This window comes from Acomys minous (assembly GCF_964271855.1).
Source record: "Acomys minous genome assembly, chromosome: 9".
NCBI lineage: Eukaryota > Metazoa > Chordata > Mammalia > Rodentia > Muridae > Acomys > Acomys minous.
The window spans coordinates 7,975,792-8,047,643 of NC_140490.1; the positions used below are offsets into that span (position 1 = coordinate 7,975,792).

The following is a 71,852-nucleotide window of genomic DNA, read 5'->3' on the forward strand; positions in this document are numbered from 1 at the left end:
GTAAGAAGCACCCCTCCAAGGCATCAGTTCCTGCCTCCAGGTTCCTGGCCTATTTGGATTCCTGTCCTGATTTCTTTCAATGATGAAGTGCAATAAGGAAGTATAAGCCAAATCAACCCTTTCCTTCCCAACTTGGTCATGGTGTCTCATCACAGTAATAGGAACCCTAACTATGACACTCAGAACATACTTACCTTTCTTTATGGAAATTTTCAAGTACCCAGAAACAAAAAGGATAATAGCACATGACCCCCTCCCTCCAGGGTCACACACAAACACATCCAACTTCAACCATTGTTTGGACCTGGGATTTGATTTTTACAAATTTCGAATTGGCACACAGTTTGAACCTATTTTTTCCATTGCGTGTTCCTCCACCTTGTGTTTAGAAAGAACGTGGGTGAGTATAGGGTGGCACCTTCTTCTTATTTTGACTTTTGCTACAGTGCTATGAGGTGAGTCTCTGACAGGATCGTCCCCAAGTGTCCAGTTTCTCAGCTCTGCTTATTGAGTCATCCAGTCTGCTGTCCTGCTATGCACTTGACCCTTAGTTCTCCTGTGCACCCCTGTGTGCTGCTGTCCACATTCTCTGCTTTGTGATCTGCCTGTTCTTGCCTGACACTGCTGGTCTAACTCTGTACGGATACAAAAGTGTTCACAGCCACCCCACTTCCTTCTCTTCTGTTCAGTATCTTCTTGCCTAAGTTTATTCAGAGGAAACACAGACCCATTCATTCTAAAGGAAAGGATGAACTTTACTGTCGGTGCAAGTTATGGGTTGTGTTGGAAAAAGCAACACTTTTTCCATAGTCTTCTCTTCTTCAATCTAGAAACAAGGCGCATCTCCCATTGACTCAGGCCTTATAAGCTTGATGCAAGCAAAAATAGACAGTGTGCTCATCTCTTGTGAAGAATGTTTCTGGGTGGTTTGTGTAATTTTCTGTGCTTACAGATGGGAGAGTTAAAATTTCCTATTTTGTGTTTGTTTTTTTTTTTTTTTTAACTCCCGGAGTCGTTTTATTTTCATTGAGCCTGAATTGGCTGAGAGATTCAGACAGCACCCTGAAGACCACCCCTCCCAATTTGCTCCTAACGTCTAGGGAAGGGCATGAAGCTGGTGCTGGGCAGCAGCTCCTCATACCCTGCCCTGACTAACTGTGCATTCTGAAGAGGTCGTTTTGCTCCTCAGACCCTCAGAGGCTCCTCACTTGCTAAGGGACTTGGATTATCTTCTTCCTCTTCTTTACATGGTATTTATTGCTAGACTTTTCTTTCTGCTCTGAGAGAATCTGAGCTTCTTGGAGGAGGCGCTGCCTCCTTTACAGCTACATATGAAGACACCTTTTAATGGTGGAAATTCAGTCCCACCTTTTGGTATTAACAATAGAGCCTAGCCTGGCCAATGACTCCCATCTCTGTCCATTCCAAATAAAAAAAGTTGCATCAATGTAGAATATTCATCTGGAATACAGAGAGTTGTTGACCAGATTAGCGCAGGCAAGCTTCACTGGGAAGCATCATAGCACTTGTCCCATTCTATGTGGTCATTCCGAAAGAATGTGTCATCAGACCTGATACTCTCCCTGTGAGAATGGTGCTATGCCTGTTTTTAGCTCAGAAAAGGCAAGGAACTAAGATTACACCGGCAGTGGTGTGTGGGAGCAGTGCTAACACTCACTGTGCTCCCAGCAGGCCAGACTGTGCTCTTCCCTGTCTTTATCCACTGGAGAACCCGGCAGTGTCTGCATGCTAAGGAATTAGCTGGAAAGAAAGGCTGATCTGTTTCCCCTCTGCCTTTGTCACAGGTCCTGCTTTGAGCAGCTCAGTCACACTGCGCTCTGCATGCTGTTCTTCCCCACCTCTATTTTTAGCATCTTTAAGGCAGGCCTGTGACCGACCAGCCACTTCTCTGGTGTTACACTCCTACCCACTGAGGCGCTGTGTCAGCCAACTCTTGTTCTTGTGACAAGAATGGCAGCCTGGGCCCATGGAGGACTGCTGGATGGTGAGGAGGGTGTGGAATGCAAGAGACCCAGAGGACAGAGGCAGATGTCTTGAAGCTTGAAATGTGATGGTGCAGAAAGCACTGACGTGAGGTGGAGGCAGCCACTGCAGGCTGATTACGTGGCTTCCTGTAAGTCTCCAGCTTCCTCTGCGCCTGTTTCCTCCTTGCCCAAATGGGGACTAGATACCTCTGATGGGCTAGTGTGATGAACATCCATGGTAGAAGCTTGCTGTAGGCTGAGCAATTTTGGGCACATAGGTCTTGGTTGTTTGCACAGAAAATAATAGAAGAAACTAAAAAGCAGGCAGTAGGCTCCGTCACTTTTCTCTGACTCTGGATGGTGGGGGCCCTGTGTGGAGGATGGAGGTAGAGTAGGATTGACTGTGTGGGCCTCAGAGTCTGTCTGAGTCACAGAGATTTCATTGTGAAGCTCTTGGACTAAGTGCATGTGTGTGTGTGGGGGGGGGTCCTTTGGCAGCAGGCCAATAGTAGAGAGGATGGTGACATGCTCTGTCAGGGAGGGCCAGTTGCTGAACATGTTAGAAGACCCATCTGTGTGTTTCTTCAGAACAGTTATATGTAGTTGGCACTATCACTTTTCCAAGTTAAGGAAGAACAAACAGGCTGGTGGACTTAAGTAATTTTTAAAAACAGATTTATTGATTTTTTAATTTCATGTGTCTGAATGTTTTGCCTGCATGCACTTGGCATATGTACAATGCCTGTGGAGACTTCATACGTCCTAACACTGGAGTTACAGGTAGTTGTGAGCCGCCATGTGGAGGCTGAGAACCTCTGTCTGGTCCTCTGCAAGAGCAGCCAGTGCTCTGAACTACTAAACCATCTCTCAGGCTCTAGGCTTAAGCAGTTTTAAGTCCCATTAAGTTATGGATCTGGGAATGGGAGTGAATGCCAGGCCAATTGTTCAACTTAAGGGATTCTAAATCCTTCCAAACTTCTACCTCAATCAGGCAAGTCAGAAACTCTAGAGCAGGACTTCAGGGTTAGTACTGTAGAGATTCCAGTTGTGGTAACTGACTAGAAACATCTGGGCCAGAGACATCTTATGAGGCAGGCAGCAGAGTGTGGGAATGACAGAGACCAGGCAGGGAAGACGTGAGCTTGTGTGGGTTTGTTGAGACGTGAGTGAGACAGTGGTCATTCCTCTAGGTCTGTGAGTTCTGCATGGATAGAGTTGTCCTTGGATTGAAGAGAGCTGAAGAAGAAATCACACCTCTACCCTCCATGTGCCAACTTCTCTTTTTCCCATGATTTCTTATATGATGCAGCACATCCACTGTTCACACACCGCTGCATTACATGAGGTGTCAGTCATCCAGAGGTAATATGGCATTCCCAGGAGGATGTGGAGAGATGTAGGTTACATGCAGACAGTGTACCACTTTACCTAAGGTCCTGTATATCTCAGTGTCCAGGAAGGAGAGCTGGAACTATCCCCATGGGTACGAAGAGGCAACTAGGTATTAACATATGTGACTGAGGATTTCAGTATTCCTGTGTAAGACCTTGTATGATGTATGAACGGATATGCATACAAGTGAGAAGGTGTGTGTATATGTGTGCATTTCTGCATACCTGTAGCATTGCGTGAATATAGATGAATTCATTTGTGTATGTACACTTACATGGTATTATGATCATGGATATATATGAGTGGAAGTGTATGCATATGTAGTTTTATATGTTGATGGCAGCATCTGCACAGGGGAGCCTATGCATGTGTATGTGTTACTGGTATATACAGGTGTGGGTCTTCATGTGTGGATAATTGTGTATGTGTTCGGCCATATTCCTATTCCTAGGTTCTTGTATTAGCATCTGGTGGGAGGGGGGGCTGTGTGTGTGAGTGTTCGTGCAGGGGAGGGCCTGGGCTGTGGAACTTGGGGTCTTCTCTTTGCTCCCAACAGATGGCCCGGCAAATGAGGCCCCCTCTGCCACCTGCCTGATGCACTCCCTAGGGCTCTGCTTCCTCCCTCCAGTCCTGCTGGCAGCCATAAGCTGTTTCCTCCCTCCCTCGCTTCCCCCTGACATCTGCCCTCCTTGGCTGGTGTGTGGAGAAGACGGTGTTAGAGAAGAGCCTCTGCTCTGGCCGGGCAGGCCCAGCCTGCACACACTTCAGCAAGGCCAGGCCAGGGGATAGGTGGGGGTTCTAAGTTCTCTCTCTCTTTCTCTCTCCCTCCCCCCCTCCCTCCAATGTGTGTGCATCTGTGTCTAGAACCATAGCAGGAAGGTGCAGCCTGCTGCCATCTCCTGTACTTGGGCTCTGTCACGGGGCTCTGTCATGGTGGCAGGCAGCCCAGGATAGCAAGCCTGTGCTTTACCGACAAAAATGCCAGATGGTGAGGATAGGGGGTGTTTCTGGCCTGGCTGCCAAGGGCAAGGAGGCTTCTGAGCTCTGGAGAGCAGGCCTATGAGGCTCACGTGGGCTGCTGTGGGTTTTTTGTTGTTGTTGTTGTTGTTGTTATTGTTTTGTTTTGTCTTTGCATGTGAAGACGTCATGGTTTTTGCATATTTCAGGATGCATTCCCCTTTGGATTTCCATCAGCTTGCTGAAAAATAGGGCTCTCAAATTCCAGCTATTTTGATGTACGAAGAGTGTGGTTTCCTGCAAAGGAGGCAAAGCTCTCATTTTAAATGGAAAATGTATAGTTATCAGAGTTCTAACAGCACCACCAAAGTGGATTGCTGCAGAGGCTCAGCTTCTAGATTGCTGGCAAGCCCCAGGGTGGGCAGGAGTGGATCTGTCTTTTGTAGCAAATGGAGGCATCTAAACTGTGCTTCCTGATCTAAACTGGATCCGTTCTGTGTGATTACCACACACCATGGTGGGACCAGGCTTGCTCAAGTGCATGGCAGGCAGGCGTCAGACTGGCTCTGCTTGACTGACTCCCATCCAGCATTGTGTCACTCCGGAGAAACCCCCTGTGCTTTGTCCCCACCAGAATAACCCTTAAGCAGCATACCTGTTGGCAAGGAAAGGTGAGAGGGCCTGTGCTGTGGGAGAGGCTCAAGTGATGTGAGGACCAGCTGATGCCTGCTTGGATGCACAGCTGGAATAACGGATGAAAGGGAGTAACATAGTCTACAAGGAAACTGGTGGACTCTTATAGAAACAGCCAGCTCCATGGTATCCACACCCCGAGCCTGCTCCCAGACCCTGGATAGTCTTGAATAAGGTCCAAATCCCTCATTCCATCGTCCAGGCCACGGAACTTTTCATCCATCATGTCATCTACTAATGTATGACAGGTTCTAAATAATATTTGCCTTTTTTTTTTTAAAGCTAGGAAATACTGGGGCAGAAGAGATGGCTCACTGGGGGAAGACACTAGCTAAACAAGCAAGCACAAGGACCTAAAATTTGATCCCTGCACCCATCTAAAAGCTGGTTGTGGCCATGAACACCTGCACTCTGCTGCTATGGGGCATGGAGGCAGGGGGATTGCTGGCGCTCACTGCCCAGGCAGCCTAACTGAAAATGCTGAGCTCCAGGCTCAGTAGCTCAGTGCCTGTCTTTAGAGACTATAGCAGACTGGTAGAGTGCTGGACACCCTCACGCACACATGGAGACGTATTTACCCATGCAAGCTCTCACACACACATATACCACATACACAAGATGCCAAATATACCTCACTCCCCACGCAAAAAAAAAAAAAAAAAAAACACTAGGAAATGTATCTTCTCCCCCCTCTCTCTTTCTCTCTTTCTGTCCCTCCTTCCTTCCTTTCTTTTTTTTGAAACAGGGTCTTTCAATGTAGCATTAGTTGTCCTGGACCTCTCTAGGTAGGCTGGCCTTAGACTTACAGAGATCTACCTGCCTCTGCCTCCAGATTTTGAGATTAAAGGCATGTGCTGCCATACCCAGCCAGGAGCTATTTCTTAATATTTATATATTATGTTAATATATATTTATATTAATACAATAACTTGACAAGCTATTATAGCAGCAGATAAGGCAGAAAGCAAATTAAATGTCATGCAGGCTGTGTTCTGTGAACAGAAAGCCTGTCCTATAACTTGCATCTCTTCACGCCCAGTTTTTTCTCTTCTGGTTTGCCTAAACATCTCCTTCATTCTTTCCACAGGCCCCTCCCATGGGCTCTGGACACAAAAGCCCCATGTGATTCTTGCCTGAAATGCCAATTTTGTCTCCTTGAGTTCTCAGGAGATGGTTGGAGATTGCATGCCTATCCCAGTGGGGCACATACGTCCTGGCACAGGGGAGGCATTCTGTTTGTTCGAGGGCTAGCTTCCTTTGGTATGATTCACAGCTTGAAGACAAATTTATCTACTTGTGTTGTTATTGTTGTTGTGGTGTGAGCTTGTGGTGTGTGTGTGTCTGTATGGACTGGGTGACAGTGACCTGTCCAGGGAGTGTGGCCTCTGCATGTAAAAGAGCAGAGCTCAACTCCACCAGGAAGTTAAGAGATACTGAGTTGGAAGTCTTTAGCCTTCATGCACTCCCAGAGGTTGCTCTTCTGCCACCAGCCATCTTGAGCATGGCCTTCCTGGGCACTGTCTTGTATGAGAACTCTTGCACAGCTCCCTTTATTATTCCCTCTTTTCCCTGTCAACACTATTCTGGTAGAATCCACTTCCATCCTCATGCTGGGTGCTGAGGTTAAAGGAATGGCAGAAATCTATACCTCTTTCTGGAAGTTCCCATATTAGGAGGTGTGGAAATAGACATTGAGAGAACTTTGCCAATGCTTTAGTTAGTGACAAGAGGCAGTTTGCTAATTGGGGCCCTAAGCAGAGAGACTTTCCCACTAGAAAACTCCTACTCATCCTTTAGGGTGTAGCTCAGAAGCTACCAACTCTGAGCTGGGGAGTAGCTTTAAATGAGGTGAACTTACAAAGGCACGGTGTCTACCATAGCATCTTGTGTCTTCGTGATGGGGCATGATGTGGTGATGTGAGTATGCATATTTGGTGTGTGTGTGTGTGTGTGTGTGTGTGTGTGTGTGTGTGTGTGTGTGCACCTTCCCAGCTCCATCCTCAGACATACTGTTATATGTGAATATGTAAAGCAGCAGTAGCCAAGGTACCTGAACACATCCACCCCCACATCTCACAGATCCAAATAGTGACTGAACTCTGTGGACTCCACCTATTAGCACATCTCCCTTTGAGCGCTGTTCTGTGTCTCTGCTCAACACAGTCCTACATGTGGACACAAAGGAGCCTTCCCAAACTGAATATCTGTGTAAAGTAGTGGCTTCCATCACTTCATAGGACAAAGTTCAAGGCTCTGATGACAAAATTCCATCTGCCTTCATGCCTTATTGTCCCTTCCTGTGTGTGTGTGTGTGTGTGTGTGTGTGTGTGTGTGTGTGTGTGATTAGATTTCTCCTTCTTCCTTCCTTCTCTCTGCCTTCCCTATTTCTTTTCCTCCTCCTTTCTTGGGAAGAGGACCACTTGAGTCTTATTAGATATGCACAGGTTGAGTTTAGTGTGTGTGTGTGGGGAATCCTAAAGTTCTATTGGCTTCCTTTGCCCTCACACAGCTACCTCCAGGAATTATCACACAGAGCTGAGAAGTGGGCTTCTGTCAGGCTGTCACACTCAGTTGCTGCTCCTTACTTGGCATCAGACTGGGAGTCTCACAAGTCCTCTGTGGAGAAGGGGGATGGGGGGGGGGGAAGGTCAGATTATATTCGTGCATTCACCTAACTGAGAGGCTTCTGGATTAAGACACGATGCTTCAGGCATCCTGGCCTCTCCTCTGGGAGCACAGAATAGAGACTGACAGCTGCCATCTCAGTGTCTCAGAGGGAGGATGGAAGCCTATAGTCACTAGGATGTCTACTCCCAGGAGGAGAGAAGGAGCCAGCATGGTTGGGTGGTGGTGGTGACAGAGAGCAACCTCAGTCCTGAAGTTGGAAGGCAATAGTGTGTGAGCCCCTTGCTAGAATTACTAAGCATTAACGAAGTATCACAAACCACACTGGAGAAAGCCCTCTCGGGCCTCAATGCTAGAGCGCTCTCCTAGGAGCCAGAAATGCTGGGCTTGAGACTGGTTCCCTTCTTAATGTCTGCTAAGCAGGCACTTCTCTTTGCATCTTGGCCTCATTTCATCTTTGCGAAACAGAAAAGGGGCTGGGAAGGCATCTGGGCATTTCACAATCTCCCTCCAGGATTAGGGTGCTCTACTCCTCATTGAGCGTCTGTGAGAGACACCACCTGGCCTGGGCATTGTAGCTTGGGGCCCTGAAGATATACCCTGCCTCCACAGAGCAGTGACTCCTGCTCCTAAGATCAAATGTGAGACAGAATCTACAGGAAGCTGTCCTGAGCTGTAATCAGGGAGCCTTTCCTGAGTGTGGAAAGGAGCTGCGTAAACACATGGTGGCTGTGGATGTGTCTTGCTCTGGATTATTTCCTTTGCACACCTTAAAAATGAAGATAACCACCTAGGTAGGCGTGTAGGTGGTGGATAGCTGGGGCTTACTGAGTTAATGCATATACATGTTTAATACAGTGCCTGGAGTGTGGTGGTTAGGGCTCAGTAACCATGGCTGTTACCATGATGTTGACGCTGATGGCAGCATTACTGAGAACTTACTGTCCTTAGGCACTGTGTATCACATTCTAATAATAATTAACACTTTCTAATAATTGTCCCTCAAGAAAGCACTCACCATCAACTCTACTTTATAGAAATGTGAAGCTCTGCTCAGGACCACACAGGTAGGGGCAGTAGAGCCACAATTTGGCCCCTAGTGCTTATGTCATGTTTGCTCTGCTCTCTAGAATTAGGCGTTGAGTTTCAGAAAGAGACTGGAGGGTCTCAGTGGGTTCTAGAAGGGGAAGGGTGAGTAGAGGAAGCATCCTGGGGGTGGGGTATCTCCCTTTCTCAGCTAAGCTCAGGGCTCCACAGAAGATGCCAAGCTGGCGACAGGGATAGCATACATTTGCTTTGCCCGAAATTTCCTGGCTGGGTGTGAGGTCCAGCTCTGAGATCTCTGGATCAGACTGGTTGCAGAGATGGGGTCATAGAGATGGGATAAAGAGTTCTGGAGATGAGCTGGAAGGACTCTCTGGGCAGCTTTGGGAGATGCTAAGCAAAGTGACCCTATGGTCATTACAAGGTCACGGCTTCAGACTTCTAGCAGTTTCCAGCCTTTCGGGAGCCTCTAACTCCATATTCCACAGACACTTCAGTGAAGCTCAAGTTCATGGAGTCTTTCTCCAAATTATCAAATAAGCCTTGGAAACGGCTTCTCTGTTCCCATATAGCAGTTGCTGTCGGAGTCAATCATGGTCTCTCAGGCCTGACCAGCCTCACAGGCTGTTGTAGATTCATTATTCTACGATCCACTCCAAGTCCTGGGAAGCAAGGCACGATGGTTATCAACATCTCACACAGGCAGCCTTAACACAGGTGTGCTATCTGCACTGCACAGGTCTTTTGCTCTGAGGTTAGGCTACACCTGCGACGATCTGTGGGACACACCTCACTATCTCCAGTCCCTGAAGTGTGTGTGGACGGGCGGAGAGGGGGGGGCTGGAAAATTAAGCTCCAGGTGCCCTCAGCGATCACTTGCTTTCTCTGGCCTGTCTTTCACCTTCATCTCCCAAGTGCTCTCCTCGGGTCCACCAACCCTTGCATCGGCTTGTCTCAGACAGACCAGGCTCTCCGCTCTTAAGGATTCCTGCAGTGCCCTGAAGTTGGAGGCTTTGAGGGATCTTATAATGAGGAAAGTGGGCTTTGCCCACTGTTGCCTATTTCTCAAGCCTGGGAGACTTGAACGCCGGACCTTTGTGTTGCATAACTGCTAGAGATTGGAAGGCTGAACTCAGGATGCCAGCCTGTTGGCTTGGTTCTGGCAAGGTTCCTCTGGTTTGCCAGCTCCAGGCTGTGACCTCACAGGAAGGGAGCAGAGAGAATGGAAACACTGCCTCTCCCGCTTCTCCTTAACAGGGTGCGAATCCTACCGAAAGACTACCCGTTCATCACTTAGTCACTTCCCATAGACCTCCCCTCCAAATGCCACTGCGTTGGGATCAAGGTTTCAATATATATTTTGGGGGAGGGGAGTGTTTATTCATTCTGTAGCACAAGGAAAATTATTTCTCATTAATACAGCGTTTCCCAAACTGGATCCATTTTGTGGATGATCAGTATCTAACCTGGCAGTTGACGGAGGTGAGTGGCCGCGCCCTCTATCGACAGCGCAGGGTTAGGACTTGCTATTCCACAGATGAAGAATGATAACCGGCTCCCCGTCCTCCCCTCACCTGCGAACTGCAGAAAATAATATCAACACCCAAAGAGTTAATGTACCGTGAAAATCTCAAGTGAGGTAGAGAAGATTATACAAATATGCAGGGTGGCTTGTCTCAGTAGTGGAAGTGGTGGGGGCGTCAAACATAGGGACCTGAGCTCATTGTGTTGGGCCTGAGTCCTTTCTTTAGGGGGCTGGGGACAGGAGTGTTTTTATCCACTGCTTTTCTCAAAAGGAGATGCTTCCTCCTCTGTGCCCATCACGCCCACTGCAGATCTGAAATAGTTGCCCAGAGGAAGGGCAGGAATGGATCTGACGCCAGCGCATCCATCTTGGACCGTCCTTATCTCATTTTCACGGTCACCGGAGACAGCCAGGGAAGATAACCAGATGTTTCAGCATCCCCCCTCATTCTCTCTCTCTGGCTCACTCTATCTTTTTTTTTTTTTTTTTTTTTTTTGTAAATTGAATTTAGAGGGCCCGTTTCTTAGCAACAGCAGCAGTACGTGGCTCCAAAGTACTCCTCAGCCGTTGCCGTGCTCAGAAGAGCCTCTCTTTACAGGCTGCAAATTGAGACCTACATCGGGACCGATAGGCGAGCCAGCTTGAGACCAGCAGTCCAGGGCTGAATTTAGGAGTGGGGGAGAATTCCCAAAGAACTCAAGGTGAGGAGGAGGGCTGTTAGGGCTGTCCTTGTGACAAGTGATGCTGGCTGTGTCGCTTGGCTGGAGGCCTGTACTTGCCTGTTCTAGCTGCTTCCTGGGAAAGCCATCATCCTGGGAGGTGTGGCTTCCTAAAAAGTCCCCGATAAAACTCTCTGACCTAGCTGTGATGACACTGGGGGGTTATGCGTAAGCCCTGGGACTTTTCTACACCCCTGCACACCTGCCATGAAGGTAGGACTGCCTGCTTTGGCAAGCTCAGGAACAAAAAGATCACAGCCAGCCGTTCAACAGACTGGGGATGACGGCTTCATCTGAGGCCCCGAGTCTTTCTTTCTTTGGCCTGCTGTGCTTCCTTCCCGTCTCTAGAGAAATAAAAACTAGATGCCGGGAGGGTGCACACATCGTCTCGGCAGTAAGTCTTTGGGATACCTTCAGTCTTGTAGAAAAAAAAACAGGAGAAAGGGGAAAAGGCAGCCTGCGTAGACCTGGAGTCACGGCATCACGAGTGTGTTAGAACCACAAGAACACAAGAAGACAAAGTATTGGGTATGAAGGGCCTTTGAGCCCTTATATGTGAATATCTATTAGCATCTGAATCGGTGGCTGCAAAGGTGGCAAGCTCAGGGCCCACAGGTCAGATGTGACACTCATGGTGTTTTATAATTTGTGGAGTTAGTTGCTAAGAGTTAAACATGAGAGGATTCAGACAAAAGTCCTTTGAGTAACCACACGGATCCATGTGCTCAGCTTTCCACTCAGCTGAGCAGGGGCTGCTTTCTCTATTAAGATGGCTGTCTGGCTCATCTCAGTCTCCTCAGCCCCAGCTGCTGGCTCCCGCGGACCCTTTCCTCATTTCTTATCTATCTGGTCATCAACAGCGTCTGAACTTGCAACCCTTTCTGTATCAGCAATCCCTTGCCCGGGCAAAGTAAGAATGCTAATAAAAAGCTACTGGGAAGCTTCATTAGTATCATGTGGCATCATGCCTGACATGTGACAGGGGTTAAAAAGGTTCTGTGCGAAGGCCTGGGAGATCACTCAGTCAGTGAAGTGCTTCTTATGCAAGTACGAAGACTGAGTTTCGATCCCCAGCACCTCCACAAAAAGCCAAAAGGTGTGGCCATGGCTTGTGTCTAACGACAGTGTTGGGAATGGAGAGAGGAGACAGGAAGGTCTCTGAAGTTCATTGGCTAGCCAGTCCAGCCAAATCAGCGAGCTTCAGGGCCGGTGAGAGAGAGCTTGTCTGCAATGGTTTGAATATGGATGCTCCCCATAGGTTCACCTATTTGAATGCTTGGTCCTCAGTGGGACTATTTGGGAAGGATTAGGAGATGTGGTCACGTTGGAGGAGGTGTGTCACTGGGCGTGAGCCTTGAGGTTTCAAAAGCTCAACCCATTCCTTGTTAGCGGGCTTTCTCTGTCCCGAGCTCATTGTCTGAAGATGAGAGCTCTCAGCTTCTGCTCCAGCACTATGCCTGTCTGCCTGCTGCCATGTGCTTCACTATGACAGCCATGGACTAAACTAACCCTCTCAAACAGCAAGTCCCAATAAATGTTTTATAAGTGGCCTTGGTCACGGTGTCTCAGCACAGTGATAGAAAAGTTAACTAAGACATTGTCTTAAAAAGTTACGAGGAGAGTGATTGAGGAAGATACCCAACACCAACCTTTGGAGACACACACACACACACACACACACACACACACACACGCTATCACATGTGCATATGCATCTACTTGTACTCATGCACACACATGAACATGTACGTGTGTGCACCACAAACACATGTGCAAAGGTATTAGTTTCCATTTGCCTTTTACAATTTTTAGGAGTTTGTGTCACTTGTATTACTGGCTGACCACAGGAGACCAAAACTGTCTATAAGGCACCTTTTGTTTAAACACTGTGTGTTGCTGTGCCCAGATGCTTACAGGAACAATTAAGGGAGGAAAAGACTTATTTTGCTCACGGTTCTGGAGATATCATTCACTCATGGTGGACAGGAAGCAGAATGGAGCAGTAGCAGGAAGAAGCCAGGATGAGGTATAGTCCCACATTAGTTGTTTTGCTAGTGCTATGATACAACACTATGAGCAAGGAAACTTGTATAAGGTGTATTTGGGGCCTCATATAGTTTCAGAGGTTTAGGGACTATGATGGTGGAATGGAGGTAGCAGGTGGCAGGCAGCTGAAGCAACATATGTGAGCTCATTTCCTGAATAATAAACAGGAAGCCAAGAGAACAACCTGGGTATGCTAGTTAGGGTTTGTTTGCACGGCTGTGATAAGACCCCACGACCAAAGGCATCTTGGAGAGGAAAGGATCTCTTCAAGCTTACATTTGCACATCACAGCTCATCACTGCAGGAAGTCAGGGACGGCAGTCAGGACCACAGCAGAAGCCAGAGAAGAATCCACTGCCCACTGGATTGCTCTTAATGGCTTGCTCCGCGGCCTGCTTTCTTATACAACTCAGGGCCACCTGCCCAAGGTGGCACTCCCCGTTACTTAATCGTCACTTAAGAAAATGCACTACAGACCTGCATGCAGGAAATCTGATGGAGACTTCAGCCGAGTTTCCTCTTCCTACACGATTCTGACTTGTGTCAAGGTTGTTAAACAATAACAACAAAAAACAAATCAACTAAAACACAAGGAATGGCACATGATGACTTTTAAAGCTCAAAGCCCACCCGCCAGTGACATACTTCCTCCAGTACGACGGACCATGCCTCTTCTCCAAATAACCACCAACTGGGACCCAGAATTCAAATGCCTAAGGCTTAAGGAGGGCATCCCATTCAAACCACCTCAGCCCCAGAGGACACTTCTCTAGTTACTTACTTTCTCCACCCAGGTCCTAGTTCCTGCCTTTCTCCATGGCTCTTGTCTTAGGGTTTCTGTTGCTGTGAAGAGACACCATACCCGCTCCAACTCTTACAAAGGAAAGCGTTAATTGGGGCTGGGTTACAGTTCCGAGGGTCAGTCCACTATCATCAAGATGAGAAGAATGTCGGCATGTAGACAGACATGGTGCTGGATCAGCAGCTGAGAGTTCGACAGCTAGATTGGCAGGCAGCTGGAAGAGACAGTGAGCCACTAGGCCTGGCTTGAGTGTCTGAAACCTCAAAGCTGGTGGGCCATTGACGCCGTTCCTCCAACAAGGCCACACCTCCCAAAATGCTGTTCTCTGTGAGTTTATGGGAGTCATTTTCATTTAAACCACCACAATCCCCAAATGCCATCATCTTATGAATCCACCAGTGGGTCAGTCTGTTGGTTAGATCAGAGCCCTTGTGATTTAATTGTCTCTGGAAGCACCACCACAGACATACCTGGTGCGCTTTACTAATCTCTGTGCTTTTTTTCTTCCATCCAATTAAGTTGACAATTAAAATTAAGAATTCTTTAGGCCATTTCTCCACTCTCTTAGCACAATCGTGGCACCAAGGTTTGACCTAAAAGATGCAAGGTAAAGGCTTAGCTTGCCTGTTCATGAAGTTGGTGTCTGTGGCCACAGCCTTGGCTTCTGAGCTTCCCCAAGCCTGGGAAAGTAAAGCAGGCTGGAAAGGATGAAAAGTTGACCCACATGGAATATTGCTTAGGTCTGGCCCATGGAGAATGACAGGGCTATAAATGATAGACCACCGTGTGCACCACCCCACAACAGAGGAGTCACCTGCGTATTCCCGTGTCTGCCAGGCACTAGTCCAGATTCCATCCTCCAGGAAGCCTGGTATAACTTCTGAGCAAAGCCACTCCAGTCAACCAAGAGGAGCTCTGAGGAGAAGGGCAACAGCTGTGATGTTAGCGTGGGTAGGGAGTCTCCGTGAGGAACATGGCCTAAATCAGGTTGGCCTGTAAACATGTCTGTTGGGGGTTGTTTGGGAAAACCTAGCCTACTATGAGTGACATCATTCTTAGGCAAGGGGCCCTGAGCCATGTAAGAGTAAAGAAATGGGACTGAGCACAAGCAAGCAGATTACTGTGCGTGCCTTCATTGACTTCCAGTTTTGGCTGTGACGCGACCAGCTCAAGTTTTGCCTTGACTGGAACTTGGAATTGTAAACTGAAACAAACCACTCCCCATCCCCCCCAGCAAGTTTCATTTTGTCAGGGTATTTTGAAGCTGAGATGTGCCCTGGCCTAGTAAGTGGTGGTGGTGGTGGTGGTGGTGGGGTCACCCATAGCCTCTGCTGTGGCTCACCGTGTGCACTTTGCAGTTAATCTTCATATCCAGTGAAGACTGCCTAGTCTGAGCATTTCTGTAATCCTGTGATCACAAGTCCTAGGTAAGCTTTTGAGGGGTTAATACACTAAGTTACAGTCTCCACTGCAGCAGCTAGTCTAGAGGCCAGGCTGATTTTTTTCTCCCTTCATTAGCACCTTTCTCTACTGCTTACTTCAGACTTTTCTTGTCCATGGTTGGAACATCTGCTGGCCTGCGTACCGTTCCGGGTGTGTGACACAGCCACTCACCTCTAAGGAGTCAGATCCTGATTACCATGCCCATACCAATTTGTAAGTGACAATTTTCAGGTCATGCTAGGTACAGGGGTACCTGGAAACCCCAGGAGAACAACTAGATTCCAGCTAAATTTCTCCATATTCTCATCAAGTGATATCAAGCTGTGTTTTGCTTCTGATGATCAAGGATAGTTCTGCCTGGCTGGGTGATAACCTTTTCTGTGCCTGCAGATTTACTTACCCAAAAAGCAAAGACAGTTACACTCCAGATGACAGTCTACACTGTTGGGTGTGGAACACTGATGGTGGTTCATGCCATTCTGTTTTCTCTGCTTCTGTGAAAACCAATAGTTGCCTAAGATTGAGCTGACTACATCGCCTGGCTAGGTTCTCACAGTGGGTGAACCCAGAGTGTGTGTTAATGTATGACTCAAAGTTCTTTACACTTGTGTCTGCTTCCCAGGACCCACTCACGTGTCTCTGCCTCAGCCCTGCCCTTGTCTTCAGTTGTGTTCCTTCAGACTCTCAACTCAAAGAGTATACTATTTACCACATTTCATCAGTCAGTGTCTATCCCTACCTCATCCATCTGAATCTTTCCCTCTGTTTCAGCAGTTCTCAACCCATGGGTTGTGACCCCTTTGGAGGTCGAACGACCCTTTCACAGGGGTCGCCTAAGACCACTGGAAAACACAAATATTTACATTATGATCCACAACAGTAGAAAAATTAGTTATGGGGTAGCAACAAAAATAATTTTATGGTGGAGGGGCATCACCACAACATGGGTAACCTTATTAAAGGGTCACAGCATTAGGAAGGTTGAGAACCACTGCTGTATTGGAAGACTTCAGGGCTCCTTGAGGATGTTTGTAGTGTGGCAATATTCGCTGTATCTGTGGACCAAACTGGAGCTTTTGTTCCTATTAGTTGCTACATCAAGGTATAGGTGTGAGCTGAGGACACACATTGGAGAAAACATTTGGTAGCATTGAATGTGTGAATTCTGTCCCTGCCCCCTTTTAATTCTGATCTTGGATATTCCACTTCCATCGTGGAGGGACCATGATGGGCAGTTCTTGTCTCAGGTCAGTGGATAGCCTACGCTTAAATATTCTCTTCTCTCTCTAGCAGTCTGCCTACTGTATCATGCTAGAGGCTGCCTTAGAACAATGCATGTATTCTTAATTATTTTAAAATGATTCATTTATATTTTGTACCTGTCTGTGTGAGTGAATGCTATGTGTTTGTATGCCGATGGATCGCCCAGAGCTGGAGTTACAGGCAGTTGTGAGTTACCTTTCCTGAATGAAGAGCAGGAAGCAGCAGACCTCGTGTGTGTGTGTGTGTGTGTGTGTGTGTGTGTGTGTGTGTGTATGTATGTGTGTGTATGTGTGTGTGTGTGTGTGTGTGTGTCTGTGTCTGTGTGTCCCAGTCACAAGGCAGAATGGCTAAAAGTATCATGCAACATTGCCTTCTGACTATGTGTATAAAGTATTAACAAAATCTGTGCCCATTCAACATGAGTAGGGTCACAAAAAATACCTCAAGTCTAAAGCACTGCAGCTCCTCCTCAGAATTTGGGAAAGGGGTGCTCATCCTGTCCTCAATTTTCTTATCACATTTTCATTGCATCTGCACTAAGGCCATACTTACATAACATTACCAACACAGCGGATCAGTGTGGTCCTGTGGAGAGGCTGAGTAACTCAGACCCTTTTGTATATATTGTTAATGAAGAAGACAGACTCACCAGAACCACAAGACAGACCTGTGGAGGGATACTGATGCTCAGCTCATGTGAATGGATGCGAGCCGGAGATGTTTCTTCTGATGGGTGTAAGGATTCTTCAGAGTGAGCTGTCCTGCTTGCTTGCCGTTATGTTGATGTGTTCTAGGTTACTGTGTCAGCTGGCCTGTCACAGCTGTGATGAAACACCAGACACGATCAACTTATGGGAAGAAAGATGACTTTAGCTCACGGTTTCAGTTGATATTTGTTCACAGTTAGGTGTGAGGTAGAGCATCATGGTAGCAGAAGTATTTGGAAGGAGGTGGAGAGACAGACAGACTGTCTCCCATACAGAGAGAGAGAGAGAAGGAGAAAGGGAGGATGGATGGATGGAGGGAAGGAGGGAGGGAGAGAGATATCAAGGCAAGATACAGCCTTAAGGATACACCTACAGTGAGCTACTTCTTCCAGCCAGCTCATACCATCCAAAATTTCCAGCACTTCCCCAAAATATTGCTAGTGCAGTGCTCAGCGCTTGAAGCTGTAGGGCATACTTTATTCCAAAATATGACAGTAGGTACCACATCAGATTTAGAAGTGATACATGGGTTACTAATTGGTTTATAATAGGACACTGTGCTGTAGGAAATGACAGGGTTCATCTGACTTGCTTTTTTCGTATGTGTGTGTGTGTCGTGTGTGTGTGTGTGTGTGTGTGTGTGTGTGTATGTGTGGGGTGTGTGTGTGTGTCGTGTGTGTGTGTGGTGTGTATGTGTGTGGTGTGTGTGTGGGGTGTGTGTGTGTGGTGTGTGTGTGTGTGTGTGTGGTGTGTCGTGTATGTGTGTGTGTGTGTGGTGTGTGTCGTGTATGTGTGTGTGTGGTGTGTGTGTGTGTGGTGTGTGTGTGTGTGTGTGTGGTGTGTGTGTGTGTGTGGTGTGTGTCGTGTATGTGTGGTGTGTGTGTGTCATGTGTGTGTGTGTGTGTGTGGTGTGTGTGTGTGTGTGGTGTGTGTGTGTGTGTGGTGTGTGTCGTGTATGTGTGGTGTGTGTGTGTCATGTGTGTGTGTGTGTGTGTGGTGTGTGGTGTGTGTGTGTGTGTGTGTGTGTGTGTGTGTGTGCTTCACTCATATTCTAGACATGGGATGAGTGATTGAGAGCTCTTAGCTTTTGTGCTGAGCTCAATCTCTAACAACTCTACGGTAAGGGGCTATGGTTAAGTTTTGCATCTTAGTGCACCTGCAACAACCAAGCAGCTGCTTCTAACATCCCACAGGACAGCTGGATGTTCTGTTCTTTGTTGTAAGTCTTCTGTTCCCTGAGACCATGGCAATGGGCCTATGGCTACAATGTTACCAGCTTCCCTTTTCTTCTGAGGACATAGCTTCTTTCTCCATTGATGGATTCTGGGTCTGAGAACTGGCATAGATCTGGAAACAGGGCAAGTTTTGTTTTCTCGTTGGTGATCCTAAGCTCAGCCTTCATCTCTGTTGATTCTCCATTTACAAAGAGCCACCACGGGTCCATTAGAATTTTGTGTTCATTAGTTGTTTCCATGGATTGGAAGTCAATGACCTCACCTAGAAAGGCCTCGGTAGATCTATAAATATCTTAGGCTTTGCGGATATTGGATAACTTTTGTAACTACCCCTTTCGCTGCTGCAGCCTCAAAGGAGCTGCAAATAGTACCTAATTAAACAGGCACGACTCTGTCTGATAAAAATTTACAAAAAACAGGGTAAGCAGGATTTGGTGTGTAGGCCATAGTTGTTGACATTTGTAGGTTGGCCTGGTTCCTTTCTGTCACCCCAATTTTGATGCTTATAAGACAATTCTACCCACTTTCCTTTTGGAAGTCAGAACCACCTCCTGTCCTTGCTAATCTTTTTCGGTTCAGTTCAGGTCACCATAGGGACCCCAGTTACATCCAAGCATATCCCAGCAAGGCCAGTGTTTCCCTATAGTGCTCCCCTCACTCCATGGAAGATGGAGTTCCCTGCTCCTTTCTAAGGATCCTAGTGTGCCAGACGTCTCAGCTCAGCCTCCTGATCATTCCATTTTCATCCTTTCCCTGCTTAATAAATTATTGAGGCAAAATTCACATCACATGAAATCAACCACCTTAAAGGTAACAATTCAGTGGCACTTTAGGACATTTCTGATGTTGTGTAACTACCATTCCTGTCAAGTTCCAAATCACTCCTCCGATAAAGCAATTAAGCACTTTCTCCTGACCCACCGCAGGCCTCATAGCCACCAAGCTGCATTCTGCCTACCTGGATTTGTCTCTTGTAGACATTTCCTATAAATGGAGTTAACGTAATTCCACTTATGGCACGAATATTAGCGTGATGTCTCTGAAGTACAGCAATGTTGTCAGCCCTTCCTTCCTTTTTACAGGGGGACATATTTTATTACGCCCATCTCTATGTGTCTATTTATATATGCATCTGTTCAGCCATTCATCCATTGGTCAGATTTGAATAGTTGCCACTATTTGGCTCTTCTTAACAGCACTGCCATGAACATTTCAGGATATCCGTGTGTTTGAATATATGTTTTAAATTGTTTTGCACAGTTGGGCATGGTGGCACATGCCTGTAATGCCAGCACTTGAAAGGCTGATGCAGGAGGATTTCCAGGATATTCTGGGCTACCTAGGGAGACCTTATCTCAAACAGAAAAAATAAAACGAAACCAAAACATTTTAGGGACGCATCTAGGAGTGGAATTGTGGAGCCATTAAGTGAATCTATATTTAACTTTCGGAGGCACTGCCAAGTTGTTTTTCATTGTTATCATGGAAAGCGAGTTACAGTCCTACGTTCTCACCAACAATGTACAAATGGCTTTGCAACACCCATTATTTTTGTATTTAATATTTTAACTACTGTCCTCCAAGTAGCTGTGAGGTGGAACCCCAGTGCAGCTTTGATCTCCATTCACCAAGTGACCAGTTACTGTGAGCATCTTCTCACATGGATGCTGCCCATTCAAGTCCTCTGTTCATATTTTTGAGATTAGACTGTGTTTTTCCGTTGTTGTTGTTTGCTTGTTTTTGTTGTCTGCTTGTTAGAGTTCTTCATACATATTTTGAGTACTAGACTCTTATCATCATACGTATTATTTGCAAATATTTTTACTTCAGGTAAGGTCCCACCTGCACCTTTCTGCTTGTGGATACCTGCTTGTCGGTTGAGCAATGTTTGTTGAGGAAGCCGTCCTCCCTCCACTGGGTGGTCTTGATACTCCTTCTGGAGACAGACCAGTGGTCTTTTCCAGGATGTTGAGAGTGCGATAGGTTTGCAATGATTCTAAGTATTACTATTTTGGGTCCTGGTGACATCAAGTTCTTATTTTCTCGCATCAGATCTCAGCAAACATTTTTCTGCAAATGGCAAGTCAACAAATTAGGTTTCAAGAACCATACCCATCTAAAAGAGAGTCTGTGGCTTCCTCCCCATGACTTGTCATAGTAACTTCCAAGACGTAGAGTTAGTTGGCATTACAGCCAGCTCCTAGTGTGGTTCATGCTGTGAGATGGGGCATTACAGTGCCAGCCTCGTGGCACCAGCTTCCTTACCTGCCTGCCACTGTCTCCTGCTTTGTACTAGCCAGGTCTCACAGTTTCACAGGTGGGTTTCTTAGCCGATTAGACACTTACCTTGTATCCTGGCATGTGATTTGGCTCAGTTACACTTCTGGTAGCTAAAGAGGGTCAGCTCCATACAGAAAAGTACCTGACTTCCTGGCAGCGCAGGTAGACTTCTGCCATGGCAGTGATGGCAAGGAGAACAACTGTCATCCCACCGGAAAGAGTACTGGGGCTGCAGGCAGGTTGGAAACCCTAAGTGTTCAAGTGTATCAACTTGGATACTTCTAGATTATGTTTTGGGGTGCCATTTCTTCCCATCGGGATCTTAACTTGGCAGCTGAGAGTTGCTGGACTAAGGAAGCAATTGCAATTATGTCCCATGTCTGACCTCAGCACTCTCTGCTGTCTAACCTCAGGAAACAAGGATCTCTTTAAATGCCACTCAAGACATTCTCTGCCTCTCACACTTGCTTTACATTGCTGATTGATTTGTTTCAAGCTTGTCATTTTCTCTCTTCAAAGTTAAAGTGTTCAACAACAGCTATCCCATTTGAGAGCCCTTGTACTTATGATTCTCCCATCTCTCTCAGTCTCTGGGGCTACCACCCAAGTCTGCTCATGTCTGTCTCCCACCATCCAGCCCAGCTCCACAGGTAAAAGTCATAGCAACTGGGATAGAGTGGGATAGAGTGATGGCTCTATGCTGGCATAAGGACCTGAGTTAGGATGCTCAGCATCTACCTAAAAGTTGGAGTTGATTGCAGATCTTCCCCCCCCCTCTCTCTCTCTCTCTGTGTGTGTGTGTGTGTGTGTGTGTGTGTGTGTGTGTGTGTGTGTGTGTGACTTAAATGCTGGATCAATGAGCTCCAGGTTCTATGAGAAACCTTGTCACAAAACAAAACAAAACAAAACAAAACAGTGGATGGGGCCACAAAGTTAGCTCGGTATTGAAGAATGAATACTGCTCTTCCAGAGGACCTGAGCTCAGTTCCCCTCATCCATGTCTGGAGGCTCACAACAACCTGTAAGTCCAGCTCCAGGGTACCTGACATCTCTGGCCTCCATAGGCACCCACACGTGTGTACACATGCACACATAAACACACAATAAAAAAGAAAGTGAATCTTTGAAAAAAAATAAAGTGAGCTATAGAAGAAAGAACCCTGATATTGACCCCTGGCCTCCACATATCTGCTCATACACCTCCACATGCACCTGCATACACATGTACAAGCACACAAACATATCTCTATCTATGCTGTATCTATATCACTCATATCTATATCTATCTATATAAGCTATATCTTTGTTTATATATCTATATTTGTCTATATCTATTACATATGCATGCACACACATATGTACATGCACACACCAGTAGAAGCAACTGGACTGAATTCCACCAAGTACATGGAACACACGGTTCTCTCCCTATCTCCAGGTGAGTGACTCTTCCGAGAATCCCATCCTCAGGTTAACTTTCTAGCACCGCTTGGATCCCAGATGTCTTAGATTGTTTCTCTGCACCTGAGAAGTGCAGGCACTTACTGAGAGCGCCCTACCCAGAGTAGCTTGTAGGGAGTGAATGGGGCTAGGGTAGAGAAAGAAGCTCAGAAGCTAGCCTAGGCTGCCCATAAACCCCATTGCAAAATTATCTGCTGGACTGTCATATACTGCAGGAGCTGCATATGCCCTGTGGGTGAGAGCTGTAGCCTCCTTGGCAGGTGACTTGTTGGCCAACAGTCTCTGTAGAAGGGGAAGCTGTGAATTATTATCAGCCAATGAACAAAGCTCCTGAGATAGGTGGGCAGGGCAACAGGGAGCCATAGCACAGAGGATAGCATGTTCTAGTGACAGTGGCATTTCATCAGGATTGGGATGAGGAGGAGGAGGAGAAAGAGGAGGCAATCCTTGCCTGGGCCAAGATGGGTGGCAGCAGAGTGGCAAGAAATGGTTGGGTTTCATATACATTTTGGAAGAGAACTTTGCTGACCTCTATTACATAAAGAAGCCACACCTACAATGCATATTTGATGAGTTTAATATATACAATTAATCTATAATGTCACCCCAATACCTAGGGAAATGAACGTTTCCATCCTTCCTTATTTTTTGGTACTCTCCTTCCTGTTCATGCATATTAACCTTTGCCTCCAATTCCCTCTGTGTCCCAGGCAACTGTTGATCTTATTTATGCTAATGTTATATATTTATGAGTATGTATACATAGATATGAATTTTCTCAAATTTTGTATGTACTTCTGCCTCTCACTGATATAATTTTGAGACTCATGCATCAGCTGTGTCAATAGTTCACCCCTTCATACTTCTTGATATGGACAGAGCTTAGCTGATGACCACGCGAGTTGTTTCCAGGCGAGGGTGATTACATATCCAGCTGCCCTAAACTGTTTTTCTGCAGACATCTGCTTATTTGCCCTTGAGTAATGGCTAGCTGTATTTAGTTGAGTACTCTGGTAGGAATGGGTTTAACCCTGTGGGTAGCTGTCCCACCATTGTTTTTTGTTTAACCATTCCTCAAGTAGCACATAAGAATTTTCTTCCCCACCTCTTCCTCAACACCTAGCATGATCAGTCTTTCTATGATAGTCATCCCAGTAAGGGCAGAGACTGTGGGATTTTTTTTATGGGTTGGAGGTAGGATATGAGACAAAGGGAAAGGTTAGGTAGTCAACAAAAGCCGAATAGCTGCCCTGAAAGAATAGATACAGATACTCTCTTTCCTCGGGGAGTTCTATACCTCTTTTATGCCAGACTAGGGAAGACTGGGGTGGCATCGAACTCTGGTGGGACTGGGGAGGTGAAGGCAGTGAAAAGGAGTGTACAGAGGATAGAGGCAGTCTCTTTGTGTAAGAATGGGCTGGCTGCTGTCGAAATGACTTATAAGTAATTATGTTTGTCCCCACAGATTAATGCTGCTGTTATCTTTGGTCAGAGGAACATTTTTTTATGCACTCGGCAGCAGTAACGTCTCCAAATGTTGCAAATAAGCATCTGTTTGAAGCTAGCTGAGCTCTGGATGACACGTCTGCATCGATCCCTCTGAGGTTCAAAGAACACTGCAGAAAAGAGGTAGGAAGGAGGGAGCAGCCTGAGCATGGGGCAGGCTGTTTGGAACTGCCACAGCAGCTGTGGGCATTGCACATGATGTGTGAGAGATTCGGCCCATCAACGTTGTCATGGAAGCAGGAGGGACTCACATGGCCCCACCTCTTCTGGAGGATCTATAGGCAGTTAGCATTGCTAAGGGAGGTGGAGTCACTTTCTTCAGGGGTATAGCCACTAGTAAGGGGCCATGCTCCTGTAGGCAATCCGAGCAAAACTTACTACTGAGTCAAACACAAAGCAGAAAGAAGACATGAAAGTAGAATAGGGAAGGGGGCACTCATGGGAAGAGAAAGGTGATCAGTAGAAGTGGGAGGGGCCAAGAGAGCACACTGGGAGGTGATGGTGGCAGATATGATCAACTACATCATGTATGTATGAGAATGTCATGGTGAGGCCTATGACTATGCTTAGGTAATATAGACATTTAAAAACTAATTGGCTGAACTGGTCCTTCTGGAAAGACTCAGTGATAGTTTACTGTATACTCTGAGCCTGGCCAGTGCCTCATTCCACCCTCTCCTCCTGGCCCCCAGGTGCAGTCTCAACCTGTAGGCCCTGAGCAGGCCGAGGAGAGTGAGAGGCCTGCTGGCAGTTTTATTTTTAGAACCTCCCCTGGAAGCTGGCTCAGACTCCCCGACTCCATGGGGAGCTGAAGTCAGGCTATATTTAGGAGGCACAGCTGCGACCCACTCTGCCTCCTGCACCACTGGGTTTTGGTCCTCATGGTGCTCAGAGGACATATCACTTTTGCCTATGCTGTGTTTCCTGCCCTCTGGGTCCTACCCAAGAGCTGCGGGCTCTCTTGCTTCCAAAGTTCTGTCTCTGTGATGCAAAGCAAGGGGGGGGGGGGGCTCAACCCACCTGCTTTGCTGAGGCCATAGTTTCTGCCTCATCATGGGGGCTCACAGCTGGGAATGTGGTTCCCGTTGCTGCCCTGTGTGTAGCCATAGCAACCGTGATGAGCCACATTTGTTGTGTGTTTATCATTTACCCAGTGTTTTTCCAATCAGCCCCTATCGCAACCTCCTGATGCAACCTCCTGATGGGCCTGGAATGTGGTACCCGCGTCAGGATCTTCACATTACTGATGAGGAAACAGGTGTCAAGGAGTGCAGGGATTTGTCCGAAGGCAAAGTGTAGGTGAGGACATGAACTCAGGTTGTAGATGTTAAAGTCAGAGCTCTTCCTGGTAAGGTATGGCTGTCATGCAAAATGTGCAGTTTTGTGTCCCTTCATCTAACTAACCCTTCTGCCTGCCGGAATCCAACTTGTCACATAAGACTCAGGAGTGGCTCAAGTACAGACTTCTCTAGAAAGCCCTCTCTGGTTCCTCCAGTCTCTGGTATTTCACAATAAAGTATAGAGTGTGACAAGAGCAGCGAGTTGGAGAGCGCAGTTCCAATAGCCACGTGGCACTTCCTGCTGTGACCCAGGCTTCTCCAGGACAGGAGTCAGCACCCATCGCCCTCACTTGCTCGGGACCACATCAGCATTGGACAGTGCCTAGCAAATCTTGACTGAGCTGAGTTCTAACCACCTTCTCTAACCAGATGGTCCTCAGAGCCTGTGCAGTGTAGGATGTTTGACAGGCCCTTGAGCTCTATCTGTGCTAGCGGAGCCACCTGGGATGCTCACACAACGAGTGGAAGCCTCATATATTGTTTTGCTGTTGTGATAAAACATGACGACCAGATGTGGCCTATAGAAGGAGGAGTTTATTGAGGATAAGATCCCACCACAGTGGGAAGGCATATGGGCAAATGGCAGGCATGGTGGCAGGAGCAGGAAGCTTAGAGGTCACACCTTCAACCACAAGCGCGAAGCAGAGAAAGAAAACTGGAAGTAGATGACGCTTCAGAGTCTCAAGTCCTGCCCCACCCCCACCCGCAACCGTGTAGCAGAAGTTTTGGTTTCTTTAAAAACTCAGTTATGCTATGTTGTGTAAACATGGTTTTGTTTTAATCCTATGTGTATGGAGCTGATTTAGTTGGTCCACAGCTGTTAACTGTGGTTGTCTCATGCTCTGGCAGGGACGTGATTTTTGCCAGCTGCAGAGAGTTTAATTCTGAAAACTCTGAGAGGGTATAAATACCAGAGCTGGGAAGGGGAGGGGCTGCTGGGGCTCCCCCTGTGGTTCCTGGTTGCTGTTAGTGCAGTTTGAGAAGAAGTCGGAGAAACAAAGATTGGACTTGCCCCAAGGAACTACATCCTTAACCATCAGGAAGTAGCTAAAAAGACATACTCTGCCCCTTTCCCTTCTAACCTTCTTTCTCTCCTACCTAGTGCTGGGGGGTTGGAAAGGAGGTAGAGGTAAAAGGAACCCCAATAAAATAGAAAGATATGTGCTACACCCCCAGTGACATATATATCCCAGCAAAAGCCACACCTTTTAAAGGGTCCCTAACAGCACCACCATCTGGGCACCAGGTGGTTTAATACCTAAGCCTATGGGGGCCAGTTTTCATCCAAACCACAGGGTTGGCTTGCTCATCTGTAATATGGGAAGAGCAGTCTCATGCTGAGATGTTAGCTGAGGACAGTCCCAGTCTCACTGGCCATCTTGTCACTTTCTCTATGCTGGGCGCTACCTCAGTTTACATGTGACTCCAGCTCCCCTGCAGAGAGTGAGCCAGTGGACATAAACAGTCCTCCTTTCTTCTCCATTCGGGGGTGCTAGGCCTTGCTTGGAGCACCCTGTGTCTTCCTTTATGGTCAAAGCTGTTCTTTGGATGAAGGGAAGAGACACCTTTCCCTTCTTTTTTGGCAGTGCTGGAGACAGAGCCTGAAGCTCTGTGCATGTTAGGCCAGCGCTTTGTTGCTGAGCCACACTCCCATCCCCTCTTTGAACCGTCTTGATGGAAAAGTCCTTCCTTCATCTTCTCTCTGCTGCTGGGACTTCCAGAGGTCAGAAATCCAGGAAAGACAGAGGCATGGCCATTTGGGTGGAGGCTCTTCCCAAGAGACTGCCCTCTGACTGGGGAGGGCCAGTGTGTGGGAGGTGCAGGTCCTACCAGGTGGCAGAGAGATGAGGGTCTGAGGCAGGGGTTTGCCAGGGGAACCTTTTATATCTGGGTAATTTGTCTGACAGGAAGTGGAGAGTGGCAGGTGGTCATGCACTCGGGACTTGTTCTTCTGGCTCCAAGACAGTGGGCACAGTGCTGGCTCCGGGACCTGAGAATGGCTGTCTTGGCTTTGTTCTAAGTGTCACCAGTCAACTAGACTCTGTTTTCTGTACGTGAGGACCACACTGGCCTTGTGGTGGAGCTTTGACCCTGGATTGTGGGCAGTGATATTTGGATGGTCTTAAGGGAGGCAGCCTGGCTTAGGCCATTGGGGGAGTGGCTTAGTCGGCTCTGTGGAGGGTACAGTGGAAGTGGGGCACATCTCGGGATGGTTCAGTGTCCTGGGATGCACATCAACAACAGTGACTTCTCCAGGACTGTGACTGCTCTGGGCTGTGCATGGGAAGGAGGCAGGTCCCTTATAAGTTTAGCACACGACAGCTTGTGTGTGACCCCAAAGCCTCTCTTGTCTGCTGCAGTAAAAGAGCAGGCCCAGGGTTTCAGGTGCATGCTTCTCCCATCTGCCAGTGTCCCCGGGCGACAGTGTGGAGCAGAGCCCTCCTAGCATCAAGGCAGCTGAGCAAGGTATGCCCTTTGTGGATTAGGTTGGGGATTTGGGGATTATTTGCACAAAGAAGCCTTGGAAAGCTGGTGGTTGATGCTGTGGGAAGGCACAGATGTCATTCAGTGCCATCTATGTCAGAGCCCCATACTAGAGTTCAGATACTCTCAACATTCTTCACTTACCACATAAGGTATAGATGCCTAGTGTGGCTAAGTAACACATTTAAGACTGTTTTGTTTAGGGGCACAGCCATACCTTATAACTTTTGTTTTAACAAGTTGTGTAAAAATAAATTAGTTTTGTTTGTTTGTTTGTTTGTTTGTTTTTAGTTTTTTTGAGACAGGGTCTCTCTGTATTAGTCTTGGCTGTCCTTGACTTGCTTTGTAGACCAGGTTGGCCTTGAACTCACAGTAATCCACCTGCCTCTGCCTCCAGAGTGCTGGGATTAAAGGAGTGAGCCACCACACCTGGCCTGATAAGTTAGTTTTTTAAAATTAATTTTCTTCTTTTTTTAAGTTAATCACTTTACAGCCTGAAGCCAGCCCCCTCCCCCTTCACCACCCAGTCACACTGTCAAGTCCCCCCCCCCCATATCCCCTGCTACTTCGTTTCAGAGAGGGGGCCCCAAAGGGGTACCAACCCACCCTGACACCTCAAGTCACAGCAGGACTAAGTGCATCCTCTTCTACTGAGGCCATATAAGGCAACCCGGGTAGGGGCAGGAGGTCCAAAGTTAAGTTAAATTGTAAACATAGATGATTTCATTTGTCTACTGGCCTTGCTCCACTTTCTAGTTTTTGTTTTTGTTTTTGTTTTGTTATTAAGTGAAGTTCAAAGCACCACAGCGAATGGAAAGCTTCTTTGTAGTCAAACATTCAACGTCAATCAACAAACATTCAGAAATGATGGAAAAGCCTACTAGCCTATGCTGAAGTATGAAAGGGATTAAATCCTCAGGTGAGCTAATACTTTTATTTAAGAAATATTTATCTTATTTTGTGTGTATGAGTGTTCTGATTGCACAGACAGTTGCACTACATGCATGCAGTGCCTGAGACAGCCAGCAGAGGGCACCAGATCCTCTGGAACTGGAGTTACAGAAGTGTGTGAGCTACCCGACCTGGGATCTGGGATCTGAATCTGGGTCTTCTCTATCACCAAGTGCTCTTAACCACTGAGCCAACTAACTCTGTGAGGAGGAGCAATGGTGGCAGGAGGAGGAGGAGCAATGGTGGCAGGAGGAGGAGGAGCAATGGTGGCAGGAGGAGGAGGAACAATGGTGGCAGGAGGAGGAGGAGCAATGGTGGTAGGAGGAGGAGGAGCAATGGTGGCAGGAGGAGGAGGAGCAATGGTGGCAGGAGGAGGAGGAGCAATGGTGGCAGGAGGAGGAGGAACAATGGTGGCAGGAGGAGGAGGAGCAATGGTGGCAGGAGGAGGAGGAGCAATGGTGGCAGGAGGAGGAGGAGCAATGGTGGCAGGAGGAGGAGGAACAATGGTGGCAGGAGGAGGAGGAGCAATGGTGGCAGGAGGAGGAGGAGCAATGGTGGCAGGAGGAGGAGGAGCAATGGTGGAGGAGGAGGATTCCATGTTGCTTCATCTCGAAAACAAGAAGTTTTGTATGTTGGAGATTAAGTGCATATTGATGTTGGATATTTGTGGACACTTGTTTTCTCTGGTGTGCATGTGTTTTGGGTATGCTTTCCAACCTGTGTGTTCTGTGTGTACTTGTACATGTTACTTTGATCAACACAAGGCCAATTAGCCAAGCTTTTAATGACCATTACCTGTTTATGGGATGGAGAGAATAGGGTAAAGCATGACCAGATCTCATAGAATCATGACTGTTTTACTCTATCTTCTGGGTTTCTTGAATTATGATAATCTCACTCTCCTAAACTTTATATTAAATCAGATTATTCTTAGAATGCATTTATGGTATGCCTACTGTGTCCCAGGGCCTCAGAGGTAAGACACCAATGACCTCAAGGAGCCTTGAAATTTCTGGGGTGAAAAGACAGAAAAAAAACCACATCTCTGATTTAGAAACATATGGTGAACATATTATAAGAAGCCCAGGACCATTCAGGCGAGGGATTGGGTTATTTGAGACTGGGAGCCAGGCAGGCTTGGAGAGGATGAAGCATAAGGCTCTGTAAATCTTGACTCTAGACTTTGGAAAAAGCTCTTCCTAAAGCATACAATGGGCCGGAGGGATGAGGTAAAATGAACCAAACGTAGTTCCACTAGAGAGACTGAAAAAACCCAGCTGACTGCAGGCTCAGCTCAGTCCCATCAACTGCAGGTCCCAGTCCCTTGGACCGTTTATGGAAGGTGCTCCATTGACAACGGTGCACCTGTTTATGCCTGGTGTGTGAGGCTACATAGTCCCAGGAATACCTACACTTCCTCTAGTGCTACACTCCCCTGAGGACCCTCTTCTGCCCATGGTGGGCTTGGGTCTCTGCACCCCTCTATAGCCGGGGTGCTTCCTGTCAGCCAGGAAGACATGTTCCCAGTGTGCCATGCTGTGGCCCCACAGAGGCCTGGTTCTGAGAGGATTGAAAAACTTAATCACAACAGTTTTTATTAGCAAAAGAACAGCAGGATTCCTTCTGCTGTCCATATGGAGAGATCCCAATGGGTATTCATGAAGCAGTTTGCCACGGGAACAGCCGTGCTTAAAATTCCTTGTCCAATTACCTTTGAACTTGCTTTTTTCTTTTTGCTGTGGTAGCTGCTGCTGCAGCATGCAGAGTGTCTCACGTTTTGTTTCTACCAGGGATGGGGAGGAGCCCACCATCCTCCATGTGGGGTTGCCCTGCAGGCTGGGCAGGGGTGATGCAGACAGGACCTAGGAGTATGGAGTTCGAGTCACTCATAATTACTGTTGCTGTGACCTACTCAGCTTCACGTGTCCTGTATAAAACCATCCAGTTGACTGGGTCAAACCTCATCTTTTGGCAAGGCCCTTCAGGATGGTTGGGACACTGGTGACAGGACTGAGGGCTTATTGATTGGTGCATTGCTTCTTGGCCTCCTCTGCGTGCTGGTTCCATATAGGACCATTGTGACCACATAGCCTGGAATCTTAAACTCTTTCCTGATTCAGAATACTCCTCATTCACCCTAGTGTACCCAGGGTACGTGTCAACGACAGACTAGATTCCAGGAAAGAAAGTAGCATGCTTTGTTCCTGGAGGGAAAGAATACACTGGAAACAAGGTTAAACAGAAGCATTTCCATTCTGCATGTGGTCAGTGCCAAACTTTCAGCTTCCTTGGCTTGAAGAGGACAGAGGAGGAGGAGCAGACAGTCTGAAGTCAGCACTCTGGGTCTGACAACGCACAGCTGGAGGAGCTTATAGCCAGCCAAACTCCACTTGCTCATTAGGCCTGGGCAGCTCCTGGAAGGCAAGGGGACAGCTGTCATTATGCCTGCCGCACTGACCACCTTCTGGCCAGAGGTCTGTTTTCCTTGGGGCTCCATGCTCTCCTGCTTTTAAGGACAGGAGCCATTTGAACTGGTTTTCTTCCTCTGCTCCAGAGGATGGGGTGAGCTTCAGGCCCAGCAATGATCTGTTCGGGAATGGGTCTCCTTGGCAAGCACAGGCTGCGTTAGTTAGGCCTTTCCTGGCCTCTCTTTGTAAAGGGCTTACTTTAAAGCAAGGGGCATGGACTTTGGAGGCCTAGGATGAGGATGCTGAGAACACTGCCATTCTGATCTAACAGTGTTCAAGCAACACCATCTCTGACGTTTGGACCTACAAGCAACAGCCTTTCTTTTGGGCTTAGGTTGGTGGAAAAGCTTCCAGGCAAAAGATTCAGCCAGATGATCCTCTTTCCCAAGAGCTAGTGGTCCTCCCTTTTTCTCTCCCTGTTTTTTTAATGCATCACAATCACAACTTCCTCTTTCTGGCCAGGGCAGGGCTTCCCAGAATGGCTAGAGGATAGTTAGCCTCTTCCCTGGTGTGGTGGCCCATATGGCCGTGTCAGATGGAGCTGTCCACAATCTTGGCTCTAGGGAGCGGCTCATTAAATCATGCTAATGATCCTGTAGCACACATTTGCAGGGTTTCTATGCTTCCCGTCACTGAAGGCAGACCCACCTCACGTGGGCTTTGGAGTCTCCTGGATGCTTCTGCCACTGTCATTTCTAGTGGTGACTTAGACAAGTGATTCGTTTACCATGGAACTCAACTCACCAGGAAAATAGGTAGCTCAAATATCCTGACTGAATGAAAAAAATTCATGTGCAAGGACTCTTAGTGTGGCCAACCCCACATGGAGCTCTTGTTATTTGTAAATATTTAGGCCTGTAAAGGTGCTGGGCTTAGCTGTTGGTATTTCAGCTTTCTCTCTCTCTCTGCCTCTCTCTCTGTGTCTCTCTGTCTCTGTCTCTGTCTCTGTCTCTGTCTGTCTCTGTCTCTGTCTCTGTCTCTGTCTCTCTCTCTCTCTCTCTCTCTCTCTCTCTCTCTCTCTCTCTGTCTCTCTCTCTCTGTCTCTCTCTGTCTCTCTCTCTCTCTCTCTCCACCTATTCCTTTGTCTAGGGTTCACTGAGGGCTGGACTAGAGCTACCCTGGGCTCTGTGCTTATATAGATAAGGAAGGTCTGGATTCAATTTGGGGGACAGGGGGCTGGGGCAGAAAGCACAGCCATCCAGAAGGCCCGGAGCCAAGAGAACAGAGCTTGGTGTCAGAAAAACAGGACAGGCTGGGTTAGGCTCACTTGACCACCATCTTGGCCCCAGGATGCTTTGCTTAAAGAGTAAAGCTATTTTTGCTTCCTCCTAGACATGGGGAGGTCACTCCTTCAGTTCAGTTCGGTCTTCCTGAGTGTCTGTTTAATCAGAGGCCGTGCGGGTCCCCAGGCTCAGTGTTTCGGGTATAAAGGACAGCAGAAAGGGCGTTGTGGATACTGGCAAGCAGAGCCTGCCCGTTCATATGGAAACTGACCAGATCTGGAATCACCCAGAGCATTTTGAAAAAGAACAAACCTGGCGGACTCGCTGCCTGGTTTGAAAGCTTACTGTAAAGCTGCAGTTATCATAACAGCGTAGTGAGGTCCTCACAACAGACAAGCAGATGGAGAGAAAGGGGTAAAATGGCGAGTCTGCAGACAGTTTCAAACATAGGTGGCCAGTTGGCACTGTTGCTCTTGGCTTGTTTCCTTTTTGAGACAGGATCTCAGGCAGCCCAGGTTAGCCTTGAACCTTTCTGTAGCTCTGGGTGAACTTGAACTTCTGATCCTCCTGTGTCCACCTCCCAGGTGCTGGAATTATGGGTGTGTATTTCCAGGTCCAGTTGTCTGTCATACAGGGAACCACATCCAGGCCTCGTGCATGCTAGGCAGCCATCTGCTCACTGAGCTACATCCCGCAGCCTGGAAGCAGAATTTTTAGCAAGGCATGAAGCCAATCAGTGGAAGAAAAGGTGGTCTTTTAAATATTAAGTGAGGGTGGATCAATGGAGAACCTATATGCAAAAATAAAATAAAATAAAATAAAATAAAAAAATAAAAACGGATGCTAAACCTAAATATAAAACCTAAAATGTAAAAGTTATAGAAGAAAATATTAACAACTGTGGCTTAGGTAAAGTTTTTAAATATAATACCAGGAACATAATTCACCAAATGAAAACTCAACAAATTGGACTTTATTTAACTTAAAACCACTTTTCAGTCATTGAGTGATATTGTCAAGAGAATAAAAAGGCAAGCCATCGACTGGAAGGCAGAGTGCATAAATTATGTGTCTGATAAAGGACTTGTACCCATAAGTTACAAAGCTTTCAACAATAATAAAATAATCCCACTAAAATCAGGCAAAGAGTTGAATGAATATTTTACTGGGGAGGAAGGCACATAGATTATAAGAGCATAAGATGTCAAATATTGTTAGTCATCAGGGAAATGCCAACCGAAGCCACAGTGAGGGGCTAAAGAGATAGGTAGCCAGTGGCTCAGATCATTTGCTGTTCTTCTAGAGGTCCTGAATTCAGTTCCTAATGCTCATATCAGATGGCTTACAGCCACCTGTAACTCCAGCTCCCAGGGATCTGACATGCTTTTCTGGCCTCCACAGATACCAGGCAAGCACATATGTCCATTCCCCCCCTACAAACATACATACATACATACATACATACATACATACATACATACATACACATAATTGAAAATAAAATCAATCTTGTCTTAAAAGCCTCACTGAGATACTACTATCTACCCTAATGGAATGGTTGATGCTAAAAAGACTGATCTTACCAGGCTTTGGAGAGGAGATGGGGAAGTGAGGTATTCATAATAAAAATTTTTAAAAAGTAAACTGGTCTATAGGAAAAGAAAGTGGATCAGTGGGTGGCTGGGGGTGAGGACAAGGGGCTGCGGAGTGGGAAGGAGGGAATTTTGGGGGATGATGGATAAGCTCGTTATCTTAATTGTGATGATGGCTTCCTGGTTGTCTGTACACATCAAAGCTTATTAACATATACACTTCAATTATGTACGGTTTGTTGCATGTCAGTTATTGCTTAATATGCTGATTTAAAGAAAACAAAAAAATGAGAGGGATCACGCTTTCCCCAGAGCACTTGGGCCAGGAAAGGCACCCCAAGACAGAGGCTGGCCTGTTTGGGAGAACAGGAGCAGGCACTGCACTGCTGAGTCCCATGATGCTCCTGCATTGTGCAATGCCCACCTCTCCTCATGACCTCTGTCAGAAAGAACATGCTCTTCCCATCTGCCCAGGCAGCCCTCTTGAGTTTCTGCTTGTCCTTCTTGACCTAGGAGAGCATTTGCCAACCCCATCAAACCTTCCAGAACCACACACTTACCAGCGTAATATTCACCTTATGCATGGGGACAGCATTTCTTTTGTACCCTTGTCCCTAGATCATGTGTGGCAGACACATGAGGCATTCAGTCAGCATCAGGAACTGCTGCCATGGCTCTCTGGAGGCTCCCACTGGTATAGACTTAAAGTAACTTATTACTTTTATTTATTTTATTTTTATTGATTTATTCATATTACATCTCAATGGTTATCCCATCCCTTGTATCCTCCCATTCCTCCCTTCCTCCCATTTTCCCCTTACTCCCCTATGACTGTGACTGAGAGGGACTTCCTCCCCCTGTATATGCTCATAGGGCATCAAGTAACTTATTACTTTTAAATACTTATTTATTTGTGTATGTGGTGATTCACAGGTGTGTAGGTATTTGTGCCCTTGTATGTACTTGTGGAGGCAGGAAGTCCATGTCAGATATTTCTTTTATTTCTCTTCTACCTTATTCCTGAGACATGGTCTCACTGAACCAAGGCCCTGGGGTTCTCCTGCCTCTACTGTGGCCTTCCGGCCTGGAGTTAAAAGCAGATGCAGCCACACCTGGCTTTTACTTGTTTGCTGAGGTTGACATCAGGTCCTCAGCTTGCAAGGCCAGCACTTTACCCACTGAGCCAGCTTGTAGTCCCTCAGCGTGTGGCTGTTCCTACCTCCCTTCAGAGGGGGAGGGAACATGCACATATCATCTCTGTAGCAAAGAGAACCCCACCTTCAGTGGAAGTCCAGAGGCTTCTCTTTGCCCTTACCCAAACGCCTACAAAAGGGCTCTTGGTTCTCTCCAAACTGTAAATCTGTCACTTTGCTCTCTATAGCATTAACTCCCTCCCCAGCGACGTCACTGCCAAGCCTTGCTGCTAGCTTCCCAGGGTGTCTTGACCCTTGCAGCATTTTCTTAACCCGGCATGCAGATGATCCTACAGTTCCACAGGCCGATGCTATGTCCCTGCACAAATCTTTCTCAACGTTCTCTCAGTGGTATTGAGATTAAAACTAAATCCTCTGGCCAAGGGCCACGCAGTTGGGTTGGGCCAAATTCCGGCTGCGGTGCAATGCCGGTCCTGGCTCTGGTCACTTTTGCTGACCTAGCCTTATCTGTGTTGAGTGGGTGCTGACTCTCCCATCTCAGGACGGTGGCACAGAACTGCCCCTTGCCTGGAGCCCCCTCCTTTTCTTTGTTTAGTTTGCTGAAGCGAAGGGTTGTCAGTTTTCAGCACTGGGCTATTGAGAAATACATGAATGAATGAATGAATGAATGAATGAATGAATGAAGCTTTGAAGGGCTAGCTCTTTGCTGTGTCCTTTGTCTTTGTGACCTGGATCATGAAGTTATAGTATTTTATAGTACAATGCTCATTTATGAAGCCAAGCTGGCCCTTATCTCAGTGTATGTTTAACACGGCAGTATCTCTTGCTTCAGAAAACTGCCCCCCCCCTAGCAATTCATTCTTGCAGTAACATATATTATGTGGAAAACGGGAGTAATGGTCACATCTTTGTGTTGTCTGACAAATGACTGAAGGCATCTGACCCTTGGCTTCTGGAAACTTCTGTCTGGTTTCTCAGCTATGACACCTGCTTTATGATCTTGCTTCTGTTGAGAAGCAAATGTTATTTGCATATCTCTTCGGCGTAGTTTCTCCTTAACGCAGACCCTGAGCTTTCTAGGGGGTGATGTGATGTTTCACACTGAAGTCTGAGGACTCAGACTGAGAACAGGAAGGAAGGGACTAAGAAACTGAAGAGAGGGAGGTTTGATTCCCAGCCCTTCCCCAGGCAAGCCCCCGGAACATCAGATAGTACAGGTGAGACACCTGTGGGATAGCCTTGACCTCAGTGGCCAGCTGTGTTTTGATACCCCTGAGTTCCAGCTGGGCCTCAGCCCTGGACCCTCTCTGACGTCACCAGGATTTTACCTTATCCAGTGAACGAGTTCCCCACACTCTACCTCACCCCATTCCATTTCATCCTGAACCACAGACTCACCGGAACAGATGCCTCATCTGGCTGCATTCAGGAGTTTGCGGGTTTTGGGGCCCAGCCCCCAGCACCAGCCCCTGGGCCTGTAGACCTCTGTGCTGATGCATGGGAAGGAGTTCCTGATGGTTAGCAACACTGCTGAGGTCAGGTCAGTCCAACATAGGCTTCTTCGTTGCAGCTCTGTGGATGGTGTGGCTTGGGAAACTTGCGCTCTCTCTCACGGGCACAGTTTCCTCATCTGTAAAAAGAGGATAACCAGCTTGTTGGATAATTAAAAGGCTGAAGTGAGAGAACTGAATTGCTCAAATTACCTAAGCCTGGCTAATTTGGGCCACAGCAGGGCCAGGGGCAAACCTTTGGTGGTATTGTGGGGAGGAGTAGGGCAGGCAGAGAGGAAGACTATGTGCAGGTAGCATGAACAATTAGCAGGCAAACTGAAACAAGGTCATTATTTTAGCAGCTGGCCCAGCACAGATGTGTGTGCGGCACAGGCTGGGACATGTGCACGGTGTTTAGCGTGGCGCTGTGTAAGGAAAACGAGCTAGGGCTTGATTCAGGGGCATTACTGGTATGTGCCCCTAACTTCTAGTAAACACGGACTTTCATTTTTAAAAAGCTCTGATATTTAGTAGTTACCCTTTGGGGTAGGGGAGAAATGTTCCTACCATCCACCGCCAAAGGCAGTCTCAAGCAGCCAGTGTGTCGTGTTGAACTGCTGTGTTGTGCCTGCCATCACGTAGAATTCCCATGAATCAGCTGCAGTGTTTCTAAATAAACTCAGCCATATACATCACGGGCAAATCTAGCAAAATAACGTGTCCCCCCCCCTCTCTGTGTGATCATCAGGTGCTTTCCTTCATTAATCTCCACTTTCTCTGATGGGACATGGTCTCTCCCTGAACCTGGAGCTCAAGGAGTTCCAGGGACCCACTCGTCTCCACCCATCAGCACTAGGGTTACTAACACACACTGCTGTGGCCAACTTTTTACATAGGCACTGGGCATCCTAACTGAGGTCTTCATGCTCATGTGGCAGGCAGTTTGCTAACTGACTCACCTCCCCAGCCCTTTTCACTCTTTTTTTTTTTTAAGATTTATTTATTTAATGTATGAATGTGATGTACACCCACAGGCCAGAAGAGGGCATCAGATCACATTATAGATGGTTGTGAGCCACCATGTGGTTGCTGGGAATTGAACTCAGGACAGTTGGAATAGCCGCTGGTGCTCTTAACCACTGAACCATCTCTCCAGCCCCCTTTTCACTTTTAATATAAGTTCATTGTAAGTTTACATAATCTAATTTTCAACAGTGTCTTTAACAACTGGCTTGCCAAATTTTCAGAAAATTGCCTTTTGAGAGCTGTTTCCAGGCCACCGATGGTCAAAGACTATTATGCCCTCTGAAACACTAGCCACACCTTTTTCTGATTGTAGGACTTGAGACTTTTCTTCATGCCTTTACCTCTTCCTTATAGCTGGTGTCCCCTCCCCCACGTCTGCTTGTGGCTTCCCTATTCCAGATAGGTAGTCCCCATCCAAGAATACATGTCTGGTACCCAGGTTCCTGTACCTTTTCATCTGTATGCTTTATTAACATCATTGACCTTGCTCCTGGGGTGGAGCCTGGTGGAGCAGTGCTAGCTTGGGTAAGGGAGAACCACACCTTGGGCTGTGGAAGAGAGACATTGCATCTCTTCTCAGGCTGAGAGAAACACCACTACAAAGGAAGGTTTGGTTCTTCTTGGGAGGTTGCTGGCTCTCCTGATTCTTGGCTGCTGCCCTCAAGAGCCCCAGCTGGTAAAGATGCTTGCCAAATGGATCTCTGCCCCCCAAACACACAGAAATCTCTCCCACTGAATCTGATCCTACAATCAGAGATAAATGTTCACGCCGGCTGGTGTAACCAAAACCAAAGCATGAGTGATGCTGGGGAGGGGCATTCGCAGTCCCTTGAAGTTCTTTAGCTCTGGGGACCACAAGGTTAACAAATTAATTAAAGGGCTGAAGTGGACTGAGGAAAGAGCTTAGCCAGTCCCCTCTGCAAGGACCTGAGTGTGATGCCAGCACTCAGGCAAAAATTCTGGGTGTGGTGGTGTATTCGTGAGTAATCCCAGTACTGGGGAGATAGACAGGCAGATCATGGTCTGACTGGCTAGCTAGTATAGCCTAACTGATGGCCTTCACACCAATATGAGATCCTGTGTCAAAATAGGTGGCCCTTGCTCCTAAGGATGACATTTGAGGTTGTTCTCTGGCCTCTGCATGTTCACATACATGTAGTTGCACATACATGCAGTCACACACACATGCTGAGCACAGGGTTCCCCATCCAGACTCTCAAGAGGCAGGGCTGCTATCTAGCCTTTATTTCAGGGACATCTGCTAGAGAGACCTAGTCAAGGGACCATAATTTGAAGAGATGAATGACCTTATTTTTGTTTCCAGAATGAGAAAGGAGAAGAGGAAAACTATTATTTGGAAGACAGTAAATGGTTCAAAGAACAGAGACTTTGGGCTGTGGCTATAGTATTTGCACAGTAGGCATGAGACCTGGTTTGTTTGCCAGAACCAAACAAACTGGGTAAGGTGGTGTAGGCCTGTAATCCCAGCACTTGGGAAGCAGAGACAGGAGAATCAGAAGTGCAAGGTCATCCTTGGCTACATAATGAGTTTGTGGCTAACCTGGGCTACATGAAAGTCTATCTCAAAACAAAACCAACAATAGCAGCAGCAATAAATAGAAACCAGAGCAAACTGACATCATTCAAATTGAGAATTTAAACACCTTTACCTGTGGACCTTGGTCATATTACTTAGCATCTTAGAGCATCACATCCAGGAGAGTCACAAAGGATGTTTCTGGTGCTTTGGCCCTGTTGGTTACCTCTCTCAATTCCTCATTAAGTCTTTTAACAGCCACCTGTTGTTTGGGTGCAAGTGACAGGTCAGTTCACATTAGGAGCCACTGTTCCTGTGGAGAATAAATCCCTCAGGCCCCCACCCCTACCCTTGGCACGATGTCTGATGCATGCTTATAGATCCCCAGGGAGCCTCAGCAGATGGATTCTCACATCCAGAGTGAGAATCTCTAACACCTCTTTCATGAACTACTCTCCTTCAGTCACTGTCTCTCCCTACCTAGATTGGTGCCTTCTAGATCCCATACTACAAAGAAACTGCCTGCTTAAACTTGGCCCCTTGCCTCAGCATCTTCTGAAAGAGTCTGATGCATCTTGGGAGTTTGAGACTTAAGCGGGAATACATATAATCCATTTAGGGAAAAAAATAAAGAATGCAGAGAGCCACACCTAGCAGGGACTTGAGTGCGTATTAGGCTCTGTCCTTTCTCCTTCTGTGACCTTCTCAAGAAGGATCAAGCACAGGGAGACTCTCTTCTTTCAAGCTCCCTTCCTGAATTCTCAGTAGCTATTGATGTCCTGTCCACATGTGGAATGAGCAAGTGGCTATCTGCATGGTGGTCTCCCGCACTGCCTGGGACCTGAGCCTCAGCAGGGAGGAACTCCCCGCCTATGGGGGGCGGGGGTAAAAGTGGAGCCTCTGGGAGTTCTTTTGGGGGCTAAACAGACTCAAAGATTAATTAGCTAATGCCTGTGGAGTGCCTAGGAATGTCAAGTACTGAGTGTGAAGTGCCATCATTGAGACGGCTTCCCCTCTTTAAAGCCTCCGTGAGAGATTCGTCGATTACCATGTGCAGAGGAGCGGCTGCTCCATCTCCAGTTGGGGCTCTCAACCAAGCAAATATTTACGGCCTGCATCAGGCACCGAGGGATGCTCAGCTTCCAGAGGCTGTGCTCACGGCTCCCTCCCAGCTGCAGCGGACACAGGTGTCCACTTTGGAGCTATGCCACCCAGCATGCTCAGCCTTACGCCATCTTGTTCTCCAACTTACGTGAGCATGGCTGGAGCTCATGCAGGGGACTTTCCTTCAACAGGTATCCAGGGGGTCTGGAATTGTGTTCCCTCCCAAGGCCGCCTTTTCCTACTGAGGCTGACATTGCAGGCCTCCCTGATACTCAGGTGTGCTTACATTACTCATCATCCATCTTAGTTTGGGTTTCTAGTGCTGTGATAAAACCATGACCAAAAGCAACCTGGATAGAAAAGGGTTAATTTCACCTTACAGGTCATATTTCCTCCACAAGGGAAGGCAGGGCAGAAACTCAAGGCAGGAACCTGGAGGCAGGAATGGAAGCAGAGACCGTGGAGAACACTGCTTACTGGCTTGCTCCTTGTGGCTTGCTCATCCAGGGGTGGCACCACCTACATGGAGCATTAGTTAAAAATATATCTGACACTTGACTGCAGTTGAATCTTATGGAGGCGTTTCTCAGTTTGGAGTCCCTCTTCTCAAATGATGCTGGATTGTGTCAAGTTGGTATAAAACTGACCAGGATGCCACCCTGGTTTCCAGCCACCTCCCAAGCTACACTCTGCAGTCCCTGCCCCTGCCCTGGCTCGGGTTTCCTGACTATTGTCCGATGTGTTGCTTTCATGTCCTAGACCACTCCTGACCTCCAGTGTGCTCTTCACACAGCCTGTGAAAGCCCATTGTCAAGCCCAGTTCCAGAATCCTTCCCTTAATGAACCTCCCCTCAGTGGCCTACAGCTCGCAGAAGAAAACCCAAACTATTTGTCTTCCCCAAACCCACCCTGACTTGGTCCTTATCGACATCTTTCATCTCCTGTCCACCTCTGCCCCATGTTCCCCGTGCCTCAGTAGCTGGAACTGACCACTGCCCCACCACTCCATCATCCCACCCCACTGGACTAGTCCAGACTCCATTTGTCTCACACTTTCTACCTCCACACGTGTGTTGGGAAAACAGATAGCCTCTTGTTTCATTCTCTATTGCAGTACAGTCTATGTTGTGGGAGAGGTTTGGGTTTGATGATGAACCAGGAGCTGGCCCCCTGCCTCCTGTAGTGATGCTGTCTGTCGCAGAGTATGCTTCTGACAGCTGAATGAGGCTGTAATACAGCGTTCCCACATCAGCACCACAGAGGCTTACATATAGCCTTCGGGTTGCTTCCTGTCTGGCTGTTAATGTAACTAAGAATGGGCTGGAGAGGGGTTTTTGTTTTGTTTTGTTTTGTTTTGTTTTCCTTTTTTTTTCTTGCATCCTTTACAGAGCTCCTTGCACCTAATGTTTTGTCTCCGTGTCAGCAAATAACAGTTGTTCAGCACTTGCTGAAGTAACATAAGCTTATGACTTCCGAGATGACTGTGTATGAAGATGGGTTGTGATTTTAAGCCAGGTTCATGGGATGTCATAGGCAGTATGGGATACTGTAGAATCAATTTCTGTGCTAAGCTCTATACAGTCCCATCCTTATCCCTGGCTCTCCAAGTGGCAGCGTCCGGGGCTCTTCACCCCTAAAAAGGCTTGGCTAAGAAGGCCGAATGTGGAGATTAAGATTCCATTTGGACAAATAGGAATTCAGACAGGGGTCATTTCCCTGGATCCTTTGGGGGCTTTGAAAGAGGGGTATCTAAAGTTCTGCTGGGTTGGGTGGTAGGGACAGTGAGTAAGAGCCCACCTATGGGGACAGACAGGGCAATGTGGTCCTAGCCAGATGCAGGACAGATGCAGGACCCCTAACAGCACTGGGTGCCCTTTGGGTTGCTTCTTCTCTCAAAGAAACCACAATATGAGGTATCCTTCTCCACTGAGGGTTAAGAACCCTGACTAGCCTGATGCTAGGGTTGTGTATGACAGAGCCCCGGGAATTGAGGTTATTTGGCTCGTATCAGTTCTGGGCTTAATAAGATAAAGGCATCCTGTCAGATGCAGCCTTCTGTCAGATGTGGCCTTCTGGTGAGTTTTTGGTTTGGTTTGCCATTTTAAAATGATGACTTTGTAGGCAAGTTCTCATGCCTGCTTTCCTTTCGAAGTAGGAGGGAGACAGGGAAAGAGGATGAGGATGAGACACTGGGCTTGTTTTTCCTCTAAGACAACCAATGGGGAGCTGGAGTCAACAGTGAGTGCTGTTGCAGACAGAGAGGTGGTGTCAGTGCACCATGGGAATCACCTGGCTTGTGTCACTTACCTTCTGTCCTGACCTGTGACCTGGCCTTAGGTCGCAGCCAAGTAAAATATCCTGATACAGGCAAGAACCTTTAAGAGATGAGGTCAGGATTGTGCCGCCCAGCTGTGTGTATTCACGTGGTAGGATGTCAGACTTGCCAAAGCTCCTGCCGGACTTTCTCCCTGACTCTCTTACCAGCGGTCTTAGATTGGGAACCTGGAGCTGAAGAGAGATGTACCCGAGGTGCCCTCATGAGTGATGGCACCGGAGACCAACCCCAGATCTCTTCACCCTTGACCAGGAGTTTTTCTGGCTACCATAGTGTCCCCCTTTCTTTTGTATCTTTCATTCCTGGCCATCAGCTCCCTTGCAGACCAGAGAGAGACTGTGATGAGGAAGGCTGGGGAGTAAAGGGGAAGGGAGGGGCCCGGGGCTGCTCAGGATAAAGGCTGAATGCAGGGGCGTTCAAAAGCCACTGGGCACTGAGCGAATTAAGCCATGCCCGTCTCCGTTGCCTGGGTATTCTTTATGCATCACATAATACTATTGTTCAGCCAGAAGCTGAGGCCAGAATCCTCAGGTTTTGCAGGCAGCAGCCGGAGCCAGCTCGGCAGCAAGAGAGGGAGTAGGAGAGGATGGAATATTTCAGCTTGAAAAACAGCAGCTGTATAATAGAGCCAGGCTGGTTTGTCTCTGGGCCCCACTGTCGCTTCTCCCACCTCAAAGCAGCAGCATGATTCAGTTCACTGCGGCAATGGTCCAGGCGATGTGACTTGCATTCCTATCAGCTACCTGATTGCGGTCCCTGGATGTGTAAGGCATGCGATGTGCCTGGCATACCAAACCACCTTCCTGGTGCTGCAGCTCCCGGTAGTGAACGCAAAGCAGGGCATCCTTCAAGGCCAGCGCTGGCCTTTATTTTGTCCGAGTCTCTGGGACAGTCCAACATCTTGGAACTGCTTTTGGTAGGGTCCTAGTCTGTCCAAGACGACCTGACAAACCCCTGCATTCCCCCAGCAGACAAAAGATGGAAAGGGGATGACTTGCACACAGTTTAGAGGCTGTGGTTGCTAATGTGTTATTCTGGCACACAATGAACTACAGATTTTCCTCAAAATGAAGAGCTTGACCTTTAGAGGGTCTGCATGGCTCCAGCAGAATTCAGTCCTGGGCAAACCTTGTCCCTCCTGAAGACCTAGGGATACCCCCTCCCCCACGATGCCCAGGTGCTTGGTGTTTGGGGTTGACACCTATTGAGAGAATGCACCAATCCAGCCAGGGCCCAGCTCAGGGACAGTAGGAAAATGACATGCTTGAGATGTGTGTGTGTGTGTGTGTGTGTGTGTGTGTGTGTGTGTGTGTGTGTGTGTGTGTGTAGGTGGGGCTTCACTAAACCTCCCAACAGAGCACTCAGAACAACAAACCTTAAAAAAAAAAACAACAAAAAACGGTGGCGCTTATCCTCTGCTGACAAAAGACTGACTGGAGCTCTCCGCAGAGGTGGGATGAAGCACACTTTGCCTTTTATCTCCCCTTCTCTTTGAGCGGGGAGCCGGCTGGTGCAGAGCGTGGTGGGGAGCCATATAGAAGGCACTCCGGAGTGAAAAGCGTAATCTCTCGCTCCCCAAACCAGGAGGGGAGGTAGCTTTCATCCCCTGTGCCACAAGGCTCTCCATCCTGGAGGCGTCTGAATAGGAGTGAGAGCTCGGAAGGATGCTACACAATGCAGCACTCTATTGCCTCTCCCCAGGAGCCCAGAGCAGGCCAGGGGTACACAGCATCTAACTTTGAAACCAAGCCTCCAATCAGCGATTTAAATAAGAAATATAATCTCATTGAACACCAAGAGCTGTCGCTTGGAGACGCTTCCATTTACAAGGCACTTGAAGAAAGTCCCCAAGCCTCCAGTTTATCAGAGCAGCCAGCTTTGGACTATTTCCCTGTAAGAGAGATGCTGGGGAGGAGGATGGGGAGCTGAAGTGGCTGTTACGAATCCAGACTGCAGGCAGCGCTCTCTCTCTCTCTCTCTCTCTCTCTCTCTCTCTCTCTCTCTCTCTCTCTCTGTGTGTGTGTGTGTGTGTGTGTGTGTACACACGGGCGCGTGTGTGTGCACATGCTTCAAGTGCTTGCTTTCTGTATGGAGGTGGGTGAGCCAGGCCAGGAGGTGCTCTGAGAGGTCACTGTGCACTTCCTGGCTTCCTGGTTGTGGACAGGAGGGATTTACAGTCTTGTCTACTATACTTTGGGGACATCATTCTGAGTACCTGCTATATTTCTTACTATATTGCCTTTGTTTTCCTTTTGGTTTTTTTGCTTTTTTTTTTTTAAGACCAAGTAACTAGAAAGACTCAGAGGTCCAAATTTTCCTAACAAGATTGGACTGGTAAGGAGAGGGGTGTGTGGCGGAGTGGATTGAGCATCTTTTACCTGGGTTCAGTAGTCTGCCTCCAGGCCTTGCCTTGCCTGCCTTGGGGGAATTCTGGCCACAGCTTTGTCTGGAGAGGGAGGCACGTGGGCTTGCGATTATGGTAGTGCCCTTTGGGGATTAACGGAGCAAGCCAGGAGCTAAATGGCCACAGTAGGAGTTCTGAGGAAAGTTCTCTCAGTATTTATTTATTTATTATTAGGCATACAGTGCCCTGTCTGCATGCACACCTTGCACACCAGAAGAAGGCATCAGATCACATTATAGATGGTTGTGAGCCACCATGTGGTTGCTGGGAATTGAACTCAGGTCCTCTGGAAGAGCAGCCAGTGCTTCCAACCACTGAGCCATCTCTCCAGCCCCTCTCTCATTACTTTAATGCATGTGCAGGAACTCATTCACAGCCTCAGTTTCCCCATCTGCAAAAGGCAGCAGAAATCAAGGACAGACCATGCCAGATAGGCAGGCTCTGCCTCACATGGAATGTTTCTACCATGAAGGTGTGGCCCTGGCCCTGTCTCACTCATGACTTGTTCCTCTGGTCTTGGGTGTCCTCTCTGGCCACCAGCTCGGTCTCATCTTGCCTCATTCTGTTCCTCTCAATCCTGTCATCACATTTGCTTCAGAATTCGAGGGTTAATGTCTGTCCTATGGTGGGTGGGAAATAGGTGACTGTGTAAGATGGAAGACGGAGGTGTCGGAGGGGGCAAAAGCTGTGAAGGAGAGAGAGAGAGAGAGAGAGAGAGAGAGAGAGAGAGAGAGAGAGAGAAAGAAGAAGAAGAAGGAGGAGGAGGAAGAGGAGGAGGAAAAGGAGGAGGAGGAGGAGGAGGAGGAAGAGGAGGAGGAGGAGGAACAGGTTGAAAAGACTCCCAGGAGGAAGGGGTAGAGAGGAGTTGGGAGGGCAGCCTACAGACATGGGTGACAAGCTGCTGGGCTGCCAGAGGAGAATGCTGAGAACAAAGCATGCAGGTTTCCTTGGCAGCATTGGGTCACCAGAGTCTCACTGATCATCGGAGGAAGAGGAGAGGTTGAGGCAGGTACATCCTGGAACCACCAAGTCCCAGAGGCATAGTAAGAGCAGCCTCTTTAGTTCAGAGGCGATTGCAAGGCGGTGTGGCAGGCAGCCTCGAGCCTCACCCTGATTCTTTGTCAGTCTCTTTGGTACACTCAGGTGGCTCCTACCACACCAGTCACTCTTTACACTGTTCTTGGGGTGTATTCCACATCACTCACACCACAAGCATCTCCTTGTGCCCCATTCCACAGATGGGGAAGGTGAAGTCAACTGTGCCTCTAAATGTAGCTGGGATTTTCTACCTAGGGCAAGGTAGGGTGAGCTTGATGGTGGATTCCTGTGTTTTCTCTTGTCTTCTTGCCTCAGAAGAATAAGTGGGGCTCATTTCTCTCCCCTCTTTGCTACCTTTGTCGCACTTTGGGGCAGGAAGTCTTGGCTTCATTTAGTATTTCCTCCATCGCAGGCAAGAGCTTAAGTGTGCCTGTGTGCCCTTATCAGAGAGCATCAGGAGGCTCTCAGCCTGCACCCCAGTGTGACACAAGGGAGAGGCTCACTGCTGACTTCCAGAACACTTCTGAGAGCCACCCATCCAAGCTGCTCCTCAACAGCCTGCTCACAGAGCAGGGCTCCAGCTGTGTTGCCCTTCAGCCACCTGGACCCGAGGGGGGCGGGAGGGGCATAGAGGACAGTCCTTAGCTGTGGCCACAGTAGTGATAAGCATACACTTTATGGACTTTGCCTCACCAAACCTCCATAACAGCCCATAGATAGCCATCTTTGCCATTAGTAGACATGGAACCCAACACCCAAGGAGCTTTGTCCACTCACCGGTGGTTTACAGGCACTGTGAAGGTGCTACAACCTCACAATGCAGACCCCTCTCAGCCTTTCTCTTTTTAGGCTGTGGGCGGACAGGGCAGGTACTTGGTGGTGAGCAGGGGCTTGCACTGTTAGTACATCTGTGGTGTTTGCCCAGAGGAAGACAGCCCTGGCCAGGGCCTTCTGAGGACCTCAGCACAAGGTGAGCAGCTTGGTGCATAAGCAGCCCAGGCTGCTGGGACCCTGCCCTCTCTCACCTTACCCATGCTATCGATGTCTGATTCACTGGGTTTCTCTGTGAATGGTTCTTGAACTTGGAATCCAAGCCTCCTTCTGGAGGATCTCATCTCCTGCTTGTGTCTGGCCTCATCTTGCAGGGACTCTTCTCCCCAGGGGCCAGAGATCTTACTAGACAAGTCCGAGTCTGCTGCTGGCCCCTCTGCAGTGATCTTGGTCACATCTCCACGGTTCATACTCCTGGCTCAACTAACATTCTTACACCATGGTTTTGCCTCATCCTGAGCAGAGTGGCAGCCTGGTCTTGCTATCTGGTAACCCCTGTTCCTTGTGCAGATTCAGTCTAAATGGCTCCCCCTGGGTGCTGGCCTGAATCCCTTGGTCCTGGAAACCTGACCGGAGTGATGAGGAAATGCAGACATGGCATGACGAGGGAAAAAAGGGCAGTCACATGCATAGAAAAGCTGGGATTGGAAGGACCATGCATGCTCTTTTAGACCAGCACCATCTATGCAACAGCCTGGAACCTCAGCAGGCTTACTCTGTAAAACAGGAGGATGGGTTAGTTAGTCTGTTAGGAGGACTAAGAAGGGCAGAGATGTGGTCATCTGAGAGGAGGACTCTGAGACCAGAGGAAGGCTTTGCCATCCCTCCGAACCTCAGGCAGAGGAAGGCTTTGCCAGTCCTATTGGCTTGAGGCACTAAGGGTCCTTGACCAGGCAGAACCCAAATCATCAATACATACTCACTCAGGATTTCACGTGTTCTCTACAGTTTGGATCATGTGCTCGTGTGCATGCATGTCGTGTGTGTGTGTGTGTGTGTGTGTGTGTGTGTGTGTGTGTGTGTGTGTGTGTCAGTGTGTGCACGCCCATGGTTATGCATGTAGAGGCCTGAGCATCTGGGCTTAAACTAGACCCCAGTTTTAATAAGTCATCTATCCTCCACCACAAAGTTCAGCTTGCTGCCTCAGCCTGCTCACATATAATGCAGGATGATAGTAATTCCTTTATTGTGACCTTGTGGGAGGGCTGCTGGAGATGACGTCAGTACAGCTGATACAACATCTGGCCCAGGTGAGGTGCATACAGAGAGGCGCATGAGGCTTGGCTGGAAGCTTCTCTGAGGCCAGGAGGTAGGGCTGGAGCTGGACTCTGACTCACCCCAAGGAGCCACAGGGAGAGCAAAAGAAGACAGGACAGTCTCCTGTGCTCGCGGTCACAGGCCGAAGCCAGGCACACAGAGAGGCTAGCCTCTTGCTCATCTTTGTTCATGGTCAAAGTCAGAGCTGGCACTGGCATTTTGCAGTGTGGGGACACTGAGGCCCAGAGCAGGGTTGAACTGTGTGTGTGTGAGGCTGAGGTGTGTTGGAAGAAGCCCACGCTTTGCATTGACAACCCGCTACAGTGGGGCAGATGCACTCACCCTCGTGAATCCTCTTGAGTACCAGCTTCAGTGCGCCACTTCCAATTTCCGGTTGTGTGGCCATAAAGCATCACTCCTGGTCCCCTCAGAGAAAGGGTGACAGTACACAGAGCCATCACTCAGTGCTCAGCACTGGCTGCTAAGTGGAGCCTTCATAGATACTGTTATTTCATTTCTAGGTGAGGATGTAAGGTAGGGGAAGACCCACGTGGAGAACCCAGGGCTACCCAGTTACCAAGACAAGGGACACATGAGCCATTCCAGTGCCTCATGGGGTGGGGACGCTGCCCACTGCAGACCACATATATCAGGCAGCTTTTCCCCCCTTATAGCTCTCGTGTTGCGTTTCTTAATTTAAAATGGGAAATTCCATATTTGGAACCTCATCAATCATTTTTGTGAGCTGGGCTCCGCGGAAAGCATGGGGAAACATTTAGATTTGCGGCTTGAACTGTTGAAAATGGGAAACAATTTAAATAATATTAACATTTTAACAGCCTCCACTCAGGCCTCTGTGAAATTAACTATTATCTCTTGGAGTGTTTGTTAAATTCAGCAGTGGGTAAGTGGTGGCTCCTGTGGGCGGTATTCATGTTTGGGAGGTTGGCTGGGGACCCTGTGTGAGGTCTCTTGGGGCTAGTCTCACTGAGGCCTGCTGGCAGTACCAACAATCCGCGCCCTTGACAACAGGAGCATCTCCCTGCAGTGGGGACCGTGAGTCCAGCAGGGCTGAGTGTCAAGGCTCGGAAGTGGCGATCCACAGATTCTGTCCTCAAGGGACACCAGTGGTGGGTGAGGTGACCAGAATAGTACAGAGTGGTGCTGGACATGGGCTACACGTGAGAAGGGAGTGCTGGGGCCTAGGAAGGGGGAATCAGGGGTACTTCCTGGTGGATGCAGCATTTGAAAGGATCCTTAGTGCCAGGCAGCTACAGAATGAGGGACGGCTCATCTCCAAGGTCTGGCCTTACTTTGACCTTCAAGAGCCAAGGGAGGGCTCTGCAGAGGATGCCAGGTAGGGCATGAGAAGGCGCTCAGGGCTGCATGGTTTCCACAGGGTCTATCTGAGCCAGGCAAGCAGATGTGGCATAGGTTTGTACTCACAGGCACACGTCTCTAAGAATGGCCAGGGCAGACACTTGCTAGGCAGCTTAGCGCTCCCAGGGGTGATGGTAAGCCTGGACAGGCCAGGACTCAGGAGGAGAATGAGGTTATTTCTGGCTTTTCTCAGGACCTCAGTGGGAGAAGTGGGCTCTGTGGATGGATGTTGCATGGTGATGGTGACGGAGCTTTCTCTCTGTGGTTTCTTATCCATTCCTTCCTTTATGTCTCTGCAGCCAGCCATGGAATGGCGGTCTTCCCATTCATTACTGGGTGCTGAGCAGATGTTAGGTGACAGGTTTGTCATGGCCTTGTGTGAAGGGACTCTGGCATGGGACATTAACCACCCTATTGTGGGCCAGGCAGCCCCTCCTTGGGCAGACACAGCCCTTCAGGGATGCTGTGGACTGAATGTGCGCATGCTGAAGCCCCTACTCACAGTGCATCACATCTGCACTTGGTTCCTGAGGTCAAACAAGGTCATAAGGATGGAAACTAGTGCCGTCCTTGCAAGAAGAGGAGAGGCCCAGAAATGTCAAGAAGGGCTACATGAGAACACAGCAAGAAGGCAATGGTCTACAAGCTGGGAAGATTACTCTAGAAACTAAACCCCCCAGTCACCTTAATCTCCGACAAATAGGCACCAGGGCAGGACACTTGGAGAAGGTGGTTGTTTGGGGCCAAGGTGGAGAAGAGTGAGAAGGACCTTGTTAGGGATTGGGGGGAGAAGAGTGTAGAAGGAATGGTACATACAAAGACAGAGAGATGTGCTAAGGGGACGGTGGGTTTGGGGGCCACTGGATAGATTTTTACAAGTCAAGAGAACAGGGAAGGAAGAGAGGCTGGGAGGCATGAGTAGGGTCCGCTGGTGTGGTTAGACCCTTTTGCACCTGCCGTTTAGAGAGCCCACCTCCCCGTTAGGAAGAGCTGTGTGACCTTAGGCAAGTCACTTAACCTCCATACCACAGTTCTCTCATTTATAAAACAGGGTGAGGGCGTCTTTGTCCTGTTTTTCCTCCTCTCAATGCTATGTGGGTTCAATGAGGCAACCGCTGGATCCAATGAAAGCACCGCAATAAGGCTGAGGAGACGGCAGGTGCTGACTGGAACCTCCCACACTTCCATCAGAGAGGCGCAAAGTTAAGTTGTTGTTGAATTGGCTGATCCCTGAAGCTTGTCACCAAGACCTGCCTGTTCTTTGCGTTCCTTTCCTCTCATGCCACTGTGAGCTCCATGAAAGAAGGGGAAAGAGTCTTTGATATGTCTAAATATTCCATTCCCACCAAGAAGGAGGAATTCAGAGGCAGAGCTGTTGATAAACTCTGAGTCTTTGTGAATCAGGAGGTGCCCTGCTTTAACAGTTCCCTATGTACCTGGCTGGCTAGGCACTGCAGGCTTGGGGAGAGTGCAGGTGCTCCAAGCCTGCTTCAGCCCTCAAATCTCAGTGGTATGGACCTTGGAGACAGAAGGACTGGCTTCCTTTCCCTATGTTATATCCCTTTGCTGGCTGATCAGTGGCTAGTCATTTGCTTTCTCTGAGCTGAGGAAGACAATAGTATTCCTACCAAAAAAGAGAGCTTTTATGATCAGGGAAAGTAAGATACTACATGGCTGAGACTTGATGAGTGCGAGCCCAGGATGCTGACCCCTGGTGTGATGGTGCCAGGGCTCATTTGTGTGGAAGAGGCTCTATATCTGAAAAGATTTTGCCCCAGAACCATCTGAAATTTGAAAATCATATACTTAGCACCACTCCAGGCTTAGACTCAGTTCTTCAGCATTGGCCTGGGGACCTTCTTCAGCAAACCCCTAGGAGGTGTGTGTGTGTGTGTGTGTGTGTGTGTGTGTGTGTGGTGTGTGTGTGGGTCAGCACTGGTCCACACTCCTGCATCTGTGGATCTATAGAGTGGAATTCTATAGGGCTTGTCTATGGAGACAGGGAGGCCTCAAAATGTCATCTGACTCTGGCTGCAGTTTCGAGGTTAAACATGGTCTTTGAAAGGCCCAGTTGGGTGGTTACTTTCACCAGACACTGTGTCCTTCTGGGTCCTCATCACTGGTTACCCAGGGCCTGGGCAGCTCACAGGAGGCACAGCCTAATCAGGCATCTAGAAGTGAGCATGTGTTGCAACGTAGGCCACAATCCTGGCAACAGCCACAGTTTGCCCTTGTCCTGGCTCCATTGATGCTGTATCTTTAGATCTGAGATAGTCAGGCAGTCACTCTTGGTGCCTGTGGCACATCACAGTCCCGGGTCCCTGTTTCTCCTATCGCCATGCCAAGGGGGTCTCAGGGAAGGTGCTGTCATGTCTATGGCCTTGCTGCCTGTTAAAATCCTCCTCCCCCTGCCACTAGGGAACCTTAAAACATCCCTATGTGGTGGCCACACCCTGAAAAAATCAAGTGAGTAGCTTGGGGTGGTCCCAGGTTTTTTTCAGCTTCCCAGCAGTTTTGCTGTATAGCCTAGGGGAGAAGACGCCGTCTTCAGAGTGGCCATTCTGAGTCTGAAGGGATACATGGCAATGCCCGGTTGTTACACCCAAGGAGGTGAGGGTGTCAATCACCATGTCATTCATCCCATCAGGGGTGAGCTGCATCCACAAGAGAGATTCTAGAGCCTTCTTGTCCACATGCTAATGCTGAGAGATTGAGATTCTGGATGAAAGGAGTGTGGCTGTGGGTGTATGAGGTCTCCTCTGCTTTTGTCTTCTCTGAATGAATTCTGCCCCAAGAGCTCTGATGACTCCTCTTGCTGTGAGCTACTTTGTGCACGGAGGCCACTTGGGTTTCCTGCCATCTCCAAAGGCAGTCCAGAGACCAATAATCTTGTGTATTTGTGTATGATAAAGGCAAATGGTTCCAGAAATACTCAGGTGAAAAGGTGAGGAGTGAAGGTTAGAGTAGGGGTGAGGGTGGGAGTGAAGGTAGTGGTAGGTGGGGGCAGATGGGTGTGAGGGTGAGGGTAAGGGTGTGGCACAAGGCACAGGAACCTCTAGACAGGATGGATCTGCTTCAGCTGTGTAAAGCGAGCATCCACAGTAAAAGCTCGTTGCCTTCTGCAGAGATGACTTGGTGGAAGCCCTGAGGTGGGAAGACTGTTCACATGCCAGGGACCCAGGCTCCTTCCGGCTTGTTGCTCATCTTTATCCACGTACTGCCACTGTGGTCTGTGATGGAGGTTGGGGTCTGAGACACAGACATGGCAAGAGTCCACTCACATCTCCTTTTCTAATTTTTTTTGTAAGGCTTAGATTTCTATAAAAATACATGGGTTTCATTATTGCATGTGTACATGTATACAATGCATTTTGATTACACTTATCTCTTAAGTACTCTTCTACTCCTGTCGTCTGCTTCTGCTTTCCAAGTAGTCCTTCTCCTTCCTTCCTTCCTTTCCTCCTTCCTTCCTTCCCTTTCCCCGATGAGCCAGTGAGTCCCATTAGGGTTATTTATAAGAACTTGGGTACCTTACTAGTAACTACATCGAAGAAGATGTGTGTTTCCCTCACCAACCATTAGCTACTTCAGAATCCTCAGGTAGGGATGGGGCCCCATGAGCACCTCCCTCCTGCATGATGAGATGTCGGCAGACTCAGTCTTGTATAGACCTAATTCAGGTACTCACACCTGATGTGAGTTCAAGCACACCAACAGCCATGCACGCCCTGAAGTCAGTGTTCCACATGAGCCCAACCCTTCGGCTGGATCTTACACTTTTCCCACCTTGTCCCCCGCAGTGTTCTTGGAGGGGCTGATACAGATATCCCACCTATGGATGAACACCGAAGATTCCTTTTACTCCTGTGACAACCTGTAAGGGACACAGTGCAGGTCTTATGCTGGCCCACTTTGCAGATGGGGAAAATGAGGGGCAGAGAGGTGATGTGAACCACAGAAGCTGCAGTCAGCCAGATCCAGGAAGGAGCAGGAATCCCAAGATTCAGCTCCACAATGGAACAAAATGACTCCAAATCCTTAGCTGCAAGAACAAAGTGTAGGGGTTGCAGATTTAAGAGGAACAGGGTACTTTAGGCAGCTCTGTCCCTTCAGGAGCCCTGACTCTTGCAAAGAATACTTTAAAAAAATTCATGTGCATTGGTGCTTTGCCTGCATGTATGTCTATGTGAGGGTGTGAGATCCCCTGGAACTGAAGATATGGACAGTTGTGAGCTGCCTTGTAGGTGCTGAGAATTGAACCTGGGTCCTCTGGAAGAGCAGCTGTGCTCTTAACTGCTGAGCCATATTTTTAGCCTTATCAAGGAAGTCTTTTGATGTCATAAACAGGATGTCTCTGTATCACAGTCTTCTCTCTTGTCTCACAGGCCATGTCCTTGTCTATCTGGTTGATACTGGGTAAGAAGCACCAGGATGTTTTTAAGGCTCCAAAAGTGTCATATTGGAATATATAGACTTCCCTCCTATCCACATTCTAGAACTTGGTCATATGCAAGGCATGCTGGGGAATGCATACAGCTGGGTAGCCTAAGCCCTGCTACCTTCTTGCCAATGATGCCTTCACCATTATAGCTGCTGATTTTCTCTGGTTCATCCAAAGGCTTGTGGTCTTCCTACCTCAGCCTTTGCAGATTATCCATCTGTCTGAAATGCTGTGTTCTCTCTTGACATCACACTACTCCTGACTCAAGCCACAATAAATTGTCAGGGCTTTCCCTGCTATTCTGCCTATGCTACCAGCTTGTGTCTTTGTCATTGATCCAACCTGAACTTGCATCTTTGAAGGCTAAGCAGTTCTTCAGCCTGCTTATACCTCTAGCCCTAGACTCATACCACCAGCAGCAATATTAGCATCAGAGTCAGCATCAGCATCAGCAACAACACCAACATCAGTATCAATGTCAGAATCAGTATTAGCTTCAGCATCGGCACCAGCATCAGTATCAGTGTTAGCATCAGCATCCACATCGGTGTTAGATCAGCATTAGCTTCAACAACAGTTTCAGAATCAGCCCAGCATCAGTATTAGTGTCAGCAAAGACCCTGTTAGAAGTACAAATTACCTAGTTCCATTCCAGATCTACCGAAGCAGAGACTGCAGTGGGGCTCACCAATGGGAAAGACCTTTAAATGGCTCTCATACACAGTAGAACCAACAAACAGTTGTTTGAGCCTGCGTAGGCCAGTGCTTCCAGCCACCTAGGAAACTGAGGCAGCAGTGTTGCAAGTTCAAGGCATGTGTGGCTACACACTGAAATCTCTGCCCTCAAATATAAAATAAAAAGACAGGCATGTGTGTGTGTGTGTGTGTGTGTGTGTGTGTGTCTTAGTGATAGAAACCTTGTCTCACATGTGCAAGGCCCTAGGTTTGATTCCCAGCATTGCACATACAATCTACCTGAGGGTAGAATCTGTGTCTTTGGTCTCTTGGGCCTGTGGATACCAAAAAGAATCTTTCTGGAATAGAATTTCGTTCGATTGCAGCCTGCACCATGGGGAGCCACATGGAGAGATGAGTTGGGGAAGGTGTGGATGAAGAATAGATGAGAGCTGAGGGGTTAGTGAGAGAGCCCAGGCTGTTTGGGATAAATAAGTTATAGAAGTTAATTGTTAGTTAATCAAATCATGGTCATGCCAATTACTAGTCTACTTTTATCACAAGAATATACATCTTAGGTGCAGCAGATAAATGATTCTATAGAAAGATAAGGTAGGATAGTTAGATAGATAAGGTCTTCAAAAAACCTCAGAGACATGCAGAATGACATGGGTGCCACCTAGCTTGACACCTCTCCTATTATTTATTCATTTGTTCATTCATTCATTCATTCATTCATTCATTCATTCATTCAAGCAGGGCTCTACACAGCCAAGGTTTGCCTTGGAGTTGTTGTAAAGTTGAAGATGACCTTGAGATTCTGTGTGTACCACCATAACCACCTTATGCAATGGTGGGTGTGGCACTCAGGGTTTCATGCAGCTGAGCTGCATCCTCACCTTGCCCTGCTAGCTCCTGGTGCAATTATGAAGCAGAACCTTTAAGGCTGAGGCTCTGTCATCTTGTATATTCTCATTTTTCAAGTCGAACTGCAGATCCCAGATCTTCAGCCTCAGGGTATCTGTAGCAGACAGGAGGAGTTCCCAGGACATTTCCTGCTCTGAATATTTCTCTAAGGCCATGCTAGTGAAAGAGGATGAACATAGGTGAGCCTAGGAGAAGCTGGAACAGAGAGGAGGGCCCTGGGTACCAGATGTGTCCAGACTGGGGTGGAAGGTAGCATGCATTGTCTGTGGGGTCCTGTGTCTCCCATAATAACCTTGGGGATACAGCTGGGTGATGTCCAGCCTTCCAGTCTGGGACAAAGGCAGGAGATGGGGCACCAAAACTGGACCAAGGCTGGAGGTAGTAGTTTATCTGCAGCCTCGTAAAAGCTTCCTATAGAGGGTGATATCTATCTTGGGCTTTGGGGGACAATCAGAAGTCTCCAGCTGCAGGAAGCTTGGTATAAGATTTTGGCTTACCAATTGTCATGTGAACAAAAGGCATAATTTGTATTTCCTTTGGATATCCCTGACTTCAGTCATGGCACTTAGTCAAACAGGCTTCTTCCCTTGAGTCTCAACTGGCAAGGTCTGACTGCCCAATTAGAGGCAAACAACAAATGTGTATTGAGTACCACTTTGTGACAGGCAATATGCTATCCCCTGGGGACTGAGAGATGCATAAAACAGAGTCCCCGCTTCTAGAGCTCTCAGCCCAGGTAAGCAGATGGTGGTCCAACATACAGGAAGACTAGTGAGAACAAGAGAAGACACATACATAGCTTGCATCTGTGGTGAGTGTGAGAGGCCTGATGGTGGCTGGGAGTAGTCAGGGAAGGCTTCCTGTTGGAGGGGTAAGATTTGACAGAGGGCTTGGCTAGGGGGGCATTCTAAGTAATGGGAATAGTGAGGCTTGGATTGCTGCTGAAAACCAGGCTGGGGCTGCGATGTGGCAGAGCCCTGCATGGCATCCCTGTGGGAATCCAGCCTAGCCAGGACTGGAGGCTGCCACTCAGCTTCTCTAGCCATGACCAGGTAATATATGAGACCATACATGTGATTATGCAGCAGGCCACATGTGGGGTTCACAGCATGTGAGCAAGTGTGCCTGAATTTGTTTGTGTGTGTGCATCTGTATTTATATGTATATGTTTGTGGACGAGTGTACGGGCAAGTATGCATTTGAGTATGTGAGTATCTGTGTTTGTGTGTGATTGTGCATGCATGTATAGGAATGTATGTTTGAGTGTGAGCATGTGTTTGTATGCTTGTAAGTGTATGTGAGTGTGTCTGTGTATGTGCATGATTGTGTGCATTTGTGAGTGTGAGTGTGTGTGCATGTGTGATTGTGCATGCTTGTGATTACTTGTGTCAAGCTGGCAGTGCTGATTGTAGAAGTGGACGTGTAGAACACCCTGAGAGGGGCACTTTCTTCCCTGTAATGCAGTGGTTCTCAACCTTCCTAATGCTGAGATCCTTTAATATGGTTCCTCATGTTGTAGTGACCCCCAACCAGAAAACTATTTTGTTGCAACTTCATAAATGTAATTTTGCTACTGTTATGAATTGAAATATAAATATCTAATGTATCAGTTATCTGATATGTGACCCCTAAAGGGGTCATGACCAACAGCCTGAGAACTACAGATATGCTGCAAAGAACCACAGGAGAGAATTTGTTTCAGGCTCTCTGTCCTGGGAACTGGGCGAGGCCCCAGGCCCAGACTCACTAATTCTTCCCTTTCTCAGGGCTCACAGAACATGTAAAACATCAACATCTGCTCATCCAACAGACTGTGCGTGTGGTGTGTGTGTGTGTGTGTGTGTGTGTGTGTGTGTGTGTGTGTGTGTGTGTGTGTGTGTCAGACTGTGCATGTGTTTTGTGTGTGTGTGTGTGTGTGTGTGTGTGTGTGTGTGTGTGTGTGTGACGCATCCCAGGCCTGTGGGACACAGCAATGACTAAGACAGTCATGTCTCTTCTGGGAAGTTTCCTCCCTAGTCAAAGAGGACAGAAGGCAATCCAGAAAGCAAAGCACAGGCCAGGAATAAAAGAAGAGCAATCAGCAATGACTTTGTGAGGATAAATTCTAGAAGGCATAGAAGGGGTGAGTGCCAGTCAAGGAACACCGCCAAGGAGGTACATCAGAACTGTGTTCTGCTTGGTGCAAATTGGGACAGGGTAGAAGAGGAACGTTTTAGGCAGAGTAAACTGATGTTCTAAGGTGCTGAAGTAGGAGTGGGTTTTGCATTCTGTGGGAAGCAGGAGGAGGCTGCTGTGGCTGGCGCCCAGTGAGTGCGGGAGAAGAGGAGGCTGGGCTGGGAGAGGTGGGGCCTGGGATGCAGGGCTGTGCCTGGCAAGGACCAGGTATCTGCAGCTTTTGTGAATGCTACAGCAGCTTTGGGACAGGCCATCCACAAAAATTCTGTTTCCAAAGTGTTGACAGACAAGGAAGTTCTCAGGTCATATTTTATAACCATGGTGGAAGCCCTGAGGAAGAAGGGTAGAAGGCTGCGTGTGATGTGAAGGTCAGAGGGGGCGTGGCAAAGTTCCCTGGCCTCCTTAGAGGCTGAGGTGGGTGTTTGCATGGGAGGCCATCCCGAGCCTGGCTAAGAGACCAGAGGCAGGGAAGTGGCTTCAAAGAGACGAAAGAGTTCAGATATGGTAAGGCTCTACAGATTTGGCGAGATGAGAGCAGAAAGGAGTTACCTACTGGGAGGTTGAACAGCGTGTCTATCAGCTGTGTCCCATCGTGGCTTCAATTGTTACAAAGGTTGTTGCCAATGTGATTAATGTAAGAATCAAAGATGATGTAATATTGTGTTAGACTGTGTCCTAAACCTAATGACATAGGAGATAAAAGAAGACTCAAGACCCAGGGAGGAAGGTATCAGGAAGAAAACAGTAGAGCCTGGGTGATGTGTCCACAAGTCAAGCCTCCTGAGGAGCCATCAGAAGTTGGAAAGGGCCAAGTATAGTGTCTCCCCTACCATCCTTGGAAGGCATGTAGCTCTGTGGACACTTAACCTTCAAATGTCTGGAAGGTTCTAGAATTGTGAGTATGCATCCCTGTTGTTTTTAGCCTCCCACCTATGGTAATGTTCTGTGACAGCCCCCAGGAATCCAGTGAGATATTCACCCAGAGAGCCCAGCGAGCCTTGCCCCGCTGAGGCCCACGCTTTGCCTGGATACCCTTTGCAAAGCTTGATTCCTGTTCCGTTCTTGTCGCGTCCACCCCTCCCTTGGCCCCCATCTATATTAGAATAAGATTGAATTTTCTAGCTTGGGTTACTAAGCTTTCATATCTCGGGACTGCGGCCATTCATCAACTGTCAGGGGATGTCGTAAACAAGGGGCTTTAAAAACCATGTTTGCTTTTTAGGGTGATAATACTTGGGAGGTGAAGCTACGAGGGTTATACATAATGCATGTGTTTTAATGGGCCACGCGCTACGGCCCTCTTTAGTTGGAATGATTCGTTTTAATGTTCAAAATAAATATCAGAGACAATTTGCCAACAAAGCTGATTTTCTTCGCCCACCATTAACTTAATCTTTATACCTCAGCTTAATGACAGAGGGGCTTTGGGACAGGCTGGGGCTTCCTATTCGAAGTCAGTGGGAGGGGAAGTAGACATGGTCACGAGCCACAGGGTGATAGCCCATCTTGGTTTGTATAACTGTCCCAACCATTGCTCAGTGCCCTGGGCTGATTATTTTGGGGAGGCAGGATCAACTGGCATTGCCAATATTCAAATGCTTCTCACGAACGAAATCTCTGCTTCATATGGCTTAATAGAAAGGTGAAGAGCTTTCCTGGTTTGTATGACACATTGTATAGTTTTACAGATGGGAAATGGCCTCCTGCCAGCCCCGGAGCATGGCCTGGAAACACCGAACTTCATGAGGGATGAGCCCCAGGCTCTGCCCCCTGCTTCTGTTCTCTCTCTCTTATCTCATCTTCTGTTTCCTTCTTGTCTTTTCAATTTTTCACCTATGCATGTTCTTGGCAAGACCCATGGCCACCTTGGCATACCTAGAAGGCAAATTCTGAGGGCTCCCCTTTTTCTGCCTGGCTTCTTGGGGCCGATGCATGAGGGAGGAAGGACCTGTAAGACCCACTGATCACAGCCTCACCACCCATCCCAAACCAGTCATAACCTGCCGTCCTGCCCCAGAGCACTAATCACACCTACATAGGCTGTTAATTCATTTTGCATATGTATGTGGAGTTTAAGGAAGGTATGAGGCCTGCTGTCCTGACCCTTACTGGAGATGCATAGGAACACAGTCAGGGTGATTGTCCCCCTCACTCGCAGCTGCTGGCAGGTGAGGAGAGGGCTGGGAACAGGGCACTCAGAGGAGGGCTTGCCTACTCAGTGGGTTTGCCTTCAGAGTTCCCTGGCCCAGAGCTGTCTGTCTGTCCTGTGTTGCTGTATCAGGAGAGCAGCAACTGAGTGACTGAGAGAAAAAGAATGTTTTTAGTTTTGTAGGTTTGGGAGTAAGGCAAAGGCTGGGCATGTGGCAAGAACTTCAAGTGGGATCGTTCCCTCACAGGAGGTGGGATGGGAGACTGTGAGAGAAAGAGATGGGATTTTTTTGTGACATTTATTTTTCATCTATCTATCTATCTATCTATCTATCTATCTATCTATCTATCTATCTATCTATCCTCTATTTACCTATTATCTATTAATCAATCTATGATCTATCTATCTAAAATTTATTTTATTTATTTATTTTATGTGTGCCTCTGTGTGTGTGTGTGTCTGTGTGTGTCTGTGTGTGTGCGCGCGCGCACATGTACATGTGTCATGGTGTACATTGGAAGTCAGAAGACAACTTGTGGGAATAGGTTCTCTCTTTCAATTATGTGGGCCCCAGAATTGAACTAAGGTTATCAGGCTTAGAAGTAGGTGACTTTGCCCACTGAGCCATTTCTCTACCATTTCTCTGCCCATCCATCCATCCATCCATCCATCCATCCATCCATCCACTCATTCACCCACTGATCTATCTATCTATCTGTCTATCTATCTATCTATCTATCTATCTATCTATCTATCTATAATCTATCTATCTATCCTCTATCCAGAGATCTGGATTTGGAAGTGGTATATTATCAGTTTCTATGGCTACAGAGGGCTATATGGCTATTTGAAACAAGAGGACAGTGGGAACTGAGACCCTCTGCACCTTGGAAAAAATCTGACTTCTCTAGACCTCAGCTTTCTCATCTGGGTATTTGGAAAGCTGCCCATATATTCTCTGCTGTCTACTACCCAAGGATATGCATAGGTTTTGCGGGGATAGGGCCAATGTGGGATACAGAGCAGAATTCGAGCTCCCCTGTTGGAGGTCTCCCTCCTGCGGCACATTGAACACTGGTGTGACTGCACAGGGGAGAACCCTGCTCTCTCTGAGCTTTGGCTTCCTCTTGAGGTGAGAGGTGGGTGAGAGGCAGCTGGGTTTGCATTGAGGACTGACATCATCGTGCAGACATCTGGCACTGGCCAGGCTGCCCTTCATACATTCTGTAAGAATGGCTGTGGCTCTGCCAACTTTTCCATATCATTGTCCACAGCCTACCTCAGAAGTTTCACAGATGAAGGGTTTGTGAGGTGGAATACCCAGCTGAAACTTTTTCTGACCCTTTCTGAAAAGCCCCTGCCAATGCTCTTTGTGGGAGGGCTGCTGCACATCTCAGGCCTGCCCTAGCCCTCGGAATTCCTTTGCATTCAGTGCTGTAGACTCCAGCTACCTCAGACCCATTTGCATGGTACAGGGGGCTCTCATCCACCTCTACTGAGAATTTTGTAATTTTGCTTAAAAAAAAACCACAGAAATGTTTTCATTTTAATTCCAGGTGTGGGGATATGGGCCTGCTTAACAGCAGGTGACTATGATTTGCCTCATGCTCTAGCAGGGGCGTGGTTTTGACAGGTGCAGATAGTTTCTGCCAGTGTGTGTCCATGCAAGTACATGTGCATGTGTGTGCATTTATGTGTGTACAGGGTAGAAATTGATATCTGGTGTCTTTCCATGTATGTATGTATGTATGTATGTATGTATGTATGTATGTATGTATAAACAGGATCTCTTACTGAATCCAGAAGCCCCCAGTTTGGCTAAACTGGTTACCTACGGCTCCTACCTCCTGTCTTCACCTCCCCAGTGCTGAGCTTTCAGCACATTTGTGCCTGCATTTTAAAATGGGTTCTGGGGAATCCAAACTCACATTCTTATGTTTGTACAACAACCACTTTACTGGCTGAGTCATCTCCCCAGCCTGTTATCCACCCACTCTCTCACACCCCAGGAGCCTTGGATCCTGGCTCTGTCCCTGCCATAGCTGTGAAGGTTTCTCCTTGCTTCAGTTCCCCCGATGAAGCCCCGAACTCTATATACCCACAGGGTTACAGGCTCGTCCCCTGGGGGACAAAGACTGAAGCTGCAGGAGGAGAAATACCTGGATCTGATTCGCAGCTCTGCCACTCTCCACCTCCATGCCTTGGGGATAAGTTGGCTTCACATCTCTGAACCCAAGCATCTTGCTCTGTGTGGTGGCGCATGCATGAGCATGCTTTAGTGCTGACTGTGTGTGTGTGTGTGTGTGTGTGTGTGTGTGTGTGTGTGTGTGTGTGTATGGACCTGCAGCTCAACCGTTCTCCTTTGTCCATCCTCCCACTTGGGTCTCTTCAGGTAGGCCTTCTTCCTCCAAGCATCTTCCTCTGAATACGTTCATTGACTCAAGAGGCTCCTACTTGGTCCTCATGACCCAGGACTTTCATCTACCTAAACATCATCTCCTCACCTCAGCACAGAGCCTGAACAGTGGAACCTCCCCCTTCATCATGCTGGGTCAGCCAGAAGATTGCCAGGCCATTAGGCGAGAAAAATTTCCTGGGAAGTGACAGCTGGTTCCTCCTTCCTGAAGAGTCTGATTGACAAGCTGGACCAGTCCCCAGAAGCTGCAGGGAACGCTTGCTTTAAGTCTGGGCCTAGCCAAAGGCTTCTGAACAAAGTGGGCCTCACTTTCCCTGGGGTGTGAGGGCAGCTGGCAGACCTTTGGTTCCCTCTTTCATCTGGCCTCTGATGATCTAGCTTTGGCCTTGGTGCTCTGAGGAAAGGAACCTGGAACTCCCCTGGATCCTGCTGGTCTTTCTAATGCTTTTTGAGAGGAAATACCCCAGTGAGAATGTCTTCTGCTCTTTTTACTTTTGTTTATTAGGTCAGTTTTCATGTCCCCCAAGCGGGCCCTGAACTTGCTAACATAGCTGAGAATGGTATTGAATCCTGCCTCTGCTTCTCCAGTGTTGGGATTGCAGCACGTACCGCCACTTCCAGTTTGTATGACACAAGGGCTTTAACCTAAGGCTTCGTGCATGTTGGGTAAGCACTCTACCAACAGAGCTACACTCCCCCACCCCAGCTCCTCATAGACATTTTAATGCCCACTTCTGCACCATGGTTTCAGAATGGGAAATCCAGGATCAAGGCAAGCATGCAAAGAGGCAGAGAGAGATTTACAGGGCTCAGTCATTTTGTTGTTTCACTCTGGCCCCAGGGCCATTGCACGTCCAGCTTCCAGGAAGAGTAACCACCAGGTCAGCCTCATCAGTCAGCTTCTCCACCCTGTCTCCAGTTGGTCTGGTTTCTCATGCCCCCTCCCACCTCCCTGACTCCATATAGAGTATCTTTGCCTTCTAGTTTCTGGCTTGAGTCTTTGCAGGAGGCCTCCCTAGTGGTCTAATTGGGGGATGCTAAAGTTTAGTTATGATTCTATCATGTCCCCCCCCCCCCCCCGCTAAAGGTGTGTTTGGAAGCCTGCTTGCCAGTGGGAAGATGGCAGGTGGCCTTGGCATCTGGAGGGGGTGGGGCCTAGTGCAAGGTGGTTAGGATACTGTTTGAAGAAGGAATTAAGACAGTTGTCATGGGTCCCTGGTTATCTCTTCCCAAGACTGGCTTTCCTTATTTACTGTCTGTTTCTTGTCTCTCCACTCAGTCTCTCCTTCCATTGGGTCAGACCTTGATGCCATTTGCTATGTGATACAGGCAGAGACCCTCACCAGAGCCAAGCATGGTATAGAACCATGCACCTAATTTCCTCAAAACTACGAGATAAATAAATCTCTTTACTTCGAAAAGTATCTGGCCCTGAGCATTTGATTATGATGATAGAAACTGATGAATGTAATAGTCAAGATTTCTAGAATGTGTAAGAAATTTTGTCTCTGCATGGATGATGTGTGGAACAATGATTGTCTCCATCTCTCAGCCACCATCCACCCACCTATCTATCTATCAATCTATCTATCTATCTATCCATCATCAATTCATCTATTTTATCATCTAGCCATTTATCAAGCCATTTATCTATTTATCTGTCCGTCCATCCATCCATCCATCCATCCATCCATCCATTCATGTATCCACCCATCACAAATTAACCCTATGCTCAGAGGAACTGAAATTAGCATCTATGACTTATTTATCAAGACATATGGGGAAGAGGAAAGGCCTGATCCTCAGATTCCCTTATGTGATGGGCAGAAACAGCTTGCTCTGTCAAGCTCAGGTAGTTAGACTCCAGACCATGTTACATACACTTGGAGTGAGGTAGGCAGGGTCAGGAGAACCTCCCCCCCCCCCCCCCCCGCCATTCTATTGCTTGTGCTAGCTTGGCTTCCTTTTTTGCTGTGACAACACAAGCAAGTGCTCCTTTTTGTTTGTCCTTTATCTTCCCCAAACTCAAAGTCAGGAGATTGCTCCCTCTACTCCACTGGCAACCTCATTTCCTTTTATTACAAACCCCAGAAAAACAGCGAGTAATTGCTTGATGGAGTTAGAAAGACTGCATTTTGTTTTGCAACTATCAGCTTAAAAATAATGTTTAAGAGATTATGAATGGGTGATTAGCTATTTGTTTCCCCATTTCTTCTCTCTCAGAAGCAAACCCACAATGGTTGTGATAAGGCAGAGCAGAAATGGGGCCTCACTTCAGGAAGCTGGGGAGAACATAGACATTCCTACCTGGGGTGTGGTCCTTTGGGGAGAAACCCGCTACTTTCTTGTTTTAAGGATGCCTGAAGTGAGATGGAGGTTGCTAAAGACTCTGTCAGTGTTCTGTGCAGATGCTCCTGCCTCGCCCCTTCCACCCCACCTTGGTGGGGAACAGTAGTTATGAGGACCAAAGGCAGATTCCGTATTTACTGCCTACCCTGAGTCAGTTTGTTTTGGGTGGAAACCGTCTCTGATGGGGCTCTATTGGGCCATTTCAGGGGACGTTTATCATTTAAAAGGAACAATTTTAATACCTACATTTGCTGTGCAGTATGAGCCATAAATGTGATTTAGGCTTCTTTTTATAACAGACTCTACAGGCGATCGCACACGATCCAGAAGCTTTCCTGCAAGTGTGGGCCGTGAATGTGAGCAACTTCTTTTATAAAAGCCTGTGCAGCCTCCCTCCCTCCCTCCCTCTCTCCCTTTCTCCCTCCCTCCCTCCCTCCTTCCCTTCCTTTATCCCCTCCCTCCCTCCCTCCCTCTTTTCCTTCCCCTCCTTCTCTTCCTTTCTTTCCTTCCCTCCCCCTTCATTCTGCCCTCCCCCTTCTTCTTCCTCCCCCTACCTACCTTTTCTTCTTTCCTCAGTCTCTCATTCCCTTCCTTCTTGCAATCCTTCCTCTCTCCCTTCCTTCCTTCCTTTGTTCCCCGCCCGCCCTTTTTATTTTGCCAGTACTGGGGATTGAGTGAAGACTGTATTTACGCAGATGCAGGTACTCTACTGCTGAGCTACACAGGCCTAGTCCTTTCTTGAACTTTTTCTTATGAGACTTTCTATGAATTCCTTAGACTGGCCTTGAGCTTGCTTTATAGTCCATGTAGGCCTTGAGCTTGTAGCCTCCTGCCTCAGTTTCTTGAGGGTTTGGGCTTCAGGTCTCTAGCAACGAGCCCAGCTGGAAGATAACTGGAGTTAACTGAGGCAATAGGCTGAGCTGTGAATCTTCCCTGAAGGGGGTCTGGATCCCCCACCCTCTGGAAATGTCACAAAAGGTTGTCCTCCAACCAGTGAGGGCACTGGCCTGCCAGGTGGAGGTTCAAGGTTGTCTGTCTTCTCCGGTCTTTCTGGCTCAGCTGCTCCATCTACAGTAACAGCTGAGGTGGCAATGCTAACAGGACTGCCTTGGTTCTGCTCAGAGTCAGGAGATAAAAAAGAGACACCCAGACCATGACTCTGTCCAGGCTGTGAACTTGGAGTGGCAAAGGAAGGACACTTTGTTCTTATAAGTCGTGTGTGTGTGTGTGTGTGTGTGTGTGTGCGCGCGCGCGCGCGCGCGCATGTGTGTATAGGGGGGATCTAAAGCACACAAGCTGGCAGCAGGTCCAGGTCAGAGAGAGCTGTTGAGAGTTCACAGACCCTGCCCTTCCCTTATCCCACTGGCTTCAGGTCTTGGGAGCTAGAGACCTGCTCACCAAGTGCTTAGGTTTTAAGCTGGCCAATTAATAATTAGCAGCTCCAGTCCTGTCTACTACACTTGTGTTAAGTGTCAAAGAACATGGGCATGTGTCCTGTGTTGGTAAGGGGAGGGTATCGGTGAAAGACAAACCCAGCCCAATGGTTATCTGCTAGTGTTGGGGGGGGGGGCGGCGGTCCTGTGCACTCTGGAGGGTATGAGTTGGTGAAATCACTGACCGTGTTCAGCCTTGTCTAAAAGGAAACCCCAGGAGAGATAGCAACCAAGAGATTCTTCCAGATACAGAGTGCTGACCTGTGTTGGAGTGGGCGTCTATATTATCCTGGCGTGTAGAGGTGGGCAACTGTTGTCTAAAAAAACACACGTGAGAGACAGTGCAGGCAGAAACACCTACCGTGATCATGTTTGCCATGGCGGCTGGTCCTATGTTGGCCGAGGGACCCCTCTGGTCCCGTCATTCTAGGGCCATCTCTTCTGGTTTTGCCTTCAGCTGACCTTCTGGTGGCCCTCCTGCCCCAGCCAGGCTGGTAAAGTTGGAAAGGAAGCAAAACCCTTTTACAGGGGTCTGTGGTTTCCGGCAGAGAGATGCCCTGTGGGGTGGGTGGGATTGATTTCTGGTGGAAGCAATGTTGGCTGAACATGCAGTTTTCAAATTGTTGACTGTGATATTAAGTAACAGGCAGACTCCTGCCCAATGGATGCTATTAAAATTAACTGTTTTAGTGCTACACTTAGAATCAAAACCAATCTGTCGTTCCTAAATTGGTTTCTTTCAACTGCTGTTTGCGGGTAAAATGAACAGTTTTAACAATTACATCTCCAGTGCAAATCATAAACCCGATTTACAGGAAAACACTTAATCTATTGCCCTTGACTGTACCCAGAGCTGCCAATTAGATGGCGGTAAATTTCTTTGAGTGTTGATTTGCTTCCCAGACAGCCGCTCAGCCCTAGTGCCTCCATCACCTGTGGGTCCCGGGCTGGGCTTTCCCTTGGAAAAGGTAGGCATTCCAAAGCAGCTGTCCATCTGCAGCTGGGTGCTGGGGACCCTCTGCTCTAGGTATTAATCTGAATGGAGAAAACATAAGTGGAAAATATAAGTCGTACTCAACCCCATTTAAGCTAGCTGTTAAAGAGGGAGATTCAGAAGGTTTGGACAGAAGGACCTTAAAGATCATGAATTCATTCATCAAATGTGCCTTAGGCAGCCATGTCTCCAAACTCTAACATGACAGGTCCAGCCATAGTCCCTCACAAACTTACTAAGAAGAAAGGCAGGTGCCAGATAATGCCATTCATGGTTTGATAACAGTCTCCCCCACCCATGCTTCTCCTCTTTTTCTTCAATGTGTGTGTGGTGAGTGGGCATTGTGCACACACCTACACGTGTGCATTTGGAGGTTGGAGGTGGAACGCAGGTGCCCTCAATCACTCTCCACTTATTTTTTTTCCAATGAGTCACTTGCTGAACCTAGAGGCTCCATTAGGCTCCGTTCTCCTCCTCCCAACACTGTGGTTACACATGTTTGCTACTGCATCCAGTTTTCTAAACATGGGTTCTAAGGACCCTAAGTTAGGTCCCCGTGTTTGCACAGCCAACGTTTCACCCACTGTCCTGTCAGAGAGGCAGGTAATGATTGGCTCAGAATACCAGGGCAGAGAAGTTAATATAGAAAGACTTTGCAGAATTTCTTGTTTGAGTGGGGCCTTGTAGACTAAATAGGAGTTTTTCAAGTAGGGAGGAAGAGGAAAGGGTCTCTCAGGAACTAACATTTGCAGACTCTGGTCAGCAGGGCATTTCAGTGTATGCAGCTGCTCTGGTCCAGCAGGGGATTCCTGATGCCAGAACGCCTCTTTGGAGAAGTCTTGATTTGGGCTTATGTAGTGCTGAAAAACATTTTCTAGCTAAGAAAATAAAAGGCCATAGCACTGAGTCGCCTGGTGCCAGTTGGCAGGGACTGTGAAAACCAAGAAGTCCTAAGTTGGAGATCGGAGGACGCTCCCTGGGTATTGTGAGAAGTTGGAAAGCATATGCAAAGCGTATGCAAACGAGATGCAAGCCAGCACCTGCTGGGGGCATTGTGTTCTCAGCCACTCTGCAGCAGTGAGGTAAGCTGGCCAGTCTTTAGAGCTCCAACTAGATGTACCAGGCTTTGTGAGAAAGAAAAGAACATCAAGTCTCCTCTGGGAAAGAAGGAGGTACCAGGGTGTAGACTCTGGAAAGGAGGAATGAAGCCCAATGTGGCTAGTTTTATGGAAGCTTGGGGGCCTCACTGAGTGTGTCCTGGGGTCCATACCTCGGCCCAGAACTCCAGTTCTCAGTGCTGTCCTTCAAAGGGTCTTCAAGAACTAAGGCTGGGGATATAGGGTGGGGCTGTGTTTTCTCTTGATCTGATGTCTGTTGGAATCTGCCTTCCTCTATGCCTCAGTTCCTGACAATGTTGGCCTTATATCTTGCTGGGATCCTCCCAGGGGAAGGGGACTCCATGGCCTTCTCTTGTCCTGCCCACCTCAAGATGTGCCCAGCAGTTGTGGACTGAGGCTTGCTGGACTCCCGAGACTGGGAAAGTGAACCTAGGGCACAAGAGAAAGGGATTTTTCTACTCATGTCTACTTAGGACTTCTATCAAGAAGCAAAAGGGAGCTATCTCAGTAAATAAAATGCTTGCTGCACAGGCATGAGGACCTGAGTTCAAATCCCGGGCACATATGTAACAAGATGGGCACATGACATATGCCTGTAACCTCAGGGGTGGGAGCTGAGACAGCAAGATCCTGGGGACTCTCTGGTTAGACAGTTCAGCTGAAGCAGCAAGCTCCTGGAGAGTGAGAGAGGAAGTTATACAAAGTTGACTTCTAGCCTCCAGCATGGGCATGCTCATGAGTATGTGCATACAACAGCCTCCCTCCCATGAAACAGGAGGCTTTGGACCCTCTCCTAGGGAACATCATGGAGACACCATGCATACCTGGCTTCCAGAAGTTTCTATGGCCAATTTTACCTAATTGGCTGTGTGGTCTTGGACAAGTTCCCTTTCTGTCAATCACTCTGTGCCTAGGAAGTTGACTAGACAGTTCAAAGGAGATCCTCTCCTGTTGAGAGCCTTCTGATCCAGTTGGCAGGTATTTGCGTACCTACCACAACCCTAGTGGCTTTGGATTTGACCTGATTATGGCACAGAGAATGAAGAAATGGTAGACATAGGTCACCTAAAGCTGGGATCAGGTGGGCTATGCTCTCAAATGGAGACATAACCAGCATCCCAGGAGTTCATTGTATTTATGGTATACAATACAACTGAGAAAGCAGATAGCTAGTCTTGGTAGGGAGTCTCAGTATGGGAGCAGTCTTGGGCTGCTATCTTCTGAGATATTGACATCCTTGATACAACTGCGCTTATGACAACTAAACACATTCACTCAGGACTTGAAACATTCATCCCCGCTTGTACCTCTCTCTCTCTCTCTCTCTCTCTCTCTCTCTCTCTCTCTCTCACTCTCTCTCTCTCTCTCTCACACACACACACACACACACACACACACACACACACACGAGAGAGAGAGAGAGAGAGAGAGAGAGAGAGAGAGAGAGAGGGAGATATCTGAAAGGACAGGAACCGAGTAACAAGCAATTTGGAGAATTTGGAAGGCTGAAGTGGCACTGGGACATTCAATCTTTCTGCTGGCTTCTCTGGTGTTTTTCTCTCTGCACATGTGGGTATCTCTGTCTCCTCTCAATCTCTCTTCATACTTGATCTCAACCCCAGGTATATTCTGTCTGGGTGTGGAAACCGATTTTACCATCTCTGTCTTTGCTTACCTCCTACCTTTTTCATTTAGACCATAGGCCCTGGGCACTGTGGGGAAATTGAGGAAGAGTCTCAGACTGCTGAGGAGAGGAGAGCAGGATGGGAGGGACCATGAAAAGCAATCTTCAGCAGGTGGCACTGTTGGGTGACTTTTGCTTTTAACACTGGTGGGGGGGGGCAAAAAAAAACCCCACAAAACCCTCCAGAAAACAAATGACTAAAACCATACTCGAATCTACTGGCATTTGAGGTTTTTGTTTTGTTGTTTTGTTTTGTTTTGTTTTAAATAAAAATCATGACTTTTATTTTCCGGGCATCATTAAACAAGGTGAAATGTTTGTGTGTGTTCTGTACATGCTGAGGATATGTGAGTTGTGAGTGCCTGTATCTGCATGGGACTCTGAGGAGTGTAAGAGAAAGAGAGACAGACAGACAGACAGACAGACAGACAGACACACACACACACACACACACACACACACACACACACACACACAAGAGAGAGAGAGAGAGAGAGAGAGAGAGAGAGAGAGAGAGAGAGAGAGAGAGAGATCATGTCTATGTTCTGGCATGATGTGGGTGGGTGTACAGATAGGAGTGTGTGAAGCCATAAGTACCAGGATTTTGTATGGAGAGAGCTCCCATGAAGGATGACCATTCTGGGTATCATCACTGGGTGGGCCTCACCCTTTCCTTATGCCCACACTGCTGATGCCACCTCTAGCAGGGCAGGCTGCTTCCTCATGCCTAGAGCAAGCTTCTATATACAGGCCTTGAAACCTTGACCCAGTGATGCTCATTGGCTTTACTAAAATCCTTGGCAACCTCTGCATCTGCTTTTAGGCTTTTCCTCGAGCAAGCACCCTAGGGTGATGTGCTATCTGTGGCAGCAATGGCTCTTGGTCAGCCTTGCCTTTCTCCAACTGATCATTAGAGCTGTGGCCAGAAGGCAAGCACAGGGCTCCACACAGCAAAACCTATGACCCATCCTGGCTACTCAGCTACAATGGGGAAAGGAAGGGTCGATCCTAGGATTGCTGTGGGGTAGAGGAGGTGCCGAGAAGGTGTTGAGAGCCAGGAGGTCACACAGGAAAAGTTTGGGAGCATTGGCACTCAGGGGTTTGGAGGGTCAGTTCCTCTGTCCTTAAGGGCTGTCTAAGAAGCCTGGAGTAGCAGTCAGGAATACTATCAGGAGGGACGCTGGGAGGAAGACAGCTCCTGGCTTGGGTTAGGGTGAGGGTGACATTGACTTAAAAATTACTTTATAATTCCCTCCATCTATTCTTTGTAGAAAACTTAAAAGCACAGATAACAGAAAAAAAAAATTAGAAGCCCAAAATTCTGACTCAAAGATATACTAGGGAGTGTTGGTGGGTGGGTAGGCACACCACCGGCTTTATCTTCTCCTTTTTATAACATTTTATTTTTAATTACACATAGAATATTGGAATGCATTCTTGTTAGAAAAAATCCCAACAATTCAGATCAAGCTGGAATCTCCCTTCTCCCTCATAGCCTTGTTCTCCCCTTGCTGAAGGGAATTTTGATGCGTGTTTTTCCTTGTCTTTTAAAGTTCATATACACAGTGAGAACTGGAAACCTGGTCAAAAGCCCATGAGCCAGGAGGTTCCGGGGAGGAGCCTACCAGATGGACATGTGGTCAAGCTGCCTTCTCTGTACTTAGGTTTATATCCCTGAATTACACCGCCTCCTCCTTGGTCAAGGAAAATTTCTTCTGTCGTGGGTAGCCATTAATGCCGAGATGTGTAAGGGTCGAAGTGTTGAGGACATGTGACTGTTGAGTGGTCAGCCTTAAATGGGACATCTACACCAACCACCGAGGCTCAGGGACATCACAGCAGAGGAGTCAGAAAGCACGATAGGTGGAAAGAACCGGGAAGAGGGCTGTGAAAAGCTGTCTTCAGGGCATGATACGGCCATTGTGCTCATGAACTCACCCAGCTCTAGTTAGGGGCATGAGCTTAAGCCAGCACGACCAGTTATGCCAATGAGGTTACAAAGAGGAGGACCACATGTGAGAGTGAGTAAAAAAATGCTAGGGAGTGGCTGGGGAGGGCTAGGGAGGGGACGTGGGCGTGCATATGGTCAAGAGACATAGTATGCATGTAGGAAATTGTCGAAGGATAAGTAGAAGGTATAAAAAATAAAGGTCACACACCTTTGAATGTGCTCACATGGGAATGCATCTCATGT

At 47.9% G+C, this 71,852-nt stretch overlaps 1 long non-coding RNA gene across 1 annotated transcript; it reads left to right on the forward strand.

The window, feature by feature from the left end:
- Nucleotides 1-10,707: 10,707 nt before the first annotated feature.
- On the forward strand, nt 10,708-28,423 carry LOC311605603. The gene is made up of 3 exons (XR_014782025.1): nt 10,708-10,922; nt 23,643-23,806; nt 28,295-28,423. It is a non-coding gene; the product is annotated as an uncharacterized lncRNA (long non-coding RNA).
- Nucleotides 28,424-71,852: the final 43,429 nt, after the last annotated feature.